The sequence below is a fragment of the Molossus molossus genome, unplaced genomic scaffold, assembly GCF_014108415.1.
Source record: "Molossus molossus isolate mMolMol1 unplaced genomic scaffold, mMolMol1.p scaffold_m16_p_10, whole genome shotgun sequence".
NCBI lineage: Eukaryota > Metazoa > Chordata > Mammalia > Chiroptera > Molossidae > Molossus > Molossus molossus.
Window position 1 is genome coordinate 52279909 of NW_023425345.1, and position 71716 is coordinate 52351624.

The window sequence follows — 71716 nt, forward strand, 5'->3', positions numbered from 1 at the left end:
GCTTGGGTTAGAGTTAGAGACTATGGCTCCCTATGGCTCACCTGACTTATTAGCATGACATTCAAAGCCTTCTTTTTTTTTTTTAATCCTCAGTCAAGGACAGTTTTCCATTTTTTGTTCAGATAGAGTGGGAGGGAGAGAGAGGAAGAGAGAGAGAGAGAAACATTGACGTGAAAGGGACATATCGAGTGGCTGCCACCCGCATGACCAACCAGGGCCGGGGACAAACTGCAACCGAGGTACGCGCCCTTAGTGGGACCCAAACCCGGGTCTCTCTGGACTGCAGGCCGACGCTCTAACCGCTGAGCCAAACTGGCCAGGGCTCAAAGCCTTCTTAATTGGGCCCCAAACCCCTGTTCTATAGGGCTGACTCACCCAGTAGGCATAGCAGGCACATGCCTAGGGCCCACAATACTTTTAGGGGCACACAAAAATGTTTTAGTTTCTCTTAAAATCCTAATAAATAAAATGAATACTATCAGCCTGGGTTATGCTCATCTTTAGACCAATGCAGTTATAAAACATAACTTTAAATATTTTTTATGAAGGCAAAAGTGCCCATGAAAGTCATAACGTGGCCCTGATCTTCTAGCTTCTCCAGCCACTGCTCCTTCACACTGATGTCTTCTTGGTCTCCCAGGTCCACTTGTGTCTTTGTCCCTCTGTGACTCTTCTCATGCGAGATCATTTCTTGTATGAGGTCTTTGCTTATTGAGTCCTTCCCACCTGAGGATTCATCCTTTGAGGTCTAAAGTCAAATGTCACAATCTTTGCGAGGCCCTCCCTGATTCCTCTAGAAGGAATTATTCTAACTCACCTAGCATATCTCTGGACACTCCAAGACTTGCTTGAATCTCGTTTCCCGAGCAAGCATATGAGTTCCACGGGGGAAGAGCCTCATCCTATAACTCCTCACGTCTACATGTGCTTGACACACGATGTGTAGGCTAGATTGGGGGCCAGAGGGTGTTTGGAAACAAGAGCCAGTGGCTGTGACAGACTTTTTAGATGTGTGTAGTTTTTCCCAGCCTGAACCAACAGATTCTTCAAAGGGTCAGCTGAGGAACAATACAATGCAAACTTCCTTTACCAATGCCATAAAACCTTTATTTCTACAGGATCTCATGTCCAATTCTCTTCTCTTTCTGGAGAAGACCTGTTTCCTTTCCCACTCCTGGCCACATCCAGGGAGAGGCTATGTTCTGTCTTCTCCCTGTGGCTGGGCTATCCAGAATGTTTCCTCTACAGGGTCCTGAAGGCTCTTCAGGGACAGGAGACCTGTAGTAGTCAGTTGCTGACGAGGAGAGGCAGCTGTGGTCCCATGGCACCCTCATGTGGTGATGCCTAAGATGACAACCTACTACCGAAAGAAATCCTGGAAGGAATTGTGAGTCCAAGTGTGTGGGGTCTAACTTGCTTGGAAAAGAGCTGACATGCATGTCAGGTCTGCTCCACATGGGAACTTCATGCAAGTACAGCAGACAGGGCCAGTCATACAGTTGTGTTTGACTATACACTGTCCCTGCTGCCTCAGACTTCCCAGGGTTCTTGTTAGCCTTATCTGGGTCCTAGCCTCAGCTGCCAGTGCCTTGCTGTGTGGCCTTGGGCACATTACCTCACTTATTTGCCCTTGGTTTCATAATAAAAAATGATAAGTTTTCAAATTATCTTACAGAATTTTAGAAGTTCAGGGGCTAGTGGACATTGCCCTTATCCACCCTTAATTTTATCCATGGCTACTTCGCCTTTTATTACATTACGTATGGGGCACTGAAAAAAAGGGTTCTGGGACTTAAACCTGAGAATCACTGGCTCCATGAACTGTATGGTCTTCCTCACGGTCACCTGGCTCCATTGTTCTAAGCTTTACAGAGACCAGCCAGTCAGAAATGATCAGAAGGGAGGGAAGAGAGAATGGGAACGCCGGAGGCTGGTTGTTTAGTGTTCTTGTGGTGTGGTGGAAGGCACCTGTTCAGTGTTCAAGATCCAGCTTCAGTCTTGGCTCCCATCATCCACTAGCTGTGGGACTACAGACAACCTCCTTCACCCCTCTCTGCCTCAGCTTTCCTATCTGCAAAGTGGGCATGCTGGTTCCTGTCCTGCCTTTCTTACAGAGTCATTGTCCGGATGAAGGAAGAGAAAGGATTTCTATCAGGGTGTTTTCTGTAAACTGTAAATGTCTCTACAAACGTAGGGTTCTATTAGCAAGGGAGATGCTCTTAGACCTCTAACAGAGGGATAGCTGCTAGAATATACTACATCACTAGATTCTGTAGGTGCTCTAGATGACCAGGGAGTCAGGACATGGCTGCCGAGGTCCTTTTTTTGAATTCGCATTGCTGCCTTGGGCCCTATCCCAGGAGCTTTCTCTGCGTTGTTTCTAGGACACAAGGAAAGCTCTAGAGGTCAAGTGTTATGTGTTCTTACAGTCTCTTCCATCAATGTGGAGAAAAGAAAATGGCCCAGTGTTGTTGCAAGGAGTAGGAAGGTGCTGCCTTGACATCCAAAATTAGGTTTAGAACCCCAGCTTTAAGGTCTATAGAGAAGCTGATGATCGGGTTCCCACACGTCAGTTCCCCAAAAGACCGTTTCCTGAGAGGCTTGTGGGAACTCCCACAGGGGATGATCTGGGGCCTAGATGAAGAGCCAGTGCTGGTGGGGGTCACTGGGATTGCAGGAGGCCATGGCTGGCTTTTTGTCCTCGGATGTCAGGCAGGTACCAGATCCTGAGTTCCTGATGAGTTGATCCTAAAAGATGATATAGTAAAGTCCTGTAAGTGCTACTAGGACTGAGGGGGCAATAATAGTACTGCCACAGGTCTGGCAATACACCAGACACTCTGAGGGGATGCATTCCTGGGTTTCCACCTGCGTCTGGTGCCAACCATCCACCCCAAGTTTTGGCCTGGATGGCTGGTATAGAGGAAGGACCGTGGACTAACTGATAAATGCTTTCCGGGCCTGCCTCCTCCAGATGGCCCGTCTTAAAGACCTGAGCTACTGCTGCCTACCTTCACTTTCTGCCTTGGATCATATCTAGACTCCTCCTTTCCCTTAGCCCCAAGAGTAGGTTCCTCTTTCCCTAAGCCAGGGACTGGGGACGAGGGTAGAGTAGGGGATGCTAGTTTGGGCTCAGTACTGTAGACGTTACATTATTAATCCTGAGGCAGTGTGGTATAATGGAAAAAACCTGTGCTTTCAAGTCAGCCTTATCTGGGTCTGACTCTCAGGCCTCCTGCCAGTTACTAATGATGGGTCTTGGGCCACTCACAAACTTGCTGAGCTTCTCTGGAAAAGCCTCTGAAATATTAATCAAACCAGTGTATGTGAGTGCACAGCTTTCTGCCTGGCACATAGAGGACAGGCAGAAACCATGAGTGACTCTTCAGTTTCATCTACTTAGGTTCATTCTAAAAATACTTGAGCCATGACACAGCTGGCCACGGACCAAAACCCCCGACCCTTCCTTTCTTTCTTTTTAGACCGACCCTATCTTTCTATCAGCCAGAACCAGCCATCACCAAACATTATTCAAGCTCTGGGAACCCTGCCTGTGATCAAGCCCACATCCTCCGTACTTTCTACATTGTCCTGATCTACCTCATGGTATCTCAAGCATAAGATGCAGAAAATAAGGAGGGGGCCACTGGTGGCCTCAGGTTCTTTTTTTTTTTTATTTATCCTCACCCGAGGACATTTTTTTCCATTTTTTGCACAGATAGAGTGGGAGGGAGAGAGAGGAAGAGAGAGAGAGAGAGAAACATCGATGTGAAAGGGACACATCGAGTGGCTGCCACCCGCACGACCAACCAGGGCCGGGGACAAACTGCAACCGAGGCACATGCCCTTAGCGGGAACCGAACCCAGGTCTCTCTGGACCGCAGGTCGACGCTCTAACCGCTGAGCCAAACCGGCCAGGGCTGGCCTCAGGTTCTTGATACTGAGCTGACTTACCTGGGTCAATTCCCATTCCTCGTCCTTGGGGACTTGGTTTTTGCCAGTGAAGTGACAGCTCTTAAGGCCCAGATTGCCAGCACTGGTATGTAGACACAGCTGCTTTGCAACGTTGTGGCGAAGGTCCCGCTGGGTTGTGTACTCAAAGTACTAGAGGTCAAGACAAGAGGAGGCCTGAGGGACAGGTGGAGTTTGCCCAACACCTTCCACGCATCTGCCCTAAAATGCCAACCACACATGGCCTCCTGGGGAGGCAAGTGAGAGGGTGACAAGACTTTAGTAGTTCAGGCGTCACCTTCAGGAACTTGTAGCCATATTTGGGTTATACTGGAGTAATAGTTAATATTTTTTATTTAATTAAAATTTAAAGTTAGCTTCATTTTAAGCATTATCTGGGAACTCATGAGTTTGACCAGCCAGCTGTTTTTTTTTGCTAAGGGGTTACTAGCAAAATAAAATGGTTCACCAATGTACCACCTAAAATCTTTGTGCAGGCCAGTGGTACAGGGAATTGCTTTAGAATGACTTTGTCTTTGTGTGTGTGTGCAGTCTGTTCAGTGTCCCAAGCCACGCCTTCCCTTGCTTCATTTATGGTTTAAGTACTTCTTTTTTTTTTTTTTTTAATCCTCACCCGAGGGTATTTTTCCATTTTTTGTACAGATAGAATGGGAGGGAGAGAGAGGAAGGGGGAGAGAGAGACACATCGAAGGGACACATCGAGTGGCTGCCACCCGCACGACCAACCAGGGCCGGGGACAAACTGCAACCGAAGTACATGCCCTTAGCGGGAACCGAACCCGGGTCTCTCCGGACCGCAGGCCGACACTCTAACCGCTGAGCCAAACTGGCCAGGGCGGTTTAAGTACTTCTTTAACAGATGCTAGGCATTCAGGGATTCAGGGCAGACTGAGGGACTTGGGTCGGGGAGGTTACTAGTTACCCCTCAGGGAAGAGCTGGGCCATTATAGGGCATGGAGTAAATTTTCAGGGTGCCAGGTGACTGAGATGTCAGGAGATGGTTGTTCTGGGTCCTTTTTGGGTAGTAGGATCAGAGTGGTATTTTCCAGGCAGAAGAGGCACTGAAGATAGACGCTGTATGTAGGTGAGGGAAAATGCTAAAAAATTTCCCACACTTACCCTAAAACGTCACTTAGTAGTTGGCAACCTCCAGCAAGGCCTCTCTGCTGAACAGCCCTCCTCTCCATCCCTCTCTAGCTCCCAGCACTGATGTCCAGGGCCCTCTGTATGTCCCTAATCCAGACTTCAGACCTTGTCTGTCTGTGTCATGCATTATTCCTTAGACTGGGAGCTTTCTTTTTTCTTTCTTTTTTTTTTAATCTTCACCTGAGAATATTTTTTCCATTTATCTTTAGATAGAGTAGAAGGGAGGGACAGGGGGTAGAGAGAGAGAGGAACATCGATGTGAGAAAGACACATCGATTGCTTGCCTCCAGCATGACCCTGACCTGGGCTGGGGATGAACCACAACTGAGGTAAGGGTCCTTGGCTGAAACTGAACCCAAGACTCTTTGGTCTGTGGACTGATGCTCTAACCGCTGAGCCAAACTGGCCAGGGCCACACTGGGAGCTTTCTGAGGGCAGGAATGGTATCTCCTTTTCTCTCTGGATATCCCCCATGCTTGTCCTTAGGAAATTACTATGTTGAGTAGAGAAAGGGGGCTTGTTACGAGAGGAGATGACCAGACTCAGGATTTTCTTGGACCTACACCAGTAGGGTTGGGTTATATACCTGGTTGCCGCCAAGGCCGTGGCAGGCATACATGATGAGGGGCTTCCCTCCTCGGTTGTTCTCACCCACGTCCAGGCATTGATTGATGCCAAGGTTCTTTATCTGCAGAATGGGAGGCAGAGTGGGAAACCAGGATAGCACAGTCAGGGGTTTTTTAGTTCGTGGTGCCAGGCCTAACTGGAATAAATTTGCATGACTGGATTTCTCCTCTGCTCATTAACCCAGATGCCTGGAGTTAATAGCAAAGTGAGGTGCAGAGCCCAGAGGCTGGGCCAGGGCAGGCTATGCACCTCCTAGGCTGCCAGGTCCCTGGGAGAAGCCCTCAGCACTTGGGAACTTCCTTATGAGTGATGGCTCTCAAAGTGTGATTCCCCAGACCATCAGCATCACCCACAAACTTGTTAGAAATGCAAATTTTCAGGCTCCACCCGAGTCCTAGTGAATCAGCGTCTGTTTTAACACTCCTTCCTGATGATTCTGGTGCAAGGGAGTGTTTGAGAGCCACTGCTTATGGGTTGTTTTCTGCTTATAAGGATTTTAGCTCTCTCTAGAAGACCTAAAGTCCTTCTTCTGGATAAAGGAGTGTGGAGAATAAAACTCAATTCTCATTTGTCATCTCTCCGTGGAGTAAGTGGTCCTGAACTTCTCTAGGGGGTTCTGTGATGATGCAGGCAAGCTTGCTCTCAGGACTCACAGCTCCATAGAAGGTGGGCTTCAAGTCAGGAATGAACATCTCTGGGTAGATGTTGTGCAGGAACCAGGAAAAGTTACGACAGTGCAGTCGTTCCCTCAGCTGCAGTCGTTCCGAAATGTCACCAAAGGATTTCTGTCAACCAAGGCAACCCCCCAAGGGTCAGTTCTACCAGCCGTGACCTTCTTGTCTGGGTTGAAGTAGTCCAGAGTTCCTGGGGTCACTTTTTCCCAGAATGGGTCTCCGGCTCATTCATGCTCAGGACCTGTTGGAGCTACTGACCCAGCCTCACATCCAATCCCAAACCCCATTTTGGCTTTGAGATCTCCACCCGTAGCCCCCTTACCCCATAGTCTCCTGTCACTGCCTATTCAGTTTTCTCCCAGCCTCATTCTGAGCCTCTCAGAGCAAAGCGAGTCCTTCTAGAAGGGTTATTTCTCCAAATCTCTTTGACTTCCCCTCCTAAAAGATGCTAGGGCTCTCTAGCAGAGACAACAGAGACTCCTCTCCTCATTCTCTAGCTGCCCTGGGCTATAGGTCACAGGCTCTAAGCCAGAAAGGGAAGCACCGGTGGTAGAGATGGGTGAACCTCTACCATTGAGCCCCTGACCATGGTCTGGGATTCTGTCCTTCTCTTCACCAGCCCCCCCCCCCCCCCGCACCATTTCCTTTCACCTCTTGGGCTATCTTTGCTGCCTCCACATTTCTCCGGTAGAAAATCTCCTTGTAGCCATCCATCCAGACCTCAGCCAGGCGCACTTGGTTGCGAGCAATGACGTTGGTGCCCTTGGGAAAAGTGTGGGGGCTTTTTGTTCGGAACACGTGGCCTACCACAGAGCAGGGGATGATCTCCAGCTGGCCCCCACACTGCCACACCTGCCGTAGGAGGATACAAAATGGGGCCTTCAGGGCCGGGTGTGACAGTCTTCCCACAAGCAGCTCTGTTCCATCCCCAGAGCGCCAGACCCCTGGTCCAGGAAATGCTGCTCTCTCTCCTGGAAGAAAGGACATTGGCCAGGCTTCTTCTTAGGCCATGACTGCACCATCCCTAGCTCTCTGACATTGGTTCACTCTGATTTTAGCAAACAGAAATTTGCATGCCTAAAGGTTTGTTTACCAGGGCCCACTTTAGAGAAGACAGTTTAGCTAACTTTGTGTTTGTATACCTACTTTGAGCTCTGGTCACTTGGCTTTTTGACCTGAAAATGTGATTTGATCAGCTCACACAGGTGTTACTAGAAAACTCAAGCTTCCTCAAATCAAGATAGACTTGTGACCCAATCTGAGCATCAGTGCAAGGACAGTCAACTGCCAGCTGGCCTGTGGCGGTCACCTGGACCTTTAGCACACCAGTTCCCTTGGAGAGAGACTGAACAGAAGTCAGAGGCTCATGGAGGAGCCTAGAATCAGAATCCTGGGAGTTGTAGTGAATGAGCTGGTGACCCTTCAATTTGAGCCCAACCACCTGTGTCTTCTTTTTTTAGGTTTTAAATTAGGGGGCATGTTGTTCATTTTAGTTTAGCAGTAACAGAAATACATAATCATAGTAACAGCTCATATTAAAGATGTGCTTAACATGTGCCAGGCAATGTGATGTGAGAGGTGACTTCACAAACAAGCTCATTTACATACTAATTACCTCTCCACTGGCATGGAGATTTGTATAGATTGCATGGAGATGCAATCCTTTCTTCCTAACCTAATCCTGATTTGCCTTATTCCTGGAATTTCTCAGAGTTCTGGGGTCCACCAGAATTTGGGCACCATCTTCTCCTACGGTACGGAGAAATTTCTGAACAGAGTAGGGAAATTCTAAAGACTACCAGGGCATATGTCCTCTGACCTGGAAAGGGGAACCTGATTTTTCTAGAAAAAGGATAGTGACTACTTACTGACCTACTTCAGGGTCCTCGACCGTTAAGCCCTTGACCAGGGTCTAATCCTTTTCTACAGACACCATGAAAGATGCCACCACTGCCCAGATGTCCAGTTCCCATTACCGCTATTATCCCTTCTCTCTGAGGAGGTCTGCCCAGTAATTTGTTTCGAGTTGTCTAATCTGATTCCCAAGCCCTACTGCCAGAGGCTGAGGGGAGCAGAGCAGAGGAAAAGCTGAGTCATGCCAGGAAACAGCCACCTTTTAAGTTCAGTTCCAGATGCGATATCCCTGCTGCCTAAGAGACAGGTTCTCAGGCTGTCCCCTGGGATGTTGTGGTTTCCCCCCTCAAAGCCCTCTTCACTCTCACCCGGAAGGACATTTCCACGTTCTCCCCTCCCCAGATCTCCATCTGATTATCATAGGTACCGATGTGCTCAAAGTAGGACTTGGAGATGGAGAAGAGGCCACCAGCAAACGTCGGGGATCTGGAGAGACAGAGGGAGAAGCATGTGCATCTTCTGGGAGAGGAGGGAGTGGGAGCCTGGGGTGGAAAGCTGTGGACTCTCCGCTAATGCTTCCTACTCTACTCCCACCCCTTTCCCAGGATGGGTGGCCCTCTTCCACTAACTTGTTCATTTAGCAGATGTTTATTGAGCTTTCACCATGTCTCATTTACCTTCTAGGAACCAGGTCAAGGAGAGATGTAATTATCATTACTCTCTTCTAAAAGGCACCCATTCATTCATTCATTCATTCAACCAAGGATGTATTAAATACCAGCCACCAGGGCCTGTGCTACACGTTAGGCAAACAGAGCTAAGAGAGACAGAGCCCATTCTCTGAGAGCTCAGTCAGGTAGCAGAGGGTACCAGTGTTTGTTTGCTTTTTGGTAGCGAAGTTCCTGGAGCACAGTAAACACTCGGTTATTAGAAGCTATGTGAAATTGTCTTCTTGGAAATAGGATTCAAATCATGAATGAATATTATGAGCTGGACCGACCCTGTTCTCTTTCAGGGTTACTGGCCCTCGAGGGACTAGAAAGCCAGTTTTAGTAGGAGTCCTGCCCTGGTGCTTAACACTGCATGAGCAAGTAGCTTTGGGGAAAATCTGCCAGCTGCTTTGAACAGAGGAAGCTCCTGGAAACAGAATAGGAAATGAGATGACATCAAGCTCAATTTACACTGAAGAGAGCATTTGGATCACAAAAAGATACCAGCTTTCAGACAAAAGCAGGGAGGCACAGACCCATATGAAGATAAATTAACATCTCATTCCTAGAATTTATATATCACGTTGCTCAAAAGGGGTGCTGGGCTAAGGGTTGAAGGTAGGGGTAGGGGTTGGGGGAGACTAGGATCAACCACCAGATACTTAATCGGCAGGTGATAGCAGCTGTGCCTAGTCAGGCTCTCCCGGATGGGACTTTGCTGCCCCCTTCTGTTGCTTCTTCATGTAGCCCAGAACCCATCAAGGTGCTTTACACACAGCAGGGGCTCAATTAGCATCCACTGGACTGATCAGTCAAGGTGACTTCACCGGAGCCTGACCTTGGAGTTAACCTTGTGGCTGCTCTCCTTGCCCTGAAGTTGGTCCTGCAGCTGCTTTCTGTAAGAAATCGTAGTCGGGAAATCCTCATGCTCACACAGGCTTTCTGTCACTGGTGTTGACCCCGGAGTTCTAAGCCGGCCCAAGTAAGGCCCTGAAAGGCTCAGATAGTCCTGGGACTCCAGATGAGCACTTCGGACCTAACCTACTTCTTCTTTTTAATTTTTACTTATTGATGAGAGAGAGAGAGAGAGAGAGAGAGAGAGAGAGAGAGAGAGAGAGAGAGAGATTGATTTGTTGTTCCACTTATTTAAGTATTCATTGGTTTATTCTTTTTTGATTTTTTTTTTAGAGAGAGAGGAGGGGAGAGAGAAAGAGAGAAATAGCGATGTGAGAGAGAAACACCAATCAGCTGCCTCCTGCACATTCCCTACTGGGGATCAAGCCTGCTACCTGGGCATGTGCCCTGACCAGGAATTGAACTGGGACCTCTCAGTCCATGGGATGATGCTCAATCCCCTGAACCACACCAGCTGGGTCATTGGTTTATTCTTGTATATGCCCTGACTGGGGATTGAACCCGCAATCTTGGTGTATCAGGACAATGCTCTAACCAACTGAGCTACCAGGGCCTAACCTACTTCTTGAGGGTCTCCCTGACTTGGGCCTATTCCTGGGCTTTGAGAGGTCTCTCTGACCCAGAAGCCACTCATAAATTACCTCTGAGGATAAACCCTATACAGGAAAACACTGCAGACCCACAACCAACCAGGCAACACCCTGTATTTCCTGGCCTACTTCTTAGGATCCTGTGGGTCATTTATCTTGTAGAGGATGGGAGGGTACTGCCTGTAGGTGTGATATTTATTTATTTATTTTTTTTATCCTCACCCGAGGACATTTTTTTCTCATTTTTGTTGTTCAGATATAATGGGAGGGGGAGAGAGGTAGAGACAGAGAGAGAGAAACATCAACGTGAAAGTGACACATTGAGTGGCTGCCACCCGCACGACCAACCAGGGCTGGGGACAAACTGCAACCGAGGTACATGCCCTTAGCAGAAACTGAACCGGGGTCTCTCTGGACCACAGCCGACACTCTAACCGCTGAGCCAAACCGGCCAGGGCACCTGGTGCGGTATTATGCAGTGCTGAGGGCAAGCTATGTGTGCCACCAGGGAGCAATTTCATTCCTCAAACACTGGAGCTTTTCTTACAGCTGTGTGGTGATGGGTGGCGGCCAGGTGCCCTGTCCCTGACTGTGGCACTGTGTGCCTGGCCCCAGCTTGGGGGAAGGGAGTTTTGTTGCTGTACACACCAAACAAAAGACATCTATGAAACAGGCAGACTCAACAGGGAGTTCTAATTTCTTTTCTCCCTCCTGCCTTCTCTTTTCTCCTCTCTTCTTTCTGTTGCTGCTTCTCCTCCTCCTAATGGGGACAGAGCAGCTGGCTGTTCAGGATCCAATGGATTACTTCCTGTGGCACCCACCCGAGCCCTCTCCATTGAGATTCTGGACATTTGTTAGGATCTGGGCATGTGGAAGGGAAGGAACTCCAGTGCTGTCTTCCTTTCAAGCCTTCCCTCTTATCTCTGCTCAGTGTAAACCCTACCTCTGCTTTCCTCCATCACATAGATATTCAGTTGACCCTGGAGTTTCCTGGCCAGTACAGGAAAACAATGTCAGATAATCATAGGATACTCTAAAAGTCACTCCCCAACTCAGCTGGGCTGAGAAATCTGTTAAAATAAACGTGTTGTTTCTCTGGCTGGGTGGCTCTGTTGGTTGGAGCATCATCCTCTATACCAAAAGGCTGCAGGTTTGATTCCTGGCCAGGGCACATACCTAGGTTGTGGGTTTAATCCTCAGTCGGGGTGCATACAGGAGGTAACCGATCGATGTTTTTCTCTCTCTGTCTCTCCCTTCCTCTTTCCCTAAAAATTAGTAAAAACATAATAAATAAACTTGTGGTCTTTACCACCACCAACAGGCAGTTGGAGAAAGACAGGGTAGATGTATGAGGGGAAGGTTAACCCAGGTGGGCACTAAACAATGGGTAAACTTTCACACATCCACCCTGTAGCTCAGGGATTCGCAAACTATGGCCTTTGAGCCAAATCTGGTCTGGCTTTATATAAGGCTTGGGGCAAATAATGTTTTCTTCATCTTTAGAGGGTTTTTAAAAGAAACACAAAGAAAGAATATTATGCAACAGACTGTATGTAGCTGGCAAACCTGAAATATTATTTGGCCCTTGCCAAAAAAGTTCAGGGCAACTGCAACAAACGGCAGAATACTTGTCTATATTCTTTTTTTTTATATCCTCACCCGAGATTATTTTTCCATTTATTTTCAGACAGAGTGGGAGGGAGAGATAAAGAGAGAGTGAGAGAGGGAGAAACATCAATGTGAGAGAGACGCATCAATTGGTTGCCTCCCTCACAACCCTGACCGAACCGCAACTGAGGTACGTGCCCTTAACTGGAATCGAACCTGTGACTCATTCCACGGGCCACCCTCCAACCACTGAGCCAAACCGGCCAGGGCTGCCTGTATTCTTTTAATGTGTTTTCAGTCTTTTCAAAGAGAATGACCTGTGAGCACATGCTGCGCCCTCTTCTTACAATAGCCATTCAATGATAGCCACTACCGTCTCTCAGCACCTCTGCAAGCACCAGGCATGGCCTCCTACGTGGAGGGAGGAATAGATGACACAAAGTGCGTAAAGCCCTTAGTCCAGTGCCTGGCACACAGTAAGTGGCAGATAAGAGCATTCTAGTGCCATGGTTGGGAGCTCCGGCATTGGGTCAGACAGGCCAGGACAAGTATCCCTGTTCCACCTTTAGTTAGCTGCACAATCTGAGGCCAACTTTTTATCACTAGGAACCTTGGTGTTCTCGCCTGTAAAACAGGCTAATCATAGGAGATGAGGATTAAATAAAATATGTCAGGTGCTTGATAGAGCACTAATAAATGATAACCTGAGATGGCCCAGGTCCCCAGGACTGGGTGAGTCTGGGTCCACGTAGGCCAGGTTGGGGGCTCACTAGGCTGTGGTCCTTACCTGATTGGGTAGGTCTCATCCTTGCGCCTCTGCCTTTCATGTGGAGGTAGAGTCTCCCAGCCGAAGGTCAGGCTCCAGTCAAAGTTGCCACGGCTATGGACTCTGCCCTTCTGAACGGGCTTGGAGAACTCAAAGGTGTTAAGGTCAATGGTGACGATGTCTGGGCTCACCACCGCTGACTCATTCTCGGTGATGCGAGCTAGGAGGGGCTCCAGCCAGCCATGGAAGCACTCACCTGCAGGTCCAGACCAGAAGACAGCTGCCAGGGTCCTGATCACAGCTAAGTCCATGCCCCAGGCCAGCGGGGAGACCCCGGGGGACAAGAGAATTCTCCATCTACTTCCCCGCCATAGGCTGAGAAACACAGGCAGGCTCCACAGCTATTCAGAGCATGGAGAGATCTCCTGGGAACCGACTTCTCCCCTCTCCTCCCCCTACCTAAAGATGCAGGCAGCTTTGGAGTGGAGAATGGAGGTCTTAGGGGAGTAACATCGTCAATCAAAGGATCCAAAAGCACAGAGAAGGCCCTGGGTGGGTGTCTTCGGGTTCCCAACCTATCAGCCCTCCCTACCCAAGTGTGGACTGAAGAAGCAGGTGTCCCCTCTTTCAGGAATATCTGTATCTCAAGCTTCAGCTCCAGCTGTAGAATAACAATTCCTTTCATTTGTCTAGCTCTTTGAGATTTTCAATGAACTATGTATATTACTTTATTTGGCCCTCAGAGTGATCATTCTGTTGTGAATAAAGTTGGTATCCTTTCCCATCTTCACATGAGGAAACAGGCTTTGCTAGTGGCAGAACCAGAACTCAAACCCGGGTCTTCTGACTCTGAAGTCTAGGCTTTCCCCAGTATGCATCACTGCTTTTTGAGAAGTTATTTTTCCCCTGACAATGTTGGAGGTGTTTTGGGTTGAGGTGAGAGGGAGGCTTTCCTGGCCCCAGGTGGCCCTACAGGAAAACTCCACACATATCAGTTCCCAGTGGTAACAGGAGGCCTCTCTGAGGCTTGAGTTCAGAACAAGGTACAGATCAGGGGAGAGAGGAATGTTTGGGGATCCAGAGCACACTCCCAGCAACTGTGGGGTGACCAACTGTTTTAGGGTTATGTGTGCCTCTCGATAAAACATCCTTGGGATTGGGGTGAGAAAGGGCTAGAAGCTGGAGAGCGCTCCAGGCTTCCTTTCTTCCTGGGGCAGAGCAGGAAGGGGCCTTGTTGATGCTGTGGTCACAGCTCTTCACTCTGCCAGGGAGAGGGGTGGTGGATTGACTACACCCAGGCCGCCTGGGTGCCAGGCCAGCACTCTTACTCACAGTGGGCATCCAGGAAGGTGAGCACCTCTGCCTGTGCCACGCTGGCTCCCAGCAGTCGCGCGGTGATCAACCCTTTCCGCTTCTCCTGCCGCACCACCCTCACGATCTGCAGCTGCTTCACGTACTGTTCCAACTGCTCCTTTAAATACTCTGGAAGGGACAGTGTCATTGTAGTTAGCTCACCACTTTGTTGCAAACCTAATCTCCTGTGGGCACCAAGCCCTGGCACTCTCTGGCCTCCAGCAGGCCTGAATTTTTAACCCTCCCACACCTACTGCAGTAAGCAATTCCATGGGAGCAGATGGTGGAGAAGGGGGTGGAAGGAGGAAGTCCTGCGTGGGCCAAGCACACCCTGTTACCCCAAGCCCACCTTGCCAAAACACTGGCTCTGCAGTGTTGATCCTATGCCTGTTTACCTAGACACCTTCCTGATGTCCAAGACAGGACCTCATAGTTGTGTTTCTTTGGTCTGACAAAGGCTCTCAGATGCCCCTCTTGGTCTCTGTGCCCTTTCAGTCACCATCTTTCAGAGCCGTGATTCCAGCCTCCTCTCCTTTTCCACACCTAGTGGTTGTGACAGCTGTTTCTCAGTGTCTGATTCCCTGTCTCCCAGGCTCCTCAGAATAAGCTCCCAGGTAGAACACACAAATGTTGAATTCTTATTTGCTGGACCAGCAGCAAGAAGTCTTACTCTAGCCCAGCCAGTGTGGCTCACTGGTTGAGCGTTGAACCGACTGGCACCAGGAGGTCACCAGTCGATTCCCGGTCAGGGCACATGCCCATGTTGTGGGCCCACCCCCAGTGGTGGGCGTGCAGGGGACGGCCAATCGACGTTCTCTCTCATTGATGTTTCTACCTCTCTCTCCCTTCCTCTCTCTCTAAAATCAATAAAGAAAAAAAAATGTGTAAAAAAAGAAGTCTTATTCTAATCTCCTTTATTACCTCCTCTGCTTATGAAATGTTTTAAGAAATAAAAAGATGCTGAGCTGCTTTTTCTGAAAAAATATTGTTTTCTTTATTGATTTTAGGAAGAAGAAAAGAGAGAGAGATGGAAACATCGATGAGAGAGAACATCGATTGGCCGCCCCCTGCATGCCCCCTCCCTGGGGATTTAGCCCACAACCTGGGCATGTGCCCTGACCGGGAATAGAACCTGCGACCTCTTAGTGCATGGGTCAATGCTCAACCACTGAGTCATACCAACTGTACCTGAGCTGCTTTTTAATTAAATTAAAACATGTACCAAGTGCCTACACACAGTGGTGAGGCCGGTCACCTAGGGGACAGGTGATCAGTGACTTGCCAGAGGTATTGCAGGGCCGAGTAAGCCTGTAGGGTGGGGGGCAATCATCCTGAATTTGGGAATGGGGAAAGCTGTTTGAAAGGAGGGGTATCTCTGCTGAGAGCTTTTATTCCTTGAGTGGAAGCTTACTTCATAACCCTGTTATTTAGTCTGAAATCCTCAGAGCATTAAAAATAGCTCTATTTGAAGCAATCCACCTTGAAACATGTTCCAAATCTTACTTTTGTTTGTTAACTGCGACCTCAGTTTACCCATGCCCCTGCCCTGTTCTGTTCCTGACCATGCAGGAAGAGCTGCCTGCGGTTCAGAAGTGGAAGTAGAGGGCAGGTGTGACAGATGATTGTGTCCTTTCCCTTCTGAGCTGTGGGATCAGCCCAGTGCTCAGACCTTGCTCCCAACACAGTGCTATACAAGCTGTGGGGCCTGAAATCAATTTGGGGTGAGGGTGATCTCTCTCTTACACACACATACACACACACAGCCCAAATGCTTGAGCACTTGCTATGTGCCAGTCATTGAACTAGATGCTTTCATATTGACTTTCTTATTTAATATTCTCTATGAAGATTAAAACACTATGAAATAGGGAGTACTGTCCCCAATGCTTATGAGTCAAAATTAGCCTCATTTGGCAGCTTCAGCCCAGCACTCACTGAACAAACACCTGATAACTCACTGCCCAGGTGCAGACAGAGGCCTGGTCTGGGTCCTGCCTTCAAGCAGCTCCCAGACTCATAATCCAACTGTAGCTCCAAGTGCTGGCTTAACAAGCAGGGGGAGGAACCCCAACCAAGAGCCTCACCTTCTCAGTGTGGCTGATGTTTCCCCTGAGATCTCACTGAACTGTGCTCACAGGAAGTTCATGGTGATGGAGATAACTCAGGGACAAAACATCACAGGAAGTGGGTTTTGTGGTGAGAGACTGAGAAGCAATGAGATATGAACCTCAGCGGGGCCTGAGCTCTACAAGGCCGTTCTACCGCACCTTCCTTCTAGCTTAGGTGGCTGGGCTGCACCTGGGAATACTGAGCATGAGTGCAGGCCCTTCTAGGGGAGTGAGACAACCCCCTAAGTTATGTCCCTCCTGACAGTCTTCCTGTCACAACCCTGGATCCACTGGACATATGAGCATGGAGACACAGACAAGCCCGTCCATACTCTCTCTCTCTCTTTTTTTTTTTAGTCCTCACCTGAGGACATTTTTTGATATTTTGTTCAGATAGAGTGGGAGGGAGAGAGAGAGAGAAACTCGACGTGAAAGGGACACATCGAGTGGTTGCCACCCACACAACCCAACCAGGGCCGGGGACAAACTGCAACCGAGGTACGTGCCCTTAGCGGGAACTGAACCTGGGTCTCTCCGGACTGCAGGCCAACGCTCTAACTGCTGAGCCAAACTGGCCAGGGCCCGTCCATACTCTCTTATGTCTCTCAGACAACAGCCTCCTAATTTAACACCCCACCACCCCCACCCAGCTTCATTCCTCATAACAGAGCCTGTAAGACTCCTGTGACCTCCAACACACACACCTGACTCATCTCATAAATATGCAGATGGCTCCTAGGTCTTCTTTCCTGGACTTGCCATCTTCACTTGGATGTCTAACAGAACCACAAACCAAACGTGCCCAAAATGGAGCCCCAGATTTCCTCCCAAGCTGCACTCTCATGTCAGTACACAGTACCTGCATCCCCCTAGATGCTCTAACCCAGGAGTCATGTGGGATTCTCCCCTTTTCTCAGCCTTTACAATTAGGCCATCAGCAAGTACTGCCAGTTCTCTCTCCTGGTCCCCACTGTCACCCCAGCAATAATGTCTTAACTGGTCTCCTGGCCTTTACTCAACACTGTTCTTCCCAATCTATTCTTGACAGAGCAGCCACAGGGGGCAGCAGTTTTACAGTGAATTTGAAAAACCAAACCAGAGCATGTCACTACAGTGGTTTAAAATTGAACTTAAAAGCAAATCTAGCCCTGGCTGGGTGGGTCAGTTGGGTGGAGTGCCATCCGCATACCAAAAGGTTGTGAGTACAATCCCTGGTCAACGCACAACGGGAGGCAGGCAACCAATAGATATTTTTCTCTCACATCGATGTTTCTCTCTCTCTCCCCCTTCCTTTCTCTCTAAAATCAATAAAAACAGGTTGCAGTTTGTCCCCGGCCCTGGTTGGTCGTGCGGGTGGCAGCCACTTGATGTGTCCCTTTCGCATCGATGTTTCTCTCTCTCTCTGTTCCTCTTCTCCCTCCCACTCTACCTGAACAAAAAATGGAAAAATGTCCTCGGGTGAGGATAAAAAACAAACAAAAAAATAAAAAATAAAAAATAAAATCAATAAAAACATACCCGTGGGTGAAGATGAAAATAAAACAATAATAACAAAAATGACACAAATCCAAACAGTATGGTGGCTCCTCAAAAAATTAAACATAGAATTACCACATGGTCCAGCAATTCCACTTCTGGGTATATATACCCAAAAGAAGTGAAAGCAGGGACGCAAACAAATATTTGTATGCTGATGTTGATGGCAGCACTACTCACAAAAGCCAAATTGTGGCAATAACCCCAATGTCCATGGATAGATTAATAGGCAAATAAATCCAGCTTACACAACAATAAAATACTCAGCTAACCCAAAGTGCTCCCCAAATGTCTCCTCCCCTGGATTTCACATAGTGCATTTTCTGACTTCAGGGCTGCCCTTTCTCTCCTTTCCTTTGCCAGCTGATTCCTCTACCTTCCCTTTCTACAGCACCCCATTCCTGGCCAGCTCCACCTCCTTGCTCCACCTCTTTTCATAAGGAACTTACTCACAGAGGGCCCTGTTCACTTCTCAACTCTCCAAGTCCTGGGTATTGTCTTGTTTCCTCTCATCCATCCAGTAAATTCCACAGGAGGGAGGCCTAGGCTCAGTCTCCCTCAGGGGCAGAGCAGGGTTTCTGACACGGGGATGACCTGTGTGGGCCACAACAGACCAATGGGCCTGGGGCGGGCAGTTTTCATGAGCTTGTGGAATGGGCTTGACCAGGAGTACACCTGGCTCTGACCTGGCCACACAGGAGTAAAATCTGTGCCCAGGGTTCAGACTCTGAGTAGGTAAGATAAATTTCCCCGCCTGCCACTGGGCCTCATTCCTCCACCCCAGCATCAAATGTCTGTTGTGTACTTGTGGTCATAGAGCACTGCCAAGTACCTGGATAGGAGGACAGAGAGCATGGACATTGTATTTCAGCAGAGACACAGTTCTTCTCTCTGTGTGTGTAATAAGAGCCAGTTAATCTGATCAAACAGTAAATGTGTGGAAAATTTTATCCTGCTGTGGACAGTAGAGTCTTCTGACCGTGGATCTGAGTGTTATCCTTTTTCCCACTGAACTGAACATTGCTGAGAGTCTCTCAAGAGTCTGAAAGCCCTCACGGTGGTGTTGTTTTTCCTAGGGTCCACAAACTCCCTGGAATTACATGTAGAAATGTGGGTGTGCGCACAGTATTGTAGCCATTCTGCACTATTTTAGGGAGTAGGGTAAAGCTTTTAACAGAGTCTCAAAGGAGGCCAGGGCCTGGAAAACTAAGAATGACAAGTCGAGGATTTTTAGGCAGGTGATTCCAAGATGCTGGAATTGGCCCTAAGAGAGTCCAGGAGGCAACTAAAGAGAATGCCTCGCCCTGGCTGGTTTGGCTCAGCGGTTAGAGCGTCGGCCTGCGGTCCAGAGAGACCCGGGTTCGGTTCCCGCTAAGGGCATGTACCTCAGTTGCAGTTTGTCCCCGACCCTGGTTGGGTTGTGCGGGAGGCAGCCACTCAATGTGTCCCTTTCACATTGATGTTTCTCTTTCTCTTCCTCTCTCTCCTTCCCACTCTATCTGAACAAAAAATGGAAAAATGTCCTTGGGTGAGGATTAAAAAAAAAAAGAGAGAGAGAGAATGCCTGCTAGGGGCAGGCACTTTGGAGGGGCTGTAAGTGGCCACTGCAAAGTCCACCCTACTAGGCACAGGCTGCTGTGCCCTTTAGATGCTGCCTGTGCCAGCCGGGTATTATGTCACTTTTCTAGCCTGGTCAAAGGAGTTGCCCAACTGGGCAATTGTACCTTATGGACTCAAAAAGTTCTGGGTGACAAGTAGAAACTTCCACCCTGTGTGATTAAAGGGAATAAGCACTTGAGGGAAGGGTAGCATAGGTTTGGGGAAGAAGGGTCACCAGAGAGTCCAGTTTGAGAGGAAGGGCTGATACACTTGCTCCCCATTCTATTACCACTAAGGGGCCATTTCCAAGCCCCTCCCATCTCTGCCCAACTCTTTGCCCCCACCTTTCCAGAAGCCTAATCTTATGTTCCTTGACCACCGGACTCTCTCATTGCATCCCTGATACTTGTTGGCCTTTGCTTTGTAAATGCTGCTAGAGGTCTGTCCTCCCTGGGGAAATGTGAGCTCCTCAAACAAATGGACTCACCAATACTCACACTCAGCTCCTCCTCCACTGCCTTCTCCAGCCTTATTCCACTTTTTAGCATCACCACTAATCCAGAAGGCAGGAAGGGGGCTTGGGGAAGGCCAGGAGAAGCAGCAGCTCTGTTGGAGTGGCCCCAGGGCATACTCTGGGAAGTGTGGTATCAGTTTCTGTGCTCGATATGGGTGCATGGGCACAGGAGGCCAACCCGGGAGACCCCCAGACACCATGTCCACCCAGGAGGAGGGCTCTGCTCCTGGAGACTTCCTACCTAATGATGCATCAGTCCCTCAGCCCCTTTCCTAGTTCTGGCTCTGTCATCAGTTCTCATGTGATTAAAAGAACTTCCTCTCTGGACTCAGGGTCCTCTGCCTCTCTTCCAGACCATTACCCTACCCCAACTGCCATCCTTCCGAGACAAGGTCACTCTCCACCTGAAACCCCTTCAATGACTCTTATTTTTTTTCCCAGATAAATACTTTTAGCATGGCAAGAATTTCAACTCAACACCTTTCTAGTGTCATTTCCTAAAACAAACCTAAGCTTCAGCCACATTAACCCTCTCAATATTTCACAAATACCTCTATGCCTCTCGGATTATGTCTATGCCATTTTCTCTTCTGGGAATGCCCTTCAACACCTCTTCTTTCCCTAGATACTCATGCTGTAAGGCCCAGCTCCAATCTGGCCCCCACTGTGGACTGTCCCAGCTATGCCACGCAGAAATAACATCACCTGGCTGTGTGATCCCAGAATGCATTGTTCCCATACAAAGGCTAAACTGAAACCAATGCTTATGGAGCTCTTCATCTAAGTACTCTGTGTCACATGAATTATCTCATTTATCACCTATCTCTCATCCCTTGTCCACCCTGTGAGGGAGCCAACTGTCTTTATTGTTAGAAGAGGAAACTGAGGTTCAGAGAGGCTAAGTATTTTGCACGAAAGTCACACAGCTGGGAAGAGCAAGAATTGGGATTTGATTCCTGGGTTTTGGCCTCTCAAGTCCATGCCCTTTCACATCTGTTAGGGGTATATTACAGGCCACACTGCTGTGGTTGATGTTGTAAGAGGCCATTTGACTCACGAGAGTTGTTAGCTTTTTCAGGGCAAGATCCATCTCATTTGTTATTTGTCATGGTATCTCGTATGCCTAGGTCAGTGTCAGGAATAAAATGCTCTGCAGATGTTTGTGGAGTTACTTTAAAAGGTATGGGTGGAAGCTTGGCGAGCAACATCACTTGCCTATTACCAGCTTTAGCAAACTGGGCTTTTGAGGTGGAATCTTTCAGGAGCAGATGAGGGGTCTAGCAGGTAGGAAACAAAGGAAAGGCCCATCCCCACCCTCTGCCCTGACCTCTCCCAACATTTCAGACTTGGAATTGGGCTTGGCAGCTCTAACGGAATCTTAAAAGCAAGAATTTCTACGCTTTTGGAGCTCTTTGGGTGAAGTGGGGATGAAGTCCAGGCTCTAGGAATGTGGTCTCCCTGCCTCTTGTTCCCCACCTTCCTGTTCCTACCTGCCTTCTCCCTGCTCCTGGCCTCTACGATGAGCTGTGATGCCAGGCAGCAGGCAGTGAGGGTGCTTGCTCCCTCGAGAGAACCTGCCCTCCTTCCCAGAATACCCTCTCCTCAGGGCCACCTCTAGCCTCACCCTCAGTGCTGGCATCATCCACCAGTATGATCTCCTTCAGCAGGATGGCAGGGGTGGTGTGTAGGACACTGTACACTGTGCGCAGCAGCGTGGACCAGGCCTCGTTGTGAAACACAATGATTACACTGGTGGTGGGAAGTGCTGGGCAGCGCCGAAACTTCTGGTCGACACATCTGGAAGGATGAAAGTGTAGCTAGAGCTCTCCAGGTCCCTCAGAGTACCAGGGGCAGGGAGGGCTCTGTGCATTGATCACCATAAACACCCACTGCTCCTTGGAACCACCAGCTTACATTCTCTGTTGCAATGGGAACAGCTGCTCCCTGTTCCCAGTTTACACTGTATTTGCCACCTACTCTGAGCCTCTACACAGGTCCTAGCCAACTTACTCCCAACTCATTTTCCCCGGAGCTGGCTTGGTGCCCCAGCTGTGACTGAGGGTTCCTCCCTGCTCCCCTTCTCACTTCTCTCATCTGCTCTAGAGTTCCCAGGGCTGACTCTCTTCCTCAGTGATATGTGTGCTGCATAAAGTGTAATCTAATCCAGAGGTCCCAGAGGGGAAGTAATAAAGGGCAAATTTGACATCTGAAAAAAGTGACTACAATTTTCATACTCTTCTTGTTACGCTTTACAGTTCTTCTCTAATCCATTTCCTCATTAATTCCCTGTAATTTGACACTACTGTCACAATCAATTTCCTGTGACCTTATCTCTATCCTCCTCCACTCTAATCACTCTGTGGCACTCGGTCATGCTAAGGTGGGGGTGGGAATGTGTGGATCCTGGATCTCAAGGAACCATGTAGCCTATTTTCTCATGGAGCCTCCAGAGGAGACACCCAAACTTCCTCCTCTGGCTGCCCTTATGGCCCAATACCCTTCCCTGCTGAGAAGCTCATGACACTTCCAAGTGACTCCAACTTCTACGACTATAATACTTGGTCAATTCTGAGGAACCCCAGGTTCACAATCTTAAAGGTTCACAAATCATGAATTTGGAGACAGCAGCTGCCACGTGATAGAAAGCCAAAAGGGTGTAACTTTTGAGTTGGGAAAGACAAGTCTAAATAAGAAAGACACAAATCTTTGACTTGAGAACAGTGTGAACACAACTACAACCACATTAAAGTAAGGTGGCTTACAGCTCAAAGATCTAAGTGCTGGTTCACTGCCACAAATAAAAGTATAAACAGCTTCAAATAAAGGTTGGAATGAATTCACGGTCCTGTGCACCCTCACTGCAGGAAGGAAATCAGGAGGTGTGGGGATAGTCCTGGACTCCTAGGGCCGCGGTCAGGAAACATCCCTTTCTCAGCAGCTCAGCAGCAGCGACCCATAGTTTCCATGGAGGCCTCAGCAGAGGGCAAGGCCCCGAATCAGTGGCCTGGAATCGGTCCCTCTCGGTCACCCCTATGCCAGGTCCTGGCCCCAGGCCCTGAGTTCTTTTCCTGTATCCTGTCACCTTCATAATTGTGTTTCACACTCACAGGCCTCCCTAAGCCTCTTGCCTGTCCAGAATACTCCTGAACTCCAACCCCTGGCATAAGGGCAATGGGTCAGAAAAGGAGTAAGGGTACAGAAGAAATCCTTGTCCATATTCTAAAATCCCCATCAGCTGTTCTCTCTCATTGATGTTTCTCTCTCTCTCTCCCTCTCCCTTCTTCTCTCTCAAATCAACAAAGAAGAAAAGAATTAAAATCCCCATCAGCTCTTTACCGGGCAGGCACTTGAACCTAGGCCATGACAATACCAGCCACGACTTTGGCAGAGTCCTGGCCTCACCCTATGACTCTGGGCACTACTTACTCAGGGGGTCGAGTGTCTGGCCCCAGGGCCCTCTGTAGGGAGATCCGGTCACTGGCAAAGGCATTGAAGCAGTGTTTCTTATAGCCCTTTTCCTTTTCCTCGGTCTCCAGGGGAGTCCACTCATTCTTCTGAAATGCTTTCCCATCTGCCCCAGGGCCGTTGGGATCCTGTGGTGGCCGTTCCCAGAAGGGCTTCAGCTCACCTGGGGTATAGAACCCAGGGAGGCAGGACTTGTTTGTGGAGATCAGTGTCTCCTGGGGCTCTGGAGCCCTGATCTGGAGCTTGGGCATCGAATCCTTGAGGTTGTTCATGGCCCCCACCATGAGGTCCAGGACGTGATCCTTCTGGCTCACCAAGGACTTCAGCCATGGTTTCTCTGTGGCCTGTTCCCTGCTGCTCACATCCCTCTGCAGGATGAAGAGGAAGAGCACAAAGGCGCTGCCCACCATGGCCAGGCGCAGGGGCATATAGTGTCTGCGGAGGAGCCTCATCCTCTGGAACCAGTGGGTATCCCAGCTGAGTCAGCTTGAGTGCTGGGCCTGACCCTGGAAATAGCTTGATATGTCGGGTGGCCACACCTTGGGGCCTCAGCCTGAGAAGGGAGGGGATGAAGGGGAGAAATAAGCCAAGGCAGGGGTGGAGAAGGAGTCAGGGGGTTTGGGGCTCAAGACCAGGCTCTGTTGCTGAATGGTGACATCATCCTATTTAATCACTTAACTTTCCTGCTTCTAAATTTCTTCCATCCATAAAATGAGGAGACCAGAATCAGAGTTTCTCTCCTGCCCCAAGATTCTGACATTAGTGGATCTAGAATAACCAGAACACTATAACTCTAAATGCAGAGATTTAACAGAAATAACCACTTTGGGAGACAATTTGGCATTATCAAGTAAAATTTAAAATGTACACACCCTATGATGCTACAATTCCACTTCTAGTTTTATATTCCAGACAAACTCCTGTGCACATGAGTCAGGAGGCACGTACCAGAATGTTTTTAGTAGCGCTAACTAAAATGGCAAAAATAGCAACCATCCAAATGCCCATCAGCAGTAGAATGAGTAAATAAGAGTATGGACTATATCCACATCACGGAGCATTCTACAGTAGTGACCAAGTATGAACCACTTCTACACGCAACAGCACAGATGTGACGTCGAGAGAAAATGAGCTGCAAAGAAATATGTACAGTATAGTTGTATTTATAGAAAACTGTGGCCCTGGCCAGTTTGGCTCAGCAGTTGGGGCGTCAGCCTGCGGTCCAGAAAGACTTGGGTTCAGTTCCTGCTAAGGGCGCATGCCTCGGTTGCAGTTTGTTCCCGGCCCTGGTTGGTTGTGTGAGTGGCAGCCACTCGATGTGTCCCTTTCACGTCAACGTTTCTCTCTCTCTCTCTCTTCCTCTCTCTCCCTCCCACTCTGTCTGAACAAAAAAATGGAAAAATGTCCTTGGGTGAGGATAAAAAAAAAAAAAGGAAAATTGTGAAACACAATATATTGTTCATGAATACAAAATGAATATTCGGTAAAGTTATAAAGAAAACTAAAGGAGTGATGAAACCAAAGTTTCTGAAGGAGAAAAGATATGGGGATAGAGGCACATGGGGACTTCAAAATGAAGTGTTTTTTCTTCAAATAGACGGTGGCCATTACTGTTGTTATTCTTTATATCCTAAACATATTTTATAAACATTCTTCTGTATCTACTCATATTTAATTAAAAATATTTAAGATCTTATGACAACACCTCTAGGCAGGACTGAGCTTTGGTGGACATTAGCTTACAGCCCCACACACATACATGATCCCACAGCTCAGAGGACGGATGTTTGCAAAACTTTCTGTGGAGCCCTGGGTGGTGTTGCTCAGTGGTTAGAGTGTTGGCTCACACACCGAAGGGTCATGGGTTCGATTCTCAGTCAAGGGCACATACCTGGGTTGCAGGTTGGATCCCTGGCCTCTGCTGAGGTGTGTGCAGGAGGCAACAAGTCGATGTCTTTCTCACATCGGTGTTTCTTTCTCTCCCCCCACCCCCGCCCCTTCCACTCTCTAAAAATCAATGGAAAAATCCTCAGATGAGGATGAACAAAACAAAACAAAACAAAACGAAACAAAACAAAACAAAACAGCATTCTGTGGAGAGATCTGGAAACATAAGGCTCCCTTGTTAGGCACCAGATGTTCACAGCAATAGACCTGGGCACAGAGCCAAGTTCTGCCCCTTCTAGTAATAATAGCACCTACCTCCTAGGGTTGTTAGAAGGATTAATAAGTTCAATAAATAACTATGGAAAAAGCTTAGTAGTCTCTGCACACAGTAAAATCTGAAAAAGTATGTATTTATCATTAGTGGCTGTGGTACCCTTGGACTAATTACTTAATCTCTCTAAGCCTCAATTTCCTCATAAAGTGGGGGTAACTAATACTTAACTCACAGGGTTGTGGTGATGATTAAATCAGAGATAATGTAGGTAAAATCCTCGGCAGAGTGTGAGCACATACTAAGCCCTCAATAAACGGTATCAATTATTTCTACTATTATAATTAATAAATTTCTGCTCAGCTTTCCAGGATTTTTCCTCAAGCACCTGGTCCTCGGCCAAAGCCACACTCATTACCCCGTGGCATGCCTTGCTTAAGAGTAACTTCAGTTGAGCTATTTAATGCCGTTACAAGGAGTTTACCTAAACACACAAGTTCCTGCCTGTGGAGAAGCCTGGTATTCAGGGTCACTTGGATCTGGGGAATATGATCTCAAGGGGGTGCATGGGACACTTTGGGCTGGGAGAGACAGGTGGTTTTCTTTTATAGCATCAGACTCAGCAGAAGCATCAAAAGTCAAATAAAAGGAAATCTTTTTGAGTGTCTATTTTGTATTAGATGTCGTCTTGGAGATGGAAGAGATGTGTTCATTTTGCCAGTACTGATGGAGTATCTGCTGTATGCCAGGTACTCTGCTAGATGGGGAAGAGATGAGCGAGCCCAATCTTCAAGGAGCGTGCAGTCAACTGGGGCAGTCAGATTTTAAACAGAGATCCATCAGTGAGAAGATGGCATAAGAGAGGCACTCTTGGGTGCTGAGGGAGACAGGATACAGGGAACTCAGCAAGCGGGGGAGGGTGATATTTGTGAAGAGGTCCTGAGGGGCAGGAGTTTGGGCTGAGCACTAACCCACAAGTTGGAGTTGGCCAGGAGAAGTGAGCACACACAGGCCTAGAGGCAGCAGACAGCATAGCCAGTCAAAGAACAGCAAGTAGACTGGGTGGTGGGAATATGAAGTCTGATCAAAGTAGCAGAGGATGGGTCTAGAGAGGCAGCTACCACCAAATCATCATGACAAGGAGTTTGCCTGTTGACCTGAGGTATGAGGAGCAATACAGGATCAGTGGGGAGCCCAGCATGACAGGAAGAACAATATGATAGCTGGTGGAGGGTATCTAGGAGACAGACCTGACTGGCAGCTGGATGGCCAGTTAAGAGGGGCTTGGGCGTCTCACCCAAGATAGCAGCATTGCTGATGGAGGAGGGAGAATATGGTGCTAGAAAACCTCCCGTAGGTGAAAGGTGAAACAGTTCACTCTAGCTGGGGCACAGAGGTATGAGACAATTGCTTTCCCATGGGATTTTAGAATCTAGCTGGAGAACATGAACTAGTACCACTGAGTCCATGTAGCACCTGTCCAGGGAGGGGACAGGAGCAGAAAAAAGATCTTTCACTAAATACCCTTTTGTACTTTGAACCTGATTATATTACCTAGTCAAAAATTTACAAAATTAAAACATTAGCAGAGACAGTAAGTGTCAAGTTGAAAAGGTAGAGTTCTCCATGAGCTTGAAAAAGGCTTCAAGGAAGAAATGGGAACTCGGGGTAGTGGCAGTTTCCTTCACCAGAGGCTGAGCTATGCTGGGCCAGCCCAAGGAGTTCTGCTTGAGCTAGACATCTCCTAACTCCTGAAACCCCCTCAGCTAAGCACAAACAGAGCCCCACAAAATGGGGAAGTGTTTGCCACGACAGTGTTGAACTGTCCTGCAGGCTGCACTTCCCTGGTATTTTCTGTTACCTTGCCACAAGAGCAAGAAAAGAGGGAGCACAATTAGAAACAAAGGTGTAGTAATAGGTTAGTTACCAGCTGCTGCGAAGTGCTCAAGACTCACCTCCTCCAGGAAGGCCTCCCCGACCGAGTTGCTCAGAATCACCCAGGTCACTTCAACTCCTTCTTCCTGGCATTGCGTTGTGGGGTAGGCCTTTAATCCTTTATTTCCCCTAGAGAAAGAGACCTAGGGTTAAATTGAGCCCTTATCAGGCATGTGTTCTCTCAATGCAACCTGGCAGTCTAAGACTTTCTCTATGGAGCCTGCAATTCCTCAAGATACTAACCACATCCTGAAATGAAAGGAGACACCCGTGATTAGCCTTGGCAGTAAGGGACTCAGTCTAGTTTGTTTGCTCAGCATGCAGGCGATAGGAAGAGTCCTTAGAAGAGACACATTATCTGATGGAAGGAGCAAGGCAGAAGACTGGGATTAAGGATTCCTGCTCTCTGGAGTGTGGTTAGCAAGGTCAGGGAGATCACCGCTCCACCAGCCTTGCTGAAGGAATAGCCCCTCTTGTATGTGGTACTTTGTCAAGTGCAAGGGCTTCACAGGATCCTTCTTCACCTTTGGTTCCCACTGTATGGCCACCAAACGAAGTATAGTGGCCAGTGTGCCCACAGCCGTCATCCACTCATTCCCTTTCTGTTGATGCTGAGCATTCATTCCCAATCCGTTTTCCTCCAGCCACTCTTGAGATTTTCAACACATCGGACCATCTTGGTTTCAGTAATGAGATGATGCCAAAACAAAAATTCACCTTCTCCCACTGGTCTAAGGGAACTGAGCCTTCACCCAGCTCAGTGTCTATCAAATCGCTGATTGTAAACCACTATAGGATTATGAAATAAATCAAAATTGTTGCAAATCAGCATGAAAAAACTTTTAAAAAGATCAGAACTGGAACAGGACAAAAAAGAAAATACCAAAGTATGTCACATGTAATGTAGGCATTGTTTTGTTAAAATTTCATTTGTTATTATACATAGTGCAGTTTTAAGCTTTAATAACTTCAGAAACAGAAACACTACAGACTTTCAAAGAACATCATTTGAAAGTTTGATTTAAATTTCTTTTATCTTTTTGAGTATTATAAATTCTGAATGCATTCTTATTTTAGTATTTGTCACAATCCACTGATGATAAACACTTCCTGATACAAACTTAAATAGAAAATTTGTTATTCAAAATTCATAAAGGTAAAAAAAAGGGATATTACTACATTTTCAAATTGTGTGGGGTTTTTTTGTTGTTGTTAGTTTGTAAAATTCATACTTCTGATGTGATTTAAGTGTAAAACTGCCCTAAGACTTTTGAGATACCCTGTCACATGTTAAGTGAGTATGAAATTTTGTTGTAAAATGTCTTTCTTACTTTGGTCCAGTCATAAAAATCTAAAAGCTAATGACACATTCCAATCCCTCCATTTTACTTCCTAGCCTCCTCCAATAAGCCCCTTAGCAGACTGTTTATACTTCTACCCTGGACCAGTCACAGCCTTCCCCGTGTGGGAGGGGCCTGTTCTCTCTCACACCTCTGTGAACTCCTAGACCAGAGAGGCCAAGTTGTTTTCACTTCTTTATCACTTGCAAAGTCTAGCATAAGTTTAGTATATAGGAAGTACTCCATAAACTCTTGTTAAATCAGATGAAGACAGTTTTGAATGCACTTATTCCAACAAACATTGGGTTACATGGTATTCTGTTGTTAAGCATTAGTGTGCCACTTTGACTAGGTCTGTCTGTGAGTCCAGCACCCTCGTTTTACAGGTGAGGCCAGAGTGGTTAGCTGACTTCTCTATTGTCACACAGCATGTGGCTCCCAGGAACAGATGGCAGTCTCCTAACTCCCAGGCCACTGCTCTGTTCCTGTATCTTACCTACTGCTTGGAGGTCCCCTGCAGAGTTTGGAGACTGGGTGTTGCTCTCCTGAGCCTGGGGCAGGGCTGTTTTCCTGAGTGTCCTAACTTCACTCTCAGACCACCTTCCCACCCCAACTCCCACTCAGGGGTACAAATGCTTTAAAGATGCCCAAACTGGAAGACCCAAGCAAAGTTTCAGCTTTTATGAAAGCCAGGGTAAACCACACAGAACACACCCTTGCTGGCCAGGTGGCTTCTTTGTAACAAAGTTTTTTTTTCTGTTTATCAGCTGAGCTGTTCACCTCCGGAGTACGGAGGACGTGGCAGCCAGGAAGTAAGACACCACCCCAGGGATGTTTGTTCAAGTTAGTCAGACTAAGGCTCAATTATAGGTTTCTTAGAAAAGAGATGACTGTCGCCACTCTCACCCAGGGTGCAGGTGTGTGGAGATGGACATCATGTTGGGGAGGGGACAGGTCGCTTTCAAGCTGCTAGTGAGGGGAAGAGGCCAGGTCGCTTTCAAGCTACTAGTGAGGGGAAGGGGCCAAGAGGCTGCTTTCTTCCTTACCATCAAACACAGCACTCATTTCACTTCCTCTGTTCTCATGCTTTAACAAAGTAGCAAATGATCTCCTTCAAACCCCTCCTCCCAACTCTGACCCTTCTGATTACAGAATGCTGGGAGGTTTTCACTTTTCTCTATAATTACACCTTTAAGACATTTCAGTTATGGTGGCTTATTTTCCCAGAAAGACACACTGAAAATTATTTCTGTAGCTAGTCTATCAAGTTCTTTCCCCAGCATATCTAGGTTCCTTTTATGTTTGCATTTTAAGCTTAAATTACCCAAACATAGATTTTCAATTGAAATAAACTATCCAACTTTGCTCACACTATATACCCAGAACAGTGCTTGGCATATATATAGCAGGCACTCAGCAAATATCTGTTGATTTTATTACAAATTTTTAAAAGTCCCCGAAAATAAAAATATACGTAACCAAAGAGGAAGTTCAACAGCTAGCTCACGGGTTTTCACTGGCTTTACTCCCAGGCCCTGACAGGTGGGGCAGGGGCAAGCAACTGTACTCAAACTAAGTGTTGAGACTGCTGGTCCCTAGGAAAGCAGGGATGAAGGAGAAACCTTAGGTGGGCATGAGGTGGGACTTCCTAAACCTTGGTGACAGGCTGGGTTTGAGGGAAGGCAAAAACAGGAACTTGAATTGGGTCTTATCATGTCATTTGGGGGTGGGGGAGAGTGGTGGTGATGAGAGGGGTTTAAGAGGAGAGGTGTTCCTGAAGCTTGGACTGGTCTCCAGACTGGGGTAGGGGTGATGGGAGAGGGCAGAACTGAAATATTTCCATCTCTTCTCATCCCACAGTCTGCTCCTGGCTGTAGGCCTTCTACTTAGGGCCACCACATATTCAACATGCCACATCCTGAACTCAGGGTCTGTGCCCTATCCCTTAACCTAGCCAGTGTTCCCAATTTCCCCATTGCAGCCTGTAGCATTGAGATCCTAGAAACGACCTCTGCCCCTGCCCCACTCCCAGGTGTGTAGTTTTAAATCCCTTCTCAATTTCAGGTTCACCCCATACCTACTGCCAAATTCTGCTGATTCATTCCCTGCCTCCTGGATCCTCCTCTTCCTCTCTACTCAAAACCTTCCTCTGAGAATGTGCCTTTATCACCCAACATCTGGAGGATAAGCAGAAGCTGCCTGCCGCCTCCTTCGCCTCAGGCCTCCCTCTCCCTTTCACAATCAGAATAGCCATATTCATTTCTTTAGCACCATTTGACTGCAAGTTTCTACATGGCCTAGACAATGTGCTTCCTGTTTACTCCTCACCATCACTGGTTATCACATTTGTCTGTCCTTTGTTCTCTGTTATGTGTCAGATGTAGAGCTGAGAGTGATTTGGTTTCTTCCTTCCTTCAAATCTCTATGTAGGGCTCAGGACCAGGTTGCACAGGGTATAGGAGAACCACCTGACCCCACAGGGCTCCTACGTGCCACAAAAGAGTCTTCTAACAGTCCTTTTAATCCCCAGACTGAAGCTATCCTTGTTCACGGTACAAGCCTTTTACATAGCACAATTACAGCATTGAGCTTGACATCGAGACAGTCACTGCCCTGCACTTGACCTTTCTTTTATTCAAAACCTTACTCTCATTCCCATCAAATGAGAACAGACATTTTGGGCTTTCCCAGAGAGGAGCAGAGGGCTGTATGAAGAGCTGGGTTCACCCAAGTCTTTGGCCCAGCCATTCACTGGGTCCCTCTTGTGCACAGACACCTACTCTGGTCTTCAGCTTCACTTCCAGAGCTGGAGATGTAGGAATATGTCTGTGAGAGCCAGAGGAGGTTTAAGACAATACCACCACTTTTTCAATTAGTACATACCATATCAAGTCAAGTAACAGTTATCTTCCACATTTTACACAGAAGGAAACAGAAGCACAGGTAGGTGAAGTAACTTGATCAAAGTCACATAGCTAAGAAGTAGCAAAGGCAGGCCCATGTTTCCCCAAAGCCCACTCACTGCCTAAACCATGACACCACACTGCCTTGCATTTGGCTGGTGCTTGGAGCTTTGCTAAAGCTCTTTCATATACACCTTCTCATTTGCTCCCCACCCAGGGAGTGTTTGTGTGTTTTGGCCAAGATTAGACAGCGACGGGGCTGTCGGTTGCCTGCCTCCATTATACCCACTGCTTTCTCAAACTGAGAGGCCCTCAGCACTAGGGTTAACTACCCTTCCTATTCCCAACTTCTGTTCTAGGCACTGGCTACATGGACCAAGCCCATGGTCATATTTCCTGTCCAGATTTCTCCTGAACTTGGACTAAGATGTTTCTGATCTCAGAGGGCATCTGACATGTATCAGGGCCTCCCCTTTCATACCTGAGTTCTTCTATATTGCTATGGGTGGGAGTCAGCTGTCCTTTCAACTGTGGGCAGTGATTACCAAGGATGAGGCCATCTTGAGCAGTCCAGTATCCAGACTACCTTTTCCGTTTGACAGTTCTGCCCTGTTTTCTGTCCTGGTGCCCTTGAAAGTGTTGCCTCTGGATACTTAAAGTGCATGGCATTTCTGAGGAACAGGAGCTAGGGAAGTACATGCAATGGTACTGACTTCTGCGGGATAATTGGAAGCAGTAGTACCCTCATCTTAGAGCGTAATATTCATCACATGAATTTCCTTTTTCATTCTTTTTACCTTTCTTGTGATGGGTAGGGACACAGCAGATCTGTCTGTAAGGAGAATAGGGCCTGAGTAGTGTACACACATCTCTGGTAAAATGAACACAAGCCCTAGGTTCCTTGGTGTGTCCAGAGTTGTTAACCAAGCTCAGTGGGTCTGAGGGTGTGTTGAGAGCACAGCATCAAAAACCTCCCTGGGATTGTTGCTATGGGTTGTTGGCCAATAGAAGGGGTCTGTTCTGAGCTTTAATGGCAAACAGAACCCACTCCATCCCCCACTCTCACCCCCGCACAGGAGAGCTCTGTCCTACCCTCTGTGGAGGTTCTGGGACAACTGGTTCTGGGGGCAAGTAGCAAACTGTTTCTCCTTTTGGTTAGCCTGGGGTTTGGAACAAATGACAGGGAAATGGGAAGTTGGTGACAGTCACAGTCATGAACACGCATCAGACTCCCATAACACCACACAGCTCCCATCTGCAAAAGGCTCAAGCCTCCCGAGGGAGGGCATCCGAGATGGACCCCACTAGGAGGCATGTTTTGGCTTGCCCCTTCTGCTAAGGAGCATCCTGACACTAGCGGGAGGGAACCTTTCTGAAAGATTTTCTGTAGCGGGGCACATGGGGTGGCCCAAACGGAGAGACTGGGCACACAGGGGAAGAGGCGGCTGCACGAGTGGGCGAAGGAAAGAGTGTAGAGCCCCGAAGGAAGTGTTATGGCTTGTCCCTCCCCCAACCCACCCCTACGAGCCACAGAGGTCTGAGCCTTTCTTTCATCCACCCTTTCAGTAAGGCGCAAAGGTGGAGGGGTTCCTACGGAGGGAGGAGCTAGAGTCCACCAGGACAGATTGGGGCCAGCCTGGCCCACCTCTTCATTTTACTGTGGGGGATGGCGAGGAGGAAGAGGGGGAGAAGGTCGGCAGAGAGCAAGGACTTGGCAGAAGCGGGAGACTGGAGGGAAGTCCCGAGGAGGACAGCTCTGGTTCCAAGCCAGGGGGAGGGTCGCAGAGGTAGGGGAGAGTCGCAGGGGCCAGTGAGGACCGCGGGCTGCTTCTGCCGCTTACCTGTCGCGCCGAGGCAGAGCCGCAGCCGCGCCGCTGAGCAGCTCACGGGTTTTCCGACGGGACGTCCTGGAGGGCGGGGCCGGGGCCGGGCCTGCGAGGCCGGGCGCGTCCTCCGTGCCCCTCCCAGGCCAGGTGCCGGCGGCCCCCCGCGGTGCCCTGCAGCCCCGCTGCTGGCCGCGCCACGCCCGGCCCGGCAGCTCCCAGGGCGGCCCGGAGGCCGGGGCGGGTGGGGGCTCCCCCACCCCCACCCATGCATCTCCCCTCCGCCTGCTGGTCGCTGCCAGGAGAACAGCTTCTCCAGATCTCAGCCCGTCCCAGGGGCAGTCTCCGCGGCCAGGCTCCCGGCGCGGAGAAACGATCGGAGGGTGCCAGCCATCCCAAAGACGACCGGCGGCAGCGGTGCTGACGGTGGCGCAGGGAACCGCACACTGGATGGCGGCGACTCCGGAGCCTTCAGAGCCGGAGACGGCGGCGCCGGAGACTTAAAACGCGGCCAGGCAGTTAGGAGCCCGGGGCTCGGTCCCAGGTTTGCTTTTCATTGGTGGGGTGGTCTTGGGCAAATGATTCCTCCCCTCATCCAACAGCAGAGCAGCTATTAACTGTGTGCCACGAGCAATGCTAAGGGCTCCATATGCCAGGTCGTAGGTAAACCCCAGACCTGGCAAATATCTGCAATTATTGTCCAAAATATACTCGGGACAAAATATCGAAAAATGTCCTCGGGTGAGGATAAAATACACACACACACACACACACACACTCTGGAGGCGGCTGATCACACAACTACAGTGATGCTCAAAGTGTGGTTCCCGGACCAGCGGCATCAGTAGTAGCACCTGATAATTTGTTAGAAATGTAGATTTTTGGGTTCCACCCAGACCTAAATAATCCGAATTTCTGAGGGTGGGGCCCAGAGATTTGTGTTTTTATTGAATTAAAGAGAGAGGAAGGGAGAGAGATATAGAAACATCGACGTGAGAGAGAAACAAAGATCAGCTGCTTCCTGAATGTGCCCTACTGGAGATCAAGCCGGCAACTTGGGCATGTACTCTGAGGGGAATTGAACTGGGACCTCGCAGTCCATGGGACCAGCTCAATCCACTGAGCCACACTGGCCAGGTGAGATTTGTGTTTTTTGAAAACTCCAGATGATTCTGGCGCATACTCAATTTTTAGAAACAGTGAACATGTACTGGCAGGGCTGGAATTAGAATCCAGGTCAATTCAATTCCTAAACTCATGCTCTGAATCATCCACCCCTCCAGGGCTGCTCACTGGTCCTGTTCCGCTCTAAGATTCTGTGATGTCATCTCTGGTTCCTTATCTCAGTAATAGAGGAGTAGCATAGTCAACTCCAAATAGATGATAATTTGGAAATGTTCTGTAGTAGAATCTTGGACTAATAATTTTGTTTTTCTTTTGTTTTGATATTTAAATAAGTTTGTATTTCTAAGTCCATAAGACCTGGGAGCATGGGGTGTGGGTGAGTAGATGTAAGCAAGAAGACAGTTCTGACATGAACTGGGACAGGCAGGGGAAGTCACTTGGGAATTAACAGTTGGATGAAGAAGTAATCTTGTTTTCTAACCTGGGACCCCATGGCAGGATTGAGCTATTCAGCAGGTGGCCAGAGGTTTTCCAGATGGAGTCTGGAGAGACAAGGCCAGTGGAACATGGAGAAGATGTTGCCCAGCTACACTAGATCGGGGGAATGATGAAAGATGGACATTCCCAAAGGAGTAGAAAAGGAGGTGTCCACTGTCTCTTGGCATGGCACCTGTCTCCCCTCACACCAAGTATCTAAGTAAACTGCAAGCCCCAAATCCCCCTTTTGCACACTAGAGACCTTCTAAGGGTTAAATTCCTAAAGGAAGACTTTCTATAGCATTTACCTTGATCATCTATTTTAGCCCCTTTACCAACACTCAGTGCTCATTTTTTTTTTTTTTTAAATCCTTACTGGATGACATTTTTGCATCTATCCTCAGAATGGGAGGGAGAGAGGAAGGAAGAGAGAGAGTGAAACATCAACATGAGAGAGACCCCAACCAGGGCTGGGGACAAACTGCAATTGAGGAACGTGCCCTTAGCGGAACCGAACCCGGGACTCTCTGGTCCGCAGGCCAATGCTCTCACCGCTGAGCCAAACCGGTTAGGGTCACTCAGGGCTCATTTTAACTCCCATTGCTCCATTTGCCACCATTCTTATCACCTGCCTTATTTGACATCTAGCTTTCTCAGAATAAGAACATTCTCTACTGAGAATGTGGGATGCTGCCCCTCATTTCTCTCTTGCTGGGGGCTCCACACTTCTGTGTGGGTCTGGCCCTACTATCTTTACTGTCCTTCCTCTAACTCTGTTCTGTGATCCCCATGGGTCGCATGGTTCTCACCTCACCCTGGAGCTTTAGTCAGGATCCAACCTGACCTGCGAATGATAGGCTCGGCTGGATTCACAGCCTCTGTTCTCCCCAGGACAGGGTCATGACCTTTAACCTCATCCCAGAGTTCCCAGTTTCCCAAGTAAGCAGCATTAATCTGTGCTGTGTGCTCCATTTTCCAGAAGCAAATTACTCATCCAATTTTACTACAGCTGACTGCTTTTGAACGTGACGTTGCGTCTTCAGGATCATCAGCTGCCTACTTTGGAGGCACTTGTAGTCTGCAGGATGTGGGACCCACCCCTAGCGTGTCATGCACTGAGCTGTTCTCTCCTAGCAGGAACGATGGGTCCAGCTCCCTGCCCTCTGTTCCAGGAAGGTCTGGAGATGAGCCAATGCAAATAGTGACTGTGATCTCAGCCTTCCACTGGTGGCAGGCCACTTTCTAAAAATTCTTTTTTTATTGAAAAAATTATATAGGCACACGGTTTAGAAAAAAATCAAGCGCTATAAAATGGTATACAATAAAAGATACATTTCCTTCCTCCCTAGACCTTGGTCCTTCTCTCCAGAAACCATCTATGCATATTTATGACCAAAACTCATTCCACCATTAAGCATTTCTGCAGGGCATGCTTGAACTCGTTGCTCCTCAGAAAGTTCTGTGGATTTTATTCCCCCCGCCCCAATCTTATTTTATTTCTGGACCATTTTATATTTTGTTTTTGAATGTTCTGAGTTTCACTTTTCACATCAGTGTGCTTCAGGGGGGTCCCCCCACCATACAGCAGGAAATGTGGTAGGGAGCAGATCAGTGGAAGCCAGTGAGACAAAAGCAGCTCTGTGAGGCTACTGACATCAGTTCGGGCCCTTATCAAGTCTCTTCTTACACATGCAGTCCCGGGAGGTAAGGAGACTCTGGGTGGGACTGAGTGAGGGAGATTTGCCCATCAGGCGGAGGTGCTGACTTCATTTAGCAGGGAAAGTTTGCAGAGGAAGCTGCTCCAAGCTTGCCTGGGAGGTTAGGAGGGAGGGCAGCTGGCCTGCTCCCAACCTGTCCACCCTACTCATTACTTTACTCCCCTACTCGAGAGGGTGGCCAACTTCAGAAGGAACCAAACAAGCCCCTTTAACTTTTTTACATCTCAGTTTGTTATTTGTAAAGTGGGGTTAATGATGCCTAGGGTTGTTGTGAAGCTCAAGCAGATAACTGAGGTGAAAGTGTGACAGTTTGGTTCTTCTACTACATCTGTTTCTTCATCTCTTTTCTCCCTGTGGTCCTTCTTCCTTCTCGTTTTATTCCCATGCCCAGAAGAGAAACAGTCTAAGCAAGAAACCTAAGCAGAACTGTTCCAAGTGCTGCCATAATCACTTATGCATCACAATTCACTCACTTCTGTGTGCATCAATTTCCCATCTGTAAAATGGGTATAATATTATTTTTATTATTGAGTTGTTAGATTGAAATAAGTGAAATATTTAACTCACTGCCTGGTACACAATAAGCACTCAGTGAATATTAGAATGTTAGTCATTATCATTAGCTGTTTTCCTTCCTCCTTTCCTACCTTCAACAAAACAATGTTGAAGCCCAACATGGGTAACTTCTGTGCTATGTATTGGTAGGGCACGGACATACAAAGGTAAATAAACCACATCTTTCTCCTCAGGATACCTATAGTCTAAGACAGGAAGTTGATAAATGTAAAAAGGATTATGACTGGGGCAGAGCCAGGACTAAGCTTAGGTGAGTGAGACATTTGTTTTAGATGCAGAATTGAAGGGGGCACTAAACAACTCAATAATCAAGTAATATTTAAAAAAATAAAAATTAATGCAAAAAGTCTGTGACAAAGAAAATATCAACAATTTAAAATAAAGAATAGTGTTCTGCTGAACTATATTGGAGCTTGAGGAAAAATAAAAAATGTGTACCCCATATCCATGTTTTTCTGTATTTTTTAAATGGATATTTTTCTAGTGCATTGAAGTAGTTGAAGAAATATTGAAAAATTTAAAAGTAGGTGTATTAAAACTCACGACACTAATTTAAGTTTAAATATTTTATTTATACCCAAACAGAACTTACTATAACTTTACTGCAGCTTAAGTTAATTAAAGTTTATTTACAATTATCTCTTGGTCAAGAGAAATTTTCAAACATGGCAGTTTCTCAACTGAAAACTAAATATGCAAAGAATTAGATTTTGAAAGTATAATTGATGAGTTGACATACATGAAAGCCCATTTTCTTTGTCCTCAGGCTCCAACGTAGCTCAGCATGGCACTGGATTGGGGTCTGGACAAAGAACCTGAAGAAAATGGCAGGAGAAGTTAGAGAAAGAAAGGGTTAGAAGAGTTGGAGGCTTGGGTAATATAGTATTTATTGTTTTTATTAATTACCCAAAAAGCATATATTTAGAAAGCACAAAAAAAATCACAAAGAAAAAATAAACTACCTATAATTATAGTACCTAGAGATGACCAGTTACTATTATAGTATATGTTCTTTTTTTTTCTAATTATATATGATTCATATACACAGGTATTTTAATAATTCTAAGATGAATATTTTTTAACTTTTTAATATTTCTGAAATTAAAGTGTATCTTAAATTGTTGGTATCATAATTTTTTTTATTAATTTATTTTTGTTACAGATGTTTCTCCTTTTTCCCCCATTGACACCCTCCTCCCCACCCTTCCACTTCCACCCCAGCTTTGCTGTCCATGTCCATCGGTTATGCGTACATGCATATAAGTTCTGTGGTTTATTTGTTGCCTCCCCCCACCCCTCTTCTGAGCATTGTCAGTCTGTACCCCACTTCCATGTCTCTGGGTCTACCCTGTTCCTCAGACTGTTATGTTCATTATATTCCACAAGTAAGTGAGAACGTGTGATATTTGTCTTTCTCTGCTTGGCTTGTTTCGCTTAGGATAATACTCTCCAGGTCCCTCCATGTCGTGTCAAAGGATAAGAAATCTTTCTTTCTTACAGCCGCATAGTACTCTACTGTGTATATGTACCACAGCTTTTTTATCCATTCATCTACTGTTGGACATTTGGGCTGTTTCCAGATCTTAGCTATTGTAAATAGTGCTGTATGAACATGGGGTACATATATTCTTTCTGATTGGTGTTTCAGGCTTCTTAGGGTATATTCCTAGAAGTGGGATCACTGAGTCAAATGGGAGTTCAATTTTTAATTTTTTGAGGTAACACCATATTGTTTTCCATAGTGGCTGCACCAGTCTGCATTCCCACCAGCAGTGTACTAGAGTCCCCTTTTCTCCACACCCTCGCCAACACTTGTTGTCTGATGATTTGTTGATGGTGGCTATTCTGACAGGTGTGAGGTGATACCTCATTGTTGTTTTAACTTGCATCTTTCTGATTAGTGATGTCGAACATTTCTTCATATGTCTCTTGGCCATTTGTATATCCTGTTTGGAGAGGTGTCTATTCAGTTCCTCTGCCCATGTTTTAATTTGGTTCTTTGTCTTCCTTTTGTTGAGCTGTATGAGCACTCTATATATTTTGGAAATTAACCCCTTATCTGATGTATCATTGGCAGTTATGCTCTCCCATACAGTGGGTTCCTTTTCCATTTTGATGGCTGTTTCTTTTGCTGTGCAGAAGCTTTTTAGTTTGATGTAGTCCCATGTGTTTATTATTTTTTTGTTTCTGTTGCCTTAGGTGAAGTATCAGTGAAAATTCTGCTGCATGTGATGTATGAAATTTTGTTGCTCTTCTAGGATTTTGTGGATTCACGAGTCACATTTAAGCATTTTATTCATTTTTGAGTTTATTCTTGTGTATGGTGTAAGTTGATGGTCTAGTTTCATTTTTTTGCATGTGGTTTTCCAATTTTCCCAACACCATTTTTTAAAAAGGTTGTCTTTACTCCATTGTATGCTCTTGCCACCTTTGTCAAATATTAATTGAGCGTAATGTTTTGGGTCAATTTCTGGGTTCTCTGTTCTATTTCATTGATCTATGTGCCTGTTCTTGTGCCAGTACCAGGCTGTTTTGATAACAGTAGCTTTGTAGTATAACCTGATATCTGGTATTGTGATTCCACCTACTTTGTCCTTCTTTTTCAAAATTGCTATGGATATTTGGGGTCTTTTTTCCATATGAACTTTTGAAGTTTGTTCTAGTTCTGTGAAATATGTTATTGGTATTTTGATGGGGATTGCATTGAATCTATAGATTGCTTTGGGTAGTATGGACATTTTAATGATGTTAATTCTTCCAATTCATGAACAAGGTATTTGCTTCCACTTTTTCAATTTTTTTTTTTTTTTTTTATCCTCACCCGAGGACATTTTTTGATATTTTGTTCAGATAGAGTGGGAGGGAGAGAGAGAGAGAGAAACATCGACGTGAAAGGGACACATCAAGTGGTTGCCACCCATACAACCCAACCAGGGCCAGGGACAAACTGCAACCGAGGTACATGCCCTTAGCGGGAACCGAACCCGGGTCTCTTGGGACCACAGACCGATGCTCTAACCGCTGAGCCAAACCAGCCAGGGCTGCTTCCACTTTTTTATATCTTCCTCCATTTCTTTGTTCAATGTCCTGTAGTTTTCTGCAAAAAGGTCCTTTATTTCTTTGGTTAAGTTTATTCCTAGGTATTTTAATTTTTTTTGCTGCAATAGTAAATGGGATTGCTTTTTTAGTTTCTCTTTCTGTGAGTTCATTATTGGTGTATAAGAATGCCATCGATTTCTTGATGTTAATTTTGCCTGCTACCTTGCCAAATTTGTTTATTAAATCTAGCAGATTTTTGATAGAGTCTTTAGGGTTTTTTACGTATAATATCATGTTATCTGTGAATAATGACAGTTTCACTTCCTCCTTTCCAATTTGGATCCCTTTTATTTTTTCTTCATGTCTGATTGCTGTGGCTAAGACTTCCAGTACTATGTTATGTCTTGTTCCTGTTCTTAAGGGAAATGCTTTTAGTTTCTGCTCATTGAGTATAATGTTGGCTGTAGGTCTTTCATATATGGCCTTTATTACGTTGAGATATGATCCCTCTATTCTAATATTGCTGAACATTTTTATCAGAAATGGGTGCTGGATTTTGTCAGATGGTTTTTCAGCATCTATTGATATGAACATATGGTTTCTAATCTTTCATTTTGTTTATGTGGTGTATCATATTTATTGATTTGCGAATATTGTACCAGCCTTGCATCCCTGGGATGAATCCCACTTGGTCATGGTGAATAATTATTTTTAATGTATTGCTGGATCCGATTTGCTAGTATTTTGTTCAGTTTCTGGCATCTATGTTCATCAGGGATATTGGCCTATAGTTTTCTTTCTTTGTAGTGTCTTTTTCTGGTTTTGGATTAGAATTATGCTGGTCTCATAAAACGAGTTTGGAGGTCTTCCTTCTTCTTGAATTTTTTGAAATAGTTTGAGGAGAGAGAGGGAGGGAGGGAGGGAGGGAGAGAGAGAGAGAGAGAGAGAGAGGGAGAGAAAGGGAAATAGTTTGAGGAGAATGGGTGTTAGTTGTTCTCTGAACGTTTGGTAAAACTTCCCTATGAAGCCATCCGGGCCTGGGCTTTTGTTTGCTGGGAGAGTTTTGATTACATCTTCAATGTCCTTAGTTGTTATCGGTGTGTTCAAGCTTTCTATCTCTTCTCGGTCCAGTTTTGGGAGACTGTGTGTTTCTAGAAATTTGTCCATTTAGCTTAGATTGTCGAATTTGTTGCCATATAATTGTTCATAGTATTTGTTAATGATCCTTTGTATTTCTGTGGTGTCAGTTTTTATCCTCTTTCATTTCTGATTTTGTATATTTGGGTTCTCTCTCTTTGTTTTGTAGTGAGTCTAGCTAAGGGTCCATCAATCTTGTTTATCTTTTCGAAAAACCAGCTTTTTGGTTCATTGATCCTTTGATTTTTTTTTGGGTCTCTATGTCATTTATTTCTGCTCCGATCTTTTTTTTTTTATCCTCACCCGAGGACATTTTTCCATTCTTTGCTCAGATAGAGTGGGAAGGAGTGAGAGGAACAGGGAGAGAGAGAGAGAAACATCGACGTGAAACGAACACATCGAGTGGCTGCCACCCGCACGACCGACCAGGGCTGGGGACAAACTGCAACCAAGGTACGCGCCCCTAGCGGGAACCGAACCCGAGTCTCTCAGGACCGCAGGCCGACGCTCTAACCGCTGAGCCAAACCGGCCAGGGCTTCTGCTCTGATCTTTACTATTTCCTTCCTTCAACTTGCTCTGGGGTTTTCTTTTTGTTTGCTTTCTAATTCTTTAAGTTGGGAGGTTAGATAGTCAATTATAAATTTTTCTTGTTTCTTGAGGTAGGCCTGTAGTGCTATGAACTTCTCCCTCAGAACTGCTTTCAGTGCATCCCATAGATTTTGTGCTGTTGTGTGTTCATTTTCATTGGCTTCCAGGAAGTTTTTAATTTCTTCCTTAATCTCCTTGGTAGCCCATTCATTGTTTAACAACATGCTATTCAGCCTCCATATGTTCCAATGTCTTTACATGTTCTTGTTGCAATTTATTTCTAGTTTCATGCCATTGTGATCTGAGAAGATGCTTGATATGATTTCAATTTTCTTGAACTTATGGAGACTTAGTTTGTGTCCTGACATGTGGTCTATCTTTGAGAATGTCACATGTACACTTGAGAAGAATGTGAATCCTGCAGTTTTGGGGTGTAATTCTCTGTACATATCTATCAAATCCATTTGGTCTAGTGTTTTATATAGAGTTTCTGTTTCCTTGTTAATTTTTTGTCTAGAGGATCTATCCAGTGATGTCAGCGGAGTGTTGAAGTCCCCTGCTATGATTGTATTGCTGTCGATTACTTCTTTGAAGTCCTCCAGAAGATTTTAAACATATTTTGGTGCTCCTATATTGGGTGCATATATGTTTACCAAGGTTTTATCTTTGTGTTGGATAGATCCTTTCAATATTATGTAGTGGCCTTCTTTGTCTCTAGTTATGGTCTTCATTTTGAAATCTATTTTATCAGATATGAGTATTGCTACCCTAGCTTTTTTTCCTTTTCGTTTGCTCAGAAGAATTTTTCCCATTCCTTTACTTTCAACCTATGTGAGTCTTTTGTGAGGTGGGTTCTTGTAAATAACATATAGATGAGTCAAGTTTTCTTATCCAATCAGCTACTCTGTGTCTTTTGATAGGGGCGGTCAGTCCATTGACATTTAGGTTATCATTGATATGTACTTATTTATTGCCATTTTGGTTTATTGTGGTTATATTTTTCTTCCTATTTCTACTAATTACAGCAGTTTTTTTTTTTTTTTTTTTTTTTTTAGCATTTCTTGCTGTGCTGGTTTTGTGATCTATTCCCTTAGCCTTCTTTCTTTCTTTCTTTCTTTCTTTCTTTCTTTCTTTCTTTCTTTCTTTCTTTCTTTCTTTCTTTTTCTTTCTTTCATCTGGGAAGTTCTTTGTTTGACCTTCTATTTTGAATGTTAGCCTTACTGGATAGAGTAGTCTTGGATTCAGATCCTTGTTTTTCATGACCTTGATTACTTCATGCCATTCCCTTCTGGCCTGTAGTGTTTCTATTGAGAAGTCAGCTTATAGCCTAATGGGAGTTCTTCTGTAGATAACCTGTTGCTTTTTTTTGCTGCCATTAGGATTCTCTCTTTGTTTTTACTTTTTGGCATTTTAGTTATTAAGTGTCTTGGTGTGGGCCTGTTTGGGTTCTTCTTACTTGGGGCTCTCTGTGCTTCATGAACTTGAATGCCTTCTTCCTTCACCAAGTTAGGGAAGTTTTCTGTCACTATTTCTTCATATATATTCTCTAACTCTTGCCCATTTTCTTCTTCTGGAAATTCTATGATGTGAATGTTGTTAAGTTTTCAGTTGTGACACAGTTCTCTTAAGCTGTCTTCCTGTTTTTTAATTGTTTTTTTTTCTTTTGGTTTTATGATAGGTTGATTTTTTTCTACCCTGTCTTCTAATTCACTGATCTGGTCCTCAGCTTCCTCTACTCTGCTGGTTATTCCTTTCTATGTGTTTTTATTTCTGCTATGTCATTCTTCATTTCCACTTGATTGGTTTTCAATGTTTCTATATCTTTACTCATGGTGTTGATGTCCTTACTCATGCTGTTGAGCTTCCTCAAGTTCATGGCTCTGAACTCTACCTCTGATAATTTGCTTAGCTGCATTTCATTGATCTCATCTTCAGTAGAGGTCTGTTGTTCTTTCATTTGGGATTTATTTGATTCACCATTTTGGCTATCTCAGTGGGTTTTGGAGCCTGCCAAATTTTCCCTGTGGGTGTTGGTGTTCTGCTGTTTGTGGCTCACTCTACTGGGTTTGGATGAGTCTAGGAGGACCCATGTTCAACACCACTGTCAAGTCTTACTTTCCTGAGTAGATTTGCAAGCCCAGAAAGATTTAGTTATCCTCTAGCTTTTTGTCTGGAGGCTACTAGTGTCAGTTACTTGATGAGCCTTATGTTGTAGCCATCAGCTGAATAAAAAACTTCCTTAGGTGTTCAGTATAAGAAGGTGGGGCATATGCTAGTTGTTAATAAGCCTCAATTTGCATTTTTCTGGCCCTGCTGGGTGGGGTTAAATCTCTAAGGGAGAGGCTGATGCTTCTCCCCAGAGCTCCAGGAAGGAGCAAGATGGCCACCACCCTGTGTGACCGAGACAGAGCAAAAAAATCTGAATGCTGTCCAAATCCCAGGTGTCCCCACAGAGTTCCAGTCCAGTCTGCCCTTCCTCTGCTGGAGCCCAAGGTGAGTGGCTGTAGCTAATTTAATGCTGTGTCCTGGTCCTCTGCGCTGTGGAGCCAGCTCGGGATTTTAACCACAAGAGAGCTGCTCACAGCTAAAACAGCTGCTGTCTGTGGACCCCTAGTCCACCCTCTTGCACCTCCGCAGACCTACCAGGCTCAATTCAATGTCCTTTCTTCCTGTCCCTGGTTAGATGATCCTCTCCAGCTGTGTTTCTGTTGCTTTTTTCCAATGATTTGTCTTTATTTTAGTTGTAATTCTAGTTTGTTCCTGGGAGATGGTCTGTGTAGCTTCCATTCACTCCACCGCCATCTCAAGTTGCACTTTAAATATTTTTTGCCACTCCCTTCTGCTTGCAGAGTTTCTTTGGTGCATGTATGAGTTTTCCCTGCTGGCCTGTCCGACAAATTTCAGACTTGTCAGTACCCATGGTCATGTGAGTCAATTATTTCAAATAAATCTATCCATATACATGTTTTCTGTTTCTCTAGAGAACGATGACTAATACAGTGACTATGCATGAGATAAGACTGTGGACATCGGGCAAGAACTCATAGCAGAGATTCTGCTGGAAAATACAGCTTTTCACATTTAGGCCCAGCTTGTTTTGGCTTCTGTGAAACCTGTAATAACATAGACAGCATCACAGGAAACAACACTGCCCCGCCCTTAAAAATATTTTTATTGATTTTTTTAGAGGGAGAGTATGGGAGAGAGAGAGAGAGAGAAACATAGGTGTGAGAGAGATATATTGATCTGCTGCCTCCTGTACACCCTCTACTGGGGACTGAGCCCCAAACCTGGGCATATACCTTGACTGGGAATTTAACTGGGACCTCTCAGTCCATGGGAGGATGCTCAGTCCACTGAGCTACTCCAGCCAGGCATACAACACCCCCTCTCTAAGAAGAACTATAAATGTGTACTATGAGTATTCCTATTTTTTTTTTTTAATCCTCACTCGAGGATATTTTTTCATTTATCTTCAGATAGAGCAGGAGGGATGGAGAGAGAGAGAAACATCAATGTGAGAGAGACACATTGATTTGTTGCCACCCATATGACCCCAACCAGGGCTGGGGACAGACCACAAACAAGGTATGTGCCCTTGGTTGGAATCAAACCCAGGACTCTTTGGTCTGTGGGCAATGCTCTAACCGCTGAGCTAAACCAGCCAGGGCATGTATTCCTATTTTTTAAATAAGTGAACAGTATATAAGCTTAGCAGGTCCCTGTGACCCCAGGATCTGAACTCTCTTTGCCACTACTTTCTGGAAGTCCCTTGATTTACTCCAACCCTTATTTTATGATATTCAGAGAATTTTTCTGTTGTTCTCCCTCCCTAATCTGCACAGTTCTTGTTGAAATTACTCCTCATTATTTTATATTTTGGTTGCTATTGTAAATATTATTTCCAGGAGACTCTTGGTCCATTTTAAAAAATATAATTGAAATCTTTTTATCAACAATGAATGATTTTTCCTCTTTTGGGAAACACATGGGATTGGCAAAATGTGACTATGGGCTCTTCTACTTAAATAACACACGATTTTCTCTCCTTAAAAGCACTCAAGATGTCCAGGATCTGTGTCTACCTTTTGAAAAAGAGAAATTTAATAATTGTGAAGAATAAAACATAAATGTTGCAAGGTTTTGTTGTTAGTATTTCTTCTGCCCAAAATGATATCATATTGTTTAATCGCCCTCTTTAAAAAAGTTATGCACATTGAAACTTCTGAAACAGAGGTAATTGGATTTTAACCTAACAATTATTTTGTTCCAAGGGAAGTAATAAAGGGAGTAGTAAACTGTCCTCCAGAGCAAACTACTACCCAGCTAACAGCAAAACCTCTGTTATCTGTCCCTAAAAATAGAAAATTCCTATCTTCTTCTTCTTTTTTCTTTTTTATCATCCTTATCCAAGGACATTTTTCCATTTTTTTTTGTTCAGGTAGAGTGGGAGGGAAGGAGAGGAACAGAGAGAGAGAGAAACATCGATGTGAAAGGGACACATCGAGTGGTTGCCACCTGCACAACCAACCAGGGCCGGGGACAAACTGCAACCGAGGTACGTGCCCTTAGCGGGAACTGAACCTGGGTCTCTCCGGACCACAGGCCAATGCTCTAACTGCTGAGCCAAACCGGCCAGGGCAAAAAATTCCTATCTTCTTAAGACATTTGAAAAAACAATGAACTATGTTAGAAATGGTTGAAATCTATCTGATAGCATCTGAATGTTGTTTAAAATTGTTTTGGATTAAAATTAAAGAAAAGATCTGTCTGGTGTGGCTCATTGGTTGATCATTGATCTATGCACCAAGAGGTCGCTGGTTTGATTCCTGGTCAGGGCACATGTTTGGGATGTGGGCCTGATCTTCAGTGGGGGGCATGCAGGAGGTGGCCAGTTGATGTTCTCTCTCATTGATGTTTTTATCTCTCTCTCTCTCTCCCCTTTTCTCTCTATAAAACTCAATAAAATAAATTAGAGACCCATGCCTATATGGTCATTAATATTTGACAAAGGAGGCAAGAACATACAATGTATAGTCAATAAATGGTGTTGAGAAAATTGGACAGATACATGCAAAATGGAAATTTAGACCACCTTCTTATACTATATACAAGGATAAACTAAAAATGGATTAAAGACTCAAATGTAAGACTCAAAACAACAAAACTCCTAGAAGAAAATGTAGCCACTAAAATCTCAGACATTTCTCTTAGCAACATTTTTCTCCTTTGGCAAGGGAAACAAAAGAAAAAATAAACAGGTCCTATCTGGGTAGCTAAGTTGGTTAGAGCATCAGCCTGATACACCAAGGTTATGGGTTTGAATCTCGGTCAGGGCACATACAAGAATCAACCAATGATTACATAAATAAGTACATCAACAAATCGATGTTTCTCTCTTTCTCTCTCTCCCTTCCTCTCTGAAATTAATGAATAAATAAAAAAAATGGGACTACACAAACTAAAAAGTTTTTACACAGCAAAGGAAACCATCAACAAAACGAAAAGACATTTGCCAATGATACATCCCATAAAGGATTAATATCCAAAATTTATAAAGAACCCATACAACTCAACATAAAAAATAAACAGGTAAAAAATGAGCAAAGGACTTGAATAGACACTTCTCCAAAGAGGATGTACAGATCGCCAATAGACAGATGAAAGATGCTCAAAGTCACCAATCATCAGAGAAATGCAAATTGAAATCACAATGATAGCCCTGGCTGGGTAGCTCGGTTAATTAGAACATTGTCCCCATATGCCAGGGTTGCAGACTTGATCTGCAATGAGGTCACATACAAGAAGCAACCAATGAATACATAAATAAGTGGAAAATTGATGTCTCTCTCTTTGTCCCTCTTACCCCCCAATTCCTCTCTTTCTCTCTAAAAATTAATAAATTAAAAAACACACAGTGAGATATCACTTCACACCTTTCAGAATGGCTATGATTTTTTTTTTTTTTTTGTGGTACGTACCCCTAGCAGGAACTGAACCCCGGACTCTGGTCCACAGGCCGATGCTCAACTGCTGAGCCAAACTGGCCAGAGCTATCATTAATAAATCAACAAACAACAAGTGTTGGCAAGGATGTGGAGAAAAGTTAACCCTCCTGCATTGTTGGTGGGAATGCAGATTGGTACAGCCACTATGGAAAACATTGTGGAGGTTCCTTAAAAAATTTTAAATGGAACTGCCTTATGACCAGTGATTCTATTGTGGATATATATCCTAAGAAACCAAAACTCTAATTCAAAAGAATATATGTACACCCATGTACATTGCAGCATTGTTTATAATAGTTAAGATATGGAAGCAACCCAAGTGCCCATCAATAGATGAGTGGATAAAAAGTGGTGGTATGGCCCTGGGCAGGTGGCTGAGTTGGTTGGGGCATCGTCCCATTCACCAAAGTGTTGCAGATTCAATTCCCGGTCAGTGCACATACCTGGATTGTGGGTTCACCCCCAGTCAGGGCAAGTATGGGAGGCAACAGATTAATGTATCTCACATCCATATTTATCTCTCTCAAATGAACAAACATCCTCAAGTGATGATAAATAGATAAAATAAAAGTGGTGAGATATATACATAATGTACATACAACAAAATATTACTTAGCCATTAAAAGAATGAAATCTTACCGTTTGCCACAGCATGGATGGATCTATAGGAGAGAGTGTAGAGAATGCAGAAAACGGAGAGAATCAGGATACAGTGAAGAGAACGCAGAAAACAAAGAATCAGGAGAAAGAGAATGATAAAAATGGAGAGAATCAAGAGAGAGGAAGGGGATGCAAAACAAACAAACAAACAAACAAACAAACAACGACAACAACAAAAAAACGGAAGAATCATGAGAGAGAGAAAAGTTCCCAGAAAATGGAGAGACTCAGTGGAAAACTGATGTCTCTCTCTCTGTCCCTCTTCCTCCTGTGAAAAGAAATGCAGAAAACAAAGAAAATCAGGAGAGAGAGAGTAGACGACACAGTAAACAGAGAATGGGAAGTAACAGAACAGAACGCAGAAACTTGAGAGAATCAGGAGAGAGAGAAGAGAACGCAGAAAATGGAGAGAATCAGAAGAGACTGAAGAGAACGCAGAAAACGCATTGAATCACGAGAGAGAAGAGAATGTAGAAATGGAGAGATTCAGGATAGAAAGAACATGATGCAGAAAACAGAATCAGGAGTAACTGAATAGAATGCGGAATATGAAGAGAATTGGGAAAGAAAGAACACAGTAAACGGAGAGAATCAGGAGAGAGAAGAGAATGCAGAAAATGGAGAGAATCAGGAGAGACAGAATAGAACACAGAAAATGGAGGGAGTCCCTTAAACAATGAATGGGTTACCAAAGAGATCAAGGAAAAAATTAAAAACTTCCTGGAAACCAATGACAACAAACACACAGCAACACAGAATCTATGAGACTCAGTGAAAACAGTCCTGAGAGGGAAGTTCATAGCACTACAGGCCTACCTCAAGAAACAAGAAAAATTCCTAATTGACTCTCTAATCCTACAACTTAAAGAACTAGAAAGCAAACAAAAAGAAAAACCCACAGCAAGTAGAAGGAAAAAAATTGTAAAGGTCAGAGCAGAAATAAATGACGTAGAGACTGAAAAACAAAAACAAAAACAGTTCAAAAGACCAATGAAACAAAGAGCTGTTTTTTTTTTTTTTTTTTTTTTTTATCCTCACCCGAGGATATTTTTCCATTTTTTGTACAGATAGAGTGGGAGGGAGAGAGAGGAAGGAGAGAGAGAGAGAAACATCGACGTGAAGGGACACACTGAGTGGCTGCCACCTGCACGACCAACCAGGGCTGGGGACAAACTGCAACCGAAGTACGTGCCCTTAGCGGGAACCGAACCCGGGTCTCTCCGGACCGCAGGCTGACGCCAAAGAGCTGTTTTTTAAAAAAGATAAACAAGATCAATGGACCTTTAGCCAGACTCACCAAGAAACAAAAGGAGAGGACTCAAACAAAATCAGAAACAAAAGAGTAGAAGTAAAAACTGACACCACAGAAATAAAAAAAAAAAATCATTGAAGCATACTATGAACAATTATACGCCAACAAATTGGACAATCTAGGCAAAATGGGCAAATTTTTTAGGAACACACAGTCTCCCAAAACTGAACTGGGAAGAGATAGAAAACTTGAACAGACCAATAACAACAAAGAAAATTGAAGATGTAAATAAGAAACTCTCAGCAAACAAAAACTCAGGCCCACATGGCCTTACGGGGGAGTTTTATCTAACATTCAAAGAAGATCTAATACCCATTCTTCTCAAACTATTCCAGAAAATCCAAGAAGACAAGAGACTTCCAATCTCATTTCATGAGGCCAGCATAATCCTAATTTCAAAACTGAATAAAGACACTACAAAGAAAGAAAACTACAGACCAATATCACTGATGAACACAGATGCCCAAATCCTTAACAAAATATTAGCAAATTGGGTTCAGCAATACATCAAAAAAATTATTCACCATGACCAAGTGGGATTCATCCCAGGGATATAAGGATGGTACAATATTCACAAATTAATAAATGTGATACACCATATAAACAAAGTGAAAAATAACCATATGATCATATCAATAGATGCTGAAAAAGCATTTGGCAAAATCAAGCACCCATTTCTGATAAAAACACTCAGCAATGTGGGAATAGAGGAATCATATCTCAACATAATAAAGGCCATATATGAGAAACCTATAGCCAACATCATACTCAATGGGCAAAAACTAAAAACATTTCTTTTAAGAATGGGAACAAGTCCAGTCGGTGTGGCTTAGTGGTTGAGCATCAACCCATGTGCCTAGAGGTTGCTGGTTCAATTCCTGGTCAGGACACATGCCCAGGTTGTGGGCCCAATCTCCAGTGGGGGGCATGCAGGAGGCAGCCAATCAGTGTTCTCTCTCATCAATGTTTCTATCTTTCCTCTCACTTCCTCTCTCTCTAAAATCAATAAAGAAAAAAATTTATATAAAAAGAATGGGAACAAGACAGGGATGTCCACTTTTGCCACTCTTATTTAATATAGTACCGGAAGTCTTAGCCTCAGCAATTAGACATGAAGAAAAAAATAAAAGGAATCCAACTTGGAAAGGAGAAAGTGAAACTGTCATTATTTGCAGATGACATGATATTGTACATAGAAAACCCTAAAGACTCCATGAAAAATCTACTAGACTTAATAAATAAATTCAGCACAGTAGCAGGATACAAAATTAATGCCAAGAAATCAACGGCATTCTTATACACCAACAATGAACTCACAGAAAGTAAAACTAAAACAAACAAACAAACAAACAAACAACTCATTTACCATTGTGGCAAAAATATTAAGATACCTAGGAATAAACTTAACCAAAAAAGTAAAGAATCTCTTCACAGAAAACTACAGGTCATTGAAAAAAGACATAGAGGAAGATATCAAAAGCGGAAGTGTATACCTTGTTCATGGATTGGAAGAATTAACATCATTAAAATGTCCATACTACCCAAAGCTATGTATAGATTCAATGCAAGTCCCATAAAAATACCAATGATATACTTCATATAACTAGAACAAATATGCCAAAAGTTTATATGGACCCAAAATAGGCCCTGAATAGCTACAGCAATTTTGAAAAAGAAGAACAAAGTAGGAGGGATCACATTACCAGATTTCAGGTTATACTATAAAGCCACTGTAATCAAAACAGCCTGGTACTGGCACAAGAACAGGCAGATAGATCAATGGAACAGAATAGAGAACCCAGAAATTGACCCAAGACAATATGCTCAATTAATATTTGACAAAGGTGGCAAGAATATACAGTGAGTCAAGACAGTCTCTTCAAAAAATGGCATTGGGAAAATTGGACAGCTACTTGCAAAAAAAATGAAGCTAGAACACTAACTTACACCACACATGAGAATAAACTCAAAATGGGTAAAAGACTTAAATGTGACTCATGAATCCATAAAAATCCTAGAAGAAAATGTAGGCAACGAAATCTCAGACATTATATGCAGCAGAATTTTCACTGACACATCACCTAAGGCAACAAAAACAAAGGAAAAAATGAACACATGGGACTACATCAAACTTAAAAGTTTCTGCACAGCAAAAGAAACAACTATCAAAATGGAAAGGGATCCCACTATATGAAAGACCATAATCACCAATGATGAATCAGATAAGGGGTTAATTTCCAAAATATATAGAGTGTTCATACAACTCAAGAAGAGGAAGACAAAGAAAATGGGCAGAGGACCTAAATAGACACCTGTCCAAAAAGGACATACAAATGGCCGAGAGACATATGAAGAAATGCTCAACATCACTAATCATCAGAGAGATGCAAATTAAAACAACTATGAGGTATCACTTCACACCTGTCAGAATGGCCACCATCAACAAATCATCAAACAACAAGTGTTGGCGAGGTTGTGGAGAAAAAACAAAACCCTAGTACACTGCTGGTGGGAATGCAGACTAGTGCATCCACTGTGGAAAATACTATGGTGTTACCTCAGAAAATTAAAAATTGAACTGCCATTTGACCTAGTGATGCCACTTTAAGGAATATGCCCCAGGAAGCCCAAAACACCTATCAGAAAGAATATATGTACCCCTATGTTCATTGCAGCACTATTTACAATAGCTAAGATCTGGAACAACCCAAGTGTTCATCAGTAGAGTAGTGGCTAAAAAAGCTGTGGTACATATACACAGCGGGGTACTATGCAGCTGTAAAAAGAAAGATCTCTTATAGTTTGAGACGACATGAAGGGACCAGGAAAGTATTATCCTAAGTGAAACAATCCAAGCAGAGAAAGACAAATATCACATGATCTCACATATTTCAAGAATATAATAAACTAAGTAAACTGATGAACAAAACAGACGCAAAGCCATATAAGTAGGGTACAGACAATTCTCAGAAGAGGGGGAAAGGGGAAGGAAGGGATAAACTATAGAACATGTATGCATGTATGCAGAACAAATGAATATAGACAACAAAGCTGGGGACGGGGTAAGGAGGGACTGGGGGGATGAGGAGGTGGGTGTCAATGAGGAGAAAAAGGAGAAATATCTGTAACATAAATAAATAAATAAGTAAATAAATAAATAAATAAATAAATAGTTAACTAAGGAAAACAAAGAGAATCCAGAGAGAGTGAAGAGAATACAGAAAACAAAACAAAACAAAAATCAAAAGAGAGAAGATAAGGCAAAAAACGAAAAGAATCAGAGAGAGTGTAGGAAATGCAGACAATGGAGAGAATCAGGAGAGAGTGATGAGAACTCAGAAAATGAAGAGAATTAGGAGAGAGAGCAGAGAATGCAGAAAACAGAGAGAATCAGGAGATAGTGAAGAGAATGCAGAAAACAGAGAGAATCAGGAGAGAGTATAGAGAACAGAGAAAAACAGGAGAATTAAAAGAGAGTGAAGAAAATGCAGAATACGGAGAGAATCAGGAAAGAGGTAAGAGAACGCAGAAACCGGAGAGATCTCAGAGAACAGAAAGAACGAGGAGAGAGAGAGAACGCAGAAAATAGAGGTAATCTGAAGTGAGAGGAGAGGACGGTGAAAACGGAGAGAATGAGAGAAAGGAGAGAATGCAGAAAATGGAGAAAATCAGTAGAGAGAGAAGACATTGCAGAAAACAGAGATAAAAGAGGACGCAGAAATCGGAGATAATCTGGAGAGAGTGGAGAACGAAGAAAAGGGAGAAAATCAGAAGAGAGAGAAGGGAAAGCATAAAACAGAGAGAATGAAGAGATAGAGGAGAGAGAACAAAGAAAACAAAAATATTCAACAGAGAGGAGAGAACACAGATAACTGACAGATTCGGAAGAGAGAGGAGAAAAATTCAAAAAATGGAGAGAATCATGAAATAGAAGAGAGAATGCAGAAAATGAAGAGCATCAGGAGAGAAAGGAGAGATCTCAAAAGAATTAGGAGAGAGAGAGGAGAGAATGCAGGAAACAGAGGTAATCTGGAGTGGGAGGAGAGAATGCTGAAAATAGAATCAGGAGAGAAAGGAGAGAATGTAGAAAATGAAACAATCAGGAGAGAGAAAAGAAAATGCAGGAAACAGTGAGAATCAGGAGAGAGGAGAGAGAATGCTGAAAATAGAGACAATAAGGAGCCTCTGGGACAACTTCAAGCGTGCCAACATTCACATCTTGGGGGGTGCCAGAAGGAGAAGAGAGCGAACAAGAAATTGAAAACCTGTTTGTGACCCGTCCCGCAGGTCGAGCAACGAGGACTCTAGAGGGGGAGTGAGGATGAGGAGGGACAAGAGACACGAGAAATGGAGACAAGACAGGGCTCTGATCAAGTCTCGTTTATTCTGGGTAATTCACACAATATATAGGGCAGGAAAAACAAGATCATTTGTTATCAAGCGATAGTTATTGAGTAACCACCCCAAGCACGGGTGGAACAAAAGACTGAGTAAATGGTTCAAAATGCAGAGATAAAGCAGAGATATCCTGCCTTGGGGCAGGAGTAGAGATAAAGAAATGCAGAAGGCAGAGATATCCTGCCTTGGGGAAGGTGATGGCAGAGCAGATTTTAACAAAATGGATGCCGTGCAATATGTCTCCCACAGGTCCCCCTTTTCTTTAATTTTAAGGCCGAAATAATACCTTGAGGGGACTGTGCCTGTCTTAGGTCAGGAAACTTGCACACGGTGCCAACCTGTCCTTACCCGTCATTGGAAAGCAAGGCAGCATAAGGCCTTGTCCCTGTCGTAGGTGGTGGTTGGCGACGCGTGTGAGTTCCAGTTGCCCGTCTCTGGCTAACCAGCCCAGCGCACCAAGGTGACGAGGTTGTTGAGCTTATTGACTCACAGCTAGAGTGAGCTTCTCTGTCGGCCATTTCAAGTCTATGATAGTGGTGGACCTGTATAGACTGCATCTTAATGGCATCTATCTGCTCCTTGATGAAAGCCATCACCTTATTGAAGAGGAAGGGTCCTAGTGACACAATCAGTGAAAGGCCAAGTAAGGGGCCCAAAGGATAGTAAAAGGAGCAAGCCTAGGAGAGGGCCTAAGAGAGGGAGGACATAGGGTAATATGCCATTAAACATGGAAGAAAGGGCGGAGGAAGCTTCTGTCTTCTTCTGATTATACTGGTGCAGCCATTTCGCCTGTTCATACAGCTTCTGGATGTTGGTTTCTATTAAACGATAAAGTTGTCTTCCCACTCGGCTCCAATCCTTGCCCACGTGATCAGGATAAGCAGCAGGAGAAACATTGTTGACCCTAAAAAGAGAAAACACTATCCTCAGGGTGCAGTAGAACCCTGGGCCTGGGGTTATGACGCGTTAATTTGCCTAACAAGGCGTTCAGGTAACCACCGTGCAGATTGGGCCTGTTTATTATATATACAAACCGACCCTCGTCCCCAGATAAGAACAGGGACAGGACCATGCCAGGAATTATCTAGTGGGTCTTTCCACAGTACAGAGGCATATTGTTTTTGTGTGGAGGATTGCCAAAATCTTTGTGCTGCGGAAAGTCCTTGAGCATCCAAAGTTAAAAAATTTAAAATAAATAGTGTATGAGATAGTAAATTTCTGGGTGTCCCTTTAGTAGGGTACCATTCCCCCTTTTTTATTTTATTGATTGTGCATTTTATGGTTTGATTAGCTCTTTCTACTATACCTTGTCCCTGTGGATTATAAGGGATGCCTGTAATATGTTTAATGTGCAATTTTGTACAAAAATCTGCAAACCGGGAACTAGTGTATCCAGGCCCATTATCTGTTTTTAGGGAATCTGGCTTTCCCATAGAAGAAAGGGCACTTAACATGTGTGCAATAACATGTTTTGTAGCTTCTCCTGTTTGTAGAGAGGCAAAAATATAACCACTAAATGTATCTATGGAGACATGTATATACTTTAAATTGCCAAACTCAGGGAAATGTGTTACATCCATTTGCCACAAAGCATTAGGTACTAATCCTCTAGGGTTGACCCCTAGGTGGGGCACAGAGGTATTCTGTAAACACTGAGAGCAACTTTTAACTATTTGTCTAGCCTGTTCTTTAGTTATTTTGTGTAAAATTCTTAAAGTTCTGGCATTTAGATGATGTAGCTGATGAGTCTGCTGAGCTGCAGAAATTCCTTTTTGTTGTGTTATGGCAAGGAACAAGTCTTGTGTGGCTGCATCAGCTTTTGCATTGCCTTCTGATAATGGGCCAGGGAGACCAGTATGGGCCCTTAAATGTCCTATAAAAAATGGTTGTTGTCTTTGGTGAATTAAGAGGTCTGCAATTGTCTAAATAAGTCACTAGCAGTAGAGACAGTTTTAATGTGTCCTACTGTTTCCAGTAGTGGAACTGATTGTGCAATATAGGCACTGTCTGTGTATATGTTTAGAGCTTGATCAGGAAAAGTGGCAAATACTGCAATAACTGCTTGTAATTCTATAAGTTGAGCAGATGAACATTGTGTATGGAATTGAGTTACCGAGTCACCAACAACATAGGCTGCAGTCCCATTAGAGGACCCGTCGGTAAACACTAATAAAGCATTAGTTAGAGGCTTATGAGATGTTTTGATAGGGAAGATAAATTCATGTCGGTTAGCAAAATCTAAAAGCTTATTAGGCGGGTAGTGATTATCAAGTTGCCCACAGTATGAGGCTAAAGAAATGGGCCATTCTTCAGTACTCTGCATTAGCAAGTTAATTTGTTGATGAGTATAGGGCAAGATTATTTCATCAGGCTCTTTTCCAAAATAACATTTACCTTGGTCTCTCCCTAGCATTATTAATTGAGAAATAGCTGCGTAATATGGTTCTAGAATCCTTTTTGGAGATGCAGGCAAATGAAGCCATAGTAGGGGAGATTTCTGCCAAAATACGGCTGTAGGAGATTGTTTAGTAGCACAGATTATAAACTTTAATGGCTGTCTATAATCTATAAATGTGGTACCCTGATTTTGTATGGCCTGTTCTACTATTTTCAATGACTGCCGTGCATCTGGGGTAAGTTGTCTAGGGGAGTTAGGGTCAGTATCTCCCTGTAAGATGTCATACAGGGGTCTCAATTCGTATTTACTGTTTTAAATAGGGAACTAGCCAATTAATATCCCCGAGTAACTTTTGGAAATCATTGAGTGTATGTAATTTGTCTAATCGTAATTCTATTTTCTGGGATGAAATACGAGTTCCTTGTAGCTGAAATCCTAAATATGTATATGGTTCAGTTACTTGCACTTTTTCAGGGGCGACAATTAAGCCATAAAATTGTAAGGCCTTTTGCATTTCTGCAAGACATCGCTGAACCTGAGATTCCTGTTCACCTGCAATGAGGATATCATCCATGTAATGAATAATATACATCTGTGCCCAATCATTCCTGATTTGTTGAAGGGCAGTAGCAACAAATGACTGGCATAGGGTAGGGCTATTAGCCATGCCTTGGGGGAGAACTTTCCATTGATATCTTTTCATAGGTTCTTTGAAATTAATAGATGGTAAACTAAATGCAAATCTTTTTTGATCCTCCGGATGTAAAGGTATAGTGAAAAAACAATCCTTTAAGTCTATTATTATCTTATAATATCCCAAAGGGATGGCTGCTGGGGAAGGGAGGCCTGGTTGTAGCGCTCCCATCAGAACCATAGTCTTGTTAACAGCCCTTAAGTCTTGTATTAACCTCCATTTTCCTGATTTTTTCTTGATGACAAATATAGGAGTATTCCATGGGGAATTACTTTCTGTTATATGTCCAGCTGCCAACTGCTCCTGTACCAATTGATGTGCAGCCTGCAATTTTTCAGCACTCAGAGGCCACTGATCAACCCACACAGGACTATCAGATAACCAACTTATTTTGTCTGCATGAGTTACAGGAGAATCAGCAGCCCCTAGGAGAAATACCCTAATCCTGTTCTCTGAGTGTTTCCTGTAGGGATTAAAGGTTCGATTATGCCTTGGCTGACTTTACCCAGACCCCTTCCTGGTACATGTCCTTGATTTAACATTTGAGCCGTAATAACAGTGTTTGGACTTCCCATGATCATTCCCATTTGAGATAATAGATCACGACCCCAAAGATTAATAGGAAGGCCTGCTATGACAAATGGCTGGACGGTTCCCTGATGGCCTTCCAAATTCTTCCAAGTTAGGAGTTTGGAACTTCTCTCTGGGTTGGTGCTTTGTCCAATACCTTTTAAGTGAGTAAGAGTTTCTTCTAATGGCCAGGAGGACGGCCAACATTCTTTCTTAATTATAGTTACATCCGCACCTGTATCAATGAGCCCAGAAAATTCCTTTCCATCTAACCATAGGGTCATTATAGGTTTTTGAGGAGTGATGGTCTCAGCCCAATAAACATTGGACGATCCAAACCCTCCAGATCCTCTTTGTCCTCCAACAACCTTGTTAGTAGTGGGCAACATAGGTAAAAGCAGGAGTTGAGCAAAGCGCTGGCCAGAATTAATGGTATTAATGTTTCAAGGAGAGGCAACCATAACCTTAATCTCTCCAGTATAATCATTATCAATTACTCCCGGAAACACTTGTAGCCCTTGCAATGTAACCCTGCTACGACCTAGAATGAGCCCAAAAGTGTTTTCAGGCAGAGGTCCATAAATTCCTGTTGATAGTGCCTGAACTCCCATTTCAGGGGTTAATACTGAGTAGGTGGAGGAACAGAGGTCCAATCCTGCACTCCCTGTTGTGGCTCGGCAGAGGTCTGAAATGGATTGTTGTTGTTGTTTGGAGGAACAAAACTCATTGCCCCATAGATTTGTTTGGGTTTTGGGGCCTGGGGCTGGCCCCACTTCCCGTTTCCCTGAAGCGGAGGCAATGGATTCCCTTGTATATCTTTCTTAGATTTACATTCATTAGCCCAGTGATATCCCCTTTTACAGCGAGGACATAACCCAGGGGCTGGTTTGGTACTGGGTGTAGAATCCCTTTTTCCTTTGCAGTTTCGAGCGAAATGTCCTATTTCCCCACAATTAAAACATTTCCCTTTCTCTTGTTGCTGTGCCAGAAATTGCTTAACTGTAAAACCTTGCATGGCAGCCGCCATGGCCAAGCCTTGCTGATAAGCTGAGCCTATGTCAGAGCATAGGCGAATATAGCCACTTAAATCTGTCTTCTTTTTATAAGGTCTAATGGCAGCCTGACAGGCAGCGTTCGCATTTTCAAAGGCTAATTGTTTAACAAAATCAGCTCCGGCATCTACACTGCCGAAAATCCTACCAGCGGCTGTAATTAATCTATGGACAAAATCAGCAAAAGGCTCGTCTGGGCCCTGTTTAATGTTAGTAAGCGAAGCACTCATGTCTCCTTTTGTAGGGAGCTTTCTCCAGGCTCTAGTGCCTGCAGATTGTATTTGAGAAAATAATCCGGGGTCATACCGCATTTGATTATCACTCAGGGCATAATTGCCCTCTCCTATGAGCATATCAAAGTTCCATCCATTATTAGCCTGTGCATTCCGTTGGGCCATGTCGCGACAGACCTCGACATATTCAGACCTCCATAATAGGTAGTCTCCACCTGACAAAGTAGCTCGAGCCAAAGTCTGCCAATCACTGGGTGTAAGCCACTGATCAGTTACGGACTCAAGAATAGCCATAGTATAAGGAGCAGTAGCACCATATTGAGCTACAGCAGTTTTTAACTCTTTAATAACTTTAAAGTCAAATCCAGTATGATGCCTCCAAGCCTGGCCTTGTGCGTCTGTTGTTTCTGTTACGGGATACGCTTCAGGCTCCTCATTTAAGAGTGGTAAAAGAGGCGCAGGGGGAGTTTTAAGTGGCTTTTGTTTATTATTCCCTTTGGCTGGCCTGTTAGGATTGTTCAAAGGTGGAGCAGGCTTCCCAGTTTTTAGCCTTTCTAATTGTCCAATTAAATCTTGGTGTTCCTTTTCTAATTTTATTTGTTCTTTTAAGTACTCTATTTTATCTCTCAATTGTTTCTGAGGATCAATGATAGGGGAAGCAGCAGGAGCTGAGGGCAAGGCAGCTGTATATGGGGGTGGCCAGTAATTTTTATTATGATATCTGGCAGCCTGATCAGCTAAATCATCCCAGCCAACCTCTCGAGGGTCGGCCTTGGGTGTGTCATCTTTACTCTTATTTTCATCGTCACTCTCCTCCTCACTGGAGATGTGCTGTTCAACCTCTAATTCAGTAAGGGATGGATAAATTTTAGGTTTAGTTCCAGCCACCAATTCCTTTGCCTTTTTCTTTTTTGGGGTTTTGCATTTAATTTTTACCCTTACTTCTGCTACTGCATCCTCCTCTTCTTCCTCACTTTCCAGTGAAATTAAATCTTCCTGTTCCTTACTGTCTTTAGGTGGCTCTGGGGTTAATTTTGTCTCCTGTAATATAGTTTGTCCTTTTTCTACGACATTTGCTACCACAGGATCAGATTGCCTTTGAGACAATAGCTCATTTATGAGGTTCCAATATGAAAATGCTGTGACAGGGACCTTCTCCGGCCCAAAGGTATTATAAAAATCTTGTAAGGCATCTCCTACCCTTTTCCATCTCTTTGGATCAATAGTTCCCTCAATAGGAAACCAAGGGCAGAGATCTTTGATATAATCAAAATATTTACATAAATGTTTTACTTTCACCTTTACTCCTCGTGCCTTTAATGCATGACCTAACTGTTCCACAAATAATTCATGCTCACTCATTTCTTGCCCCATGATCGCCGTTCACTTACCCGAGGGGTGCAGACGCAGCAGGTTCCCACGTCGTTCCCTCTTTTCTTTTCTTTTATTTTTCTTTGCTTTCCTTTCTGCCGGCCACTCGAACGGCGTCCTTCACTGGATCCCCTGTGCTGGAGCCCCACGTTGGGTGCCACTTGACCCGTCCCGCAGGTCGAGCAACGAGGACTCTAGAGGGGGAGTGAGGATGAGGAGGGACAAGAGACACGAGAAATGGAGACAAGACAGGGCTCTGATCAAGTCTCGTTTATTCTGGGGAAATTCACACAATATATAGGGCAGGAAAAACAAGATCATTTGTTATCAAGCGATAGTTATTGAGTAACCACCCCAAGCACGGGTGGAACAAAAGACTGAGTAAATGGTTCAAAATGCAGAGATAAAGCAGAGATATCCTGCCTTGGGGCAGGAGTAGAGATAAAGAAATGCAGAAGGCAGAGATATCCTGCCTTGGGGAAGGTGATGGCAGAGCAGATTTTAACAAAATGGATGCCGTGCAAAATGTCTCCCACAGTTTGAAACAATAATGGCAGAAAACTTTCCTAACTTGGTGAAGGAAACACAGAGAGTCCCAAACAAGATGAACCCCAAGAGGTCCACACCAAGACACATCATCATCAAAATGCAAAAGGTTCAAGACAAAGAGAGAATCTTAAAAGCAGCAAGAGAAAAGCAGTTAGTTACCTACAAGGGAGTTCCCATAAGGCTGTCAGCTGATTTCTCAAAAGAAACTTTGCAGGCCAGAAGGGAGTGGCAAGAAATATTCAGAGTGATGAAAAGCAAGAACCTACAACCAAGATTACTCTATCCTGCAAAGCTGTCATTTAGAATCGATGGCCATATAAAGACTTTCCCAGACAAGAAAAAGTTAAAGGAGTTCATCACCACCAAACCGTTATTATATGAAATGATGAAGGGTGTTTTTGAAGAAAAAGATAAAATATATGAACAAACAAAATGGCAATGAATACATATCTATTGACAATGGAATCTACAAACAAAATGAGCAGGCAGAACAGAAACAATCTCATAGATACAGAGAACGTTTTGTTTGTTGCCAGATTGGAGAGGGGTTGGGGAAATGGGAGAAAAAGGTGAGGGGATTAAGAAGTACAAATTCATTGCTAGACTGACAAACCTCAAAGGGAAAGGGGTTGGGGGGTGGGAAGAAATAAACCAAAGAACTTATATGCATAACCAATGGACACAGACAATAGTGTGGGAAAAGGCAGGAGGGGGGCGGGAGTGAGAAGGAGGGGGGTTAATGGGGGAAAAATGAGGAACATCTGTAATACATTTAACAATAAAGATTAAAAATAAAATAAATAAATAAAAACATCTAAAACTAACATAAAAAAAAAAGAAAACAACACAGAAAACGAAGATCATCAGGAGAGAGAGGAGAGAACACAGAAAACAAAGAATCAGGAGAGAGTGGAGAGAATGCAGAGAATGGAGACAATCAGAAGAGAGAGAGGAGAATGCAGAGAACAGAGAGAATTGGGAAAATGTGATGAGAACACAGAAAATGGAGAGAATGAAGAGATAGAGTAGAGAACACAGAAATAGGAGAGAATCAGCAGAGAGGAGAGAGAACGCAGAAAACAATAATTTCAGCAGAGAGTAGAGAACGCAGATAATTGACAGATTCAGAAGAGAGAGCGAAAAAAAAAGCCGATAATGGAGAGAATCAGGATATAGAAGAGAACCCAGAAAATGGAGAGCATCAGGAGAGAAAGGAGAGATCTCAGAAAACAAAAAGAATCAGGAGAGAGAGAGGAGAGAATGCATACAATGTAGAGAATTTGGAGGTGGAGGAGTGAACACAGAAAACGAAGAGAATGAGCAGAGTGGAGAGAGACTGCAGAAATCAATATGATTCAGAAAAGAGAAGAGAGAATGCAGAAAACCGAGAGATTCAAGATAGACAGGAGAGAAAGCATCAAACGGAGGAAACCAGAAAGAAGAGGAGAGAACGCAGAAAACAAAGAGCATCAGGATAAGAAGAGAAAACAGAAAACGGAATCAGGAGAGAGAGGTGAGAACAGAAAATGGAGAAATCTAAAGTGAGAGGAAAGAACACTGAATACGGAGAGAATCAGGGGAGAGAGAAGAGAACGCAGAAAACAAGGAATCAGGAGAATGGAAAGAATGAGAAGAGAGAGAAGAGGACACAGAAATTGGAGAGTGTCAGAAGAGAATAGAGAAAGCAAAAAATAGACAGATCCCGGATAAATAAAAAAGGAGAATCACGTAGGAGAGGAGATAACGTAGAAAACTGAGAGAGAGGAGAGAATGCAGAGAATGGAGAGAATCAGAAAGAGAGAAGAGGATGCAGAAAACGATGAAAACCAGGAGAGAGAGATTAGAATGCAGAAAAAGGAAAGAATCAGGAGTGAGAGAAGAGTATCAAAAGATAGTAGAGAGAATGCAGAAAACTAAGAGAATCAGTATAGAGAGAAGAGAACACAGAAAACGGAGGTAATCAGCAGAGAGGAGAGAGAACGCAGAAAACAAAAAGGTTCGGGAAAGAAATGAGAGAACTCAGAAAACTGACAGATTCAGAAGAGAGAATAGAGAAAGCTGAAATGGAGAGAATCTGGAGGTAAAGGAAAGAATACAGGAAACGAAGATCATCAGGAGAGAGAGGAGAGAACGCAGCAAATGGAGGGAATCTGTAGGGAGAGGATAGAACACTGAAAATAGAGAGAATCAGGAGAGAAAGAAGAGAACGCAGAAAACAGGAACAGTCAGGAGAGAAAAGAAAATGCATAAAACTGAGAGAATCAGGAGAGGGAAGAGAACACAGTAACCAAAGAAAATCAGGAGAGAGAGGGAAGAAAACACAGAAAACGGAGAGAATCTTGATAGAGTGCAGAGAATGCTGAAAATGGGAAAAATCAGGAGAGAGTATAGAGGACGCAGAAAATAAAAACAATGAGGTAAAAGTAAAGAAAATGCAGAAAAAGTTGAATTAGAAAAGAGAATCGAGAACGCAGAAAATGGTGATATCAGAAGAGAGAGAAAAGAACATTGAAAAGGGAAAGAATCATTAGAGAGTGAAGAGAACGTAGAAAATGGAGAGTATCAGGAGAAACGGAATAGAATGCCGAAAATGGAGCGAATAAGAAGAGAGTATAGACCACGCAGAGCACGGAGAGAATCAGGAGAGAGAGAGAGAGAGAGAGAGAGAGAGAGAGAGAGAGAGAGGAGAGAACACACAAAAAAGTATACATTGAGGAGAGAAAGGAGAACGCAGAAAACAGTGAGAATGGGGATTAATTGAATAGAACGCAGAAAAGGGAGTGAATCAGGAGAAAGAGAAGACATTGCAGAAAACAGAGAACCCAGAAAAGGTGAAGACGACACAGTAACGAAGAGAATAGGAGAGAAAGACGATGACACAAAAAACTATGAAAATCAGGAGTAACTGGACAAAATACAGTAAATGGAGAGAATTGGGAGAGATAAAAGAAAATGCAGAAATCGGAGAAAATCTGGAGTGAGTGTAGAGAATGCAGAAAATGGAGAAAATCAGAACTGAGAGAAGAGAACACAGGAAACGGAGAGAATCAGGAGAGAGAGAGAGAGAGAGAGAGAGAGAGAGAGAGAGAAAGAGAGAGAGAGAGGAGAACGCATAAAACGAAGAGAATGAAGAAATAGAGAAGAAAACATCAAAATAGGAGAGAACCAGCCAAGAGGATAGAGAACGCAGAAAACAAAAATATTCAGCAGAGAGGAGAGAATGCAGATAACTGACAAATTCAGAAAAGAGAGGAGAGAAAACCAAAAATGGATAGAATCAGGAGATATTGGAGAGATTCAGAAAACAAAGACAATCAGGAGAGAGAAAAGAAACGCTGAAACCAGAGAAAATCAGGAGAGAGTGGAGAGAACGCAGTAAACAAAGAGAATTAGAGGAGAGTGGAGAAAACAAACAAACAAAAATAGAATGAGGATAGAAAAGAAAGAATGCAGAAGACGTAAAGAATCAGGAAAACAGCCCTGGCCGGTTTGGCTCAGCGGTTGGAGCGTCGGCCTGCGGTACAGAGAGACCCGGGTTCGGTTCCCGCTAAGGGCATGTACCTTGGTTGCAGTTTGTCCCCGGCCCTGGTTGGTCGTGCGGGTGGCAGCCACTCGATGTGTCCCTTTCACATAGATGTTTCTCTTTCTCTCTCTCTCTCTTCCTCTCTCTCCCTCCTGCTCCATCTGAACAAAAAATGGAAAAAAAAAAAAAGAATCAGGAAAACAAAGAGAATGCAAGAAACTGAGAGAATCATGAGAGAAGAAAGAATGCAGAACCCCAAGAGAATCAGGAGAGAGTGTCAAGAACACAGAAAATGGAGAGAAACAGAAGAGAGAGGAGAGAACGCAGGAAGCAGCGAGAATCAGGAGAGTGGAGAGAGAGAGAGAAAAAAATGAGATAATCAGAAGAGGAGAGGGAATGCAGAAAACAGAATCGGGAGAGGGTGAAGAGAACAAAAAAAAAAAAAGAAAGAAAGAAAGAAAGAAAGAACCAGGAGAGAAAAGGGGGCACAGAAATTGGAGAGTATCAGAAGAGAGGATAGAGAACGCAGAAAACAGAAAGATCAAGGATAAATAAAAGAGTACTCAGAAAACAGAGAGAATCACATAGAAGAGATACAGTAGAAAACCAAGAGAATCATGAGAGCGGAGAACGCCGAAAACGGAGAGAATCAGGAGAGAAGAGTACGCATAAAATGAAGAGAATCGGGAGAGAGATATTAGAATTTAGAAAAACAAAAGAATCCGGAGTGAGAGGAAAGAATGCAGAGAATGAAGAGAATCAAAATATAGTGGAGAGAACACAGAAAACAATGAGAATCAGGAAAGAGGAGAGAATGCAGCAAACCGAGGTAATCTAGAGTGAGAGGAGAGAAGACTGAAAATAGAGATAATCAGGAGAGAAAGGAGAAAACAAAGTCAGAAAACAGTGAGAGTCAGGAGAGAGGAAAGAGAACACAGAAAACGGAGATCATCAGAAGAGAGAGGCGATCACACAGAAAACAGAAAAAATCAGGAGAGAGGAGAGAACGCAGAAAATGGAAAGAATCAGGAGAGAGAGAAAAGGACGCTGAAAACAAAGAGAATCAGGGGAGAGAGATTAGAATGAAGAAAAAGGTAAGAATCAGAAGTGAGAAGAGAGAAAGCAGAAATAGTAGAGAAAGAAGATAGAGAGGAAAGATGGCAGAAAACGGAGCTAATCAGCAGAGAGGAGAGAGAACGGATAAAACAGAAAGATTCAGGAAAGAGAGAAGTGAACGCAGAAAACCAAGAGATTATGTAAGAGAACACATAAAACACAGAGAATAAAAAGACAGAGGAGAGAATGTAGAAAAAGTAGAGAATCAGCAGAGGGGAGAGAGAATGCAGAAAACTAAAACATTCAGGAGAAAAAAGAGAACGCAGAAAACGGACAGATTCAGAAGAGAGAGTAGAAAAAGCTGAAAAAAGGAGAGAATCCGAACATAAAGAAAAGAACGCAGAAAACAAAGATCATCAGGAGAGAGAGGAGAGAACAAATAATACAGAAAGAATTGGGAGATAGAGGAGAGAACGCAGCAAATGGAAGTAATCAGAAGTGAGAGGGAAAAACACTGGAAACAGTCATGAGAGAATGCAGAATGCGGATTCATTCTGCAGAGAGAAAAGAAAACACAGAAAACAGAATATCAGGAGAGAGTGGAGGGAACGCAGAAAACAAAGACAATCAGAAGAGAGATAAGAGAACGCAGAGGACAGAGAGAATTGGGAAAAGGTGAAGAGAACGCAGAAAACGAAGAGAATATGAGAGAATGAAGATGATGCAGAAAACTATAAAAATCGGGAATAACTGGACAAAACACAGTAAACGGAGAGAATCAGGAGAGATAAAAGAGAATGCAGAAATTGGAGATAATTCGGAGAGAGGGTAGAGAACACAGAAAACGGAGAAAAATAGGAGAGAAAGAAGAGAACACAGGAAACGAAGAGGATCAGGAGAGAGAGGAGATCGCATAAAATGAAGAGAATGAGGAGATGGAGGAGAGAACTCAGAAAAAGGAGAGAATCAGCGGACAGGAGAGAGAACGCAGAAAACAAAATATTTAGCAGAGGGGAGAGAATGCAGATAACTGACAGATTCAGAAGAGGGAGGAGAGGAAGCTGAACACAGAATCAGGAAAGGAGGGAGTGCAGAAAACGAGAACAATCAGGAGAGAGAAAAGAAAACAGTGAGAATCAGGAGAGAGGAGAGAAAACGCAAAAACAGAACCAGGACAGCGTGGAAAGAATGCAGAAAACAGAGAGCACCAGAAGAGGGTGGAGAGATCAAAGAAAATGGAAAGAATCAGAAGATAGAGTAGAGAACGCAGAAAACAGACAGACCCACGATAGATAAAAGAGGACTCAGAAAACAGAGAATCACGTAGGAGAAGAGATAACATAGAAAACCAAGAGAATCATGAGGGAGAGGAAAGAATGTAGAAAACGGAGATAATCAGAAGAAAAAAAGAGAGAATGCCGAAAACAACAGCATTTACAAAAGAGAGAAGAAAACTCAGTAAACCAAGAATCAGAATTAAGAGGAGAGAACGCATAAAACAGAGAGTATAAAAAGACAGAGGAGAGAATGCAGATAAAGGAGATAATCAGCAGAGAGGAAAGAGAATGCAGAAAACAAAATATTCATGAAGGAGGAAAGAACGCAGAATACTGACAGATTCAGAAGAGAGAAGAGAGAACGATGAAAACTGATAGAATCAGGAGAGAAAGGAGAAAATGCAGAAAACGAAGACAAGGAGAGAGAAAAGAAAACACGGAAAACAGTGAGAATCAGGGGAGAGGAGAGAACAAAGAAAATAGAATTAGGATAGAGAGGAGAGAACGCAGAAAACACAAAGAACCAAAAGAGAGAGAAGATGACACAGAAATTGGAGAATATCAAGAGAGAGAATAGAGAAGGCAGATAACCGAGAGATCCAGAACAGATAAAAGAGGACTCAGATAACAGAGACAAACAGTAGTGAAAGGAGATAATGTAGAAAACGGAAAGAATCATGGGAGAGAAAAGAGAACGTAGAAAACAAAGAGAATCAGGAGAGGGAGAAGACAACGCAGAAAATGCAGGGTATCAACAGATAGTGGAGAGGACGCAGAAAATGGAGAGAATGAAGAGACAGAGAAGAGAAGGCAGAAAACGGAGAGAAGCAGGCGGTAGAGGACAGAATGCCAAAAATGAAGAGATCGGGAGAGAGAGAGATTAGAACACAGAAGAAAGAATCAGAAGAGAGAGGAGAGAATGCAGAAAATGTAGAGAGTCAAAAGATAGTGGAGACAACGGAGAACATCTAGAAAAAACAGAGAACAGAAAAAATCTGGAAAGAGAGGAGAGAATACAGAAAACCGAGAGAGTCAGGAGAAAGAAAGAATGCAGAAAACAAAGATAATCCGTAGAGAGGAAAGATAATGAAAAAAACAAAAACAAACAAAAAACAAAATACAAACAAACAAACAAAAACCAGAGAGAATCAGAAAGAGAAGATAAAAGAAAACAGAGACCATCATGAGAGAGAGAAGAGAATGCTGAAAACCGAGTAAATCAGGAGAAAGAGGAGAGAACACAGAAAACGGAGAGAATCAGGAGAGAGAGGATGGATTGCATAAAATGGAGATGATCAGGAGAGAATAGAGAACGCAAAAAACGGAGAGAATCTGGAGAGAACGCAGAAAACGAAGACAATCAGGAGAGAGAAAAGTAAACGCAGAAAACAGTGAGAATCAGGGGAGAGGGAAGAGATCGAAATAAACTAAGAGAATCAGAAGAGAAGGAAGAGAACGCAGAAAACAGAGAAAATTAGGAGAGGGTGGAGAGAACAAAGTAATAGAGAGATTAGGATAGGGAGTAGAGAACGCAGAAAATGGAAAAAAACCAAAAGAGAGAAGAGGATGAAGAAATTGGAGAGTATCAAGAGAAAAAAATAAAGAACACAGAAAACCAAGAGATCCAGGATAGATAAAAGAAAAGTCAGATAACAGAGACAAACAGGAGAGAAAGGAGATAATGTACAAAACCAAGAATCATGAGAGAGAGGAGAGACCGCAGAAAACAAAGAGAATCAGGAGAGAGACAAGAAACCACAGAAAATGTATAGTATCAAAAGATAGTGGAGAGAATGCAGAAAGAAGAGACAATTTAGAAAGAGAGGAGAGAATACAGAAAACCGAGAGAATCAGGAGAAAGAAGAGAAAATGCAGAAACGAAGAGAATCTGGAGAGAGGAAAGAGAACACAAAGAATGGAGAGAATCAGAAAGAGAGGACAAAAGACAGAAACGGAGACAATCTTATGAGAGAGAGGAGAGAATGCTGAAAACTGAGTAAGTCAAGAGAAAGAGGAGAGAACACAGAAAACGGAGATTATCTGGACAGAAAAACAAACAAACAAAAAAAGAATGCACAAAATGGAGACAACCAAGAAAGAGAAGGGAGAACGCAAAAGACTAGAAAATCTAAAGATGTGGAAGAGAATGCCGAAAATGGCAGGAATAATGATGAAGACAGAAGGCAGATAAAGTAGAGATTCAGATGAGAGTGGAAAGAACGCAGAATACAAAGAAAATCAGCAGAGAGAAGAGAGAACGCGGAAAACAAAAACACTCACGAGAGAGATAAGAGAATGCAAACCGAATGATTCAGGAGAGAGAGGAGAGAACATGTAGAATGGAGAGAATTTGGAGACAGAGGAGAGAATCAGTAGAAGGAAGAGACAACGTAGAAAACTGAGAGATTCAAGATGGACAGAAGAGAAAGCTGAAAACAGAGAAAACCAGAGGAGAGAGGAGAGAATTCAGAAAACAAAGAGCATCAGGAGGAAGATGAGAAAACAGAAAACGGAGACAATCAGGAGAGGGAAAAGAAAACGCAGAAAACAGTGAGAATAAGGAGTAAGGAGAGAGAATGCTGTAAATGGAGAGAATTAGAAGAGAAAAAAGAGAACACAGAGAACAAACACAATCAGAAGAGAGAGAAAAAAAAACACAAAAAAATGTGAGAACAGGAGAGAGGAGAGAGAACACACACACACGGAAAGAATCAGAAGAGAGGAGAACGTAGAAAACAGAAAATCAGGAAAGAGTGGAAAGAATGCTGAAGACGGAGAGGATCAGGAGAGGGTGGAGAGAACAAAGAAAAGAGAGACAATTAAGAGAGAGAGACGGGAATGCAGAAAATGATAAGAATCAGAAGAGAGGAGAGAACGCAAAAAATGGAAAAACCAGAAGAGGGAGAAGAGGACGCAGAAATTTGAGAGTATCAGAAGAGAGAATAGAGAACACAGAAAACAGACAGATCCAGGATGGGTAAAAGAGGATTCAGAAAACAGAGAATCAGGTAGGAAAGAAAATAACGTTGAAAACCAAAAGAATCATGAGAGAGAGGAGAGAACACAGAAAATGGAGAATTCGTAGAGAAGAGGATGCAGAAAACAGAGAGATTTGGAAAAGAGAAATTAGAACGCAAAAAAGGACAGAATCAGGAGTGAGAGGAGAGAATGTAGAAAATGTAGGGAATCAATAGATAGTGGAGAGAATGCAGAAAACGAAGATAATCAGCCAATAGGAGGGAGAATGCAGAAAACAAAAAGATTCAGGAAAGAGAAAAGGGAACAGAAAATTGAGAGACTCCAGAGTAAGAGGAGAGAACGCATAAAACAGAGTGAATAAAGAGACAGAAGAGTGAATGCAGAAGATGGAGAGAATCCGCAGAAAGGAGCAAAAATGCAGAAAATGAAAAAATTCAGGAAAGAGCAGAAAACTGACAGATTTAAAAGAGAGAGGAGAGAAAGCTGAAAACGGAGAGAATCAGGAGATAAAGGAAAGAATGCAGAAAACGAAATCATCAGGAGAGAGCACAGACAACAGAAAGAATCAGGAGAGAGAGTAGAAAACTCAGCAAACGGAGGAAATCTGGAGTGAGAGGAGAGAACGCTGATAACTGAGTGAATCAGAAGAAAAAGGAGATAACGTAGCACATGAAGACAATCGGGAGAGAGAAAAGACAATGCAGAAAACCGTGAGAATCAGGAAAGAGGAGAGAGAACGCAAAAATGCATAGTATCAAAAGAGAGTGGAGTGAATGCAGGAAACAGAGGGAGAAGTTGGAGAAAACAAAGAATATAGAGAGAATTAAGAGAGAGGAGACTACGCAGAAAATGGAGATAATCACGAGAGAGGAGAGAACACAGGAAAAAAAAATAGATTCTCAAGATAGACAATGCAGAAAATGGCGAGAATTAAGAGAGAGAAGAGAGAACTCAGAAAACGGGATGAATCAGGCAAGAGAGAAGAGAACGCAGATAATGGAGAGAATGAGCAGAGAGGACAGAGAAAACAGAAATTAAAGAAAATCAGGAGAGAGTGGAGAAATTGCAGAAAACAAAGAAATCTAGATGTGAGGAGAGAGAATGCAGAAAACGGAGAGAGTCAGGAGAGAGGAAAGATAATTAAGTAAAAGGATAGAATCAGGAGAGAGAATGCACTAAACATAGAAATTTATGTGACATTGCAGAATACGCAGATAACAGAGAATCAAGGAATAGAGGAAAGAACAAAATAAACAAAGAAAACCAAGAGAGAGAAGAGAAATTACAGAAAACAGAAAAAAATTAGGAGAATACAATGCAGAAAACCAAGAGATTCAGCAAAGAGAGAGAACAAAGAAAATGAAGAGATTTGGAAGAGA

General features: G+C 44.1%; 1 protein-coding gene across 7 annotated transcripts; it reads right to left on the bottom strand.

Annotated features, from left to right (window-relative positions):
- Positions 1-246: 246 nt before the first annotated feature.
- GALNT6 (polypeptide N-acetylgalactosaminyltransferase 6) lies at positions 247-33691 on the bottom strand. Of its 7 annotated transcripts, none has more exons than XM_036251269.1 (12): positions 33615-33691; positions 27551-27659; positions 23399-23990; positions 21597-21769; positions 14195-14344; positions 12884-13118; positions 8642-8759; positions 7071-7271; positions 6399-6530; positions 5705-5806; positions 3955-4104; positions 248-2748 (listed from the first exon to the last, which is right to left on the bottom strand). In XM_036251269.1, exons 3-12 carry the CDS (start codon positions 23887-23889, stop codon positions 2635-2637), a joined length of 1866 nt encoding a protein of 621 aa, XP_036107162.1. In that variant the 5' UTR covers positions 23890-23990; positions 27551-27659; positions 33615-33691; the 3' UTR covers positions 248-2634. The 7 variants fall into 7 exon arrangements, with proteins under 7 accessions (XP_036107169.1, XP_036107162.1, XP_036107167.1 ...); XM_036251274.1 differs by having other exon boundaries at positions 27523-27659; XM_036251273.1 differs by lacking the exon at positions 33615-33691 and adding an exon at positions 30952-31882.
- Between the last annotated feature and the right edge of the window lie 38025 nt (positions 33692-71716).

What these genes read in the sequence shown, in the direction of transcription:
- GALNT6 (XM_036251269.1), bottom strand. Translation starts at nt 23,889, where the DNA reads ATGAGGCTCCTCCGCAGACACTATATGCCCCTGCGCCTGGCCATGGTG. An exon ending in CCAGACACTCGACCCCCTGA is followed by an intron (nt 21,770 to 23,398) that starts GTAAGTAGTGCC and finishes TCATCCTTCCAG; the next exon opens with ATGTGTCGACCAGAAGTTTC. An exon ending in CACCTTCCTGGATGCCCACT is followed by an intron (nt 13,119 to 14,194) that starts GTGAGTAAGAGT and finishes CTGGACCTGCAG; the next exon opens with GTGAGTGCTTCCATGGCTGG.